This window comes from Pan paniscus, chromosome 13, assembly GCF_029289425.2.
Source record: "Pan paniscus chromosome 13, NHGRI_mPanPan1-v2.0_pri, whole genome shotgun sequence".
Lineage (NCBI taxonomy): Eukaryota > Metazoa > Chordata > Mammalia > Primates > Hominidae > Pan > Pan paniscus.
This window is the reverse complement of record NC_073262.2, coordinates 83749906-83821994: the sequence shown is the minus strand read 5'-3', so window position 1 is coordinate 83821994 and position 72089 is coordinate 83749906. Positions and strand designations below refer to the sequence as shown.

General features: G+C 35.9%; 1 long non-coding RNA gene across 1 annotated transcript; it reads right to left on the bottom strand.

Moving 5' to 3' along the window:
- Positions 1–48013: 48013 nt before the first annotated feature.
- Positions 48014–63365, bottom strand: LOC134728703 (uncharacterized). Its single transcript, XR_010109399.1, has 3 exons — positions 63032–63365; positions 59907–59981; positions 48014–48083 (listed from the first exon to the last, which is right to left on the bottom strand). It is a non-coding gene; the product is annotated as an uncharacterized LOC134728703 (long non-coding RNA).
- Between the last annotated feature and the right edge of the window lie 8724 nt (positions 63366–72089).

Here is a 72089-nt window from a genome sequence, read left to right as displayed (position 1 = left end):
ATGCTAGACTTAACTATTTTTAAAGTTTGTATAATCTTTAAAAATAGTTAAGTCTAGCATAAAGAATTAGATATAAAGGTATATATCTTGCTCAAAAATTTTCTCAAATTCATGCTAGATATATGTAGATACACACAAATATACACATTATTATATAATAGGAATCATACTATACATATTGATGTGTAACTGTGTTTGTATACTCAATAGCTTGTAACCTCCATCTGGTACTAAAATGGTATATCATACTTTGACCTTATATATTTACTAATGTCTATAAAAGCAATTAAAGCCTACGGGGTAAGATATTATCAGGTCAGAAAATAACATTTTTAACACTGATATATCTAGAAGTCTGTTAGACATGAAGATCCTTTTTTTTCTGTTTTTTTGAGACAGGGTTTCACTGTGTTGCCCAGGCTGGAGTGCAGTGGCGCAATCACAGCTCACCGGAGCCTCGACCTCCTGGGCCCAAGCAATCTACCCACCTTGGCCTCCCAAAGTGCTGGGATTACAGATGTGAGCCACCATGCCCAGCAAGATACTTTATTGACCCATTATCAATGGGGCATCCTTTCAAAGCAAAAATACTTCGTTCTACCTCCTAACCTCTCTAGACCTTCATTTGTGCCTTTCTGGTAGAACTTACTGCAGTCTGTTTATATTACAGTTAAGAACCCAAGTCAATCCTCTCAACTAAATTACAAAATATTGAGGAAAAGAACAATATATCTTGTTTCTCCTGTAGTCTTTAGAAAATAGTGTCTTGCACAAGATATTTCCTTAGTTAATGTTTATTGCTTAAACAAATGCATAAATCAGTAACTCAATTTACTTTGAGTTGCTTCACTAACAGTAGTATTAGGTTTGCACTAATCAAACTCTTAATGTAGTTTTTCTTTGTGATGCACATTTGAGATGACAGGCCAAGTTCAGTGTGTGAGCACTGCCAAAACAATGAATGCACCCATGTAACAACTAAGCCTGAAGTTGTGGTCTCATATGCTGGTAATTAGCAGGGAAATTTCATTATCATTGTAGCCTTTTAAAATATCCCCTCACACTTGACCATTTTTAATCTACTTGAAGAGATCATGACAGTGATAAGCTTCTAAAAACTTCAGCCTTTTTAGTCCCTGTAATTGGAGACTAAAACCTTATATTAATTTAAAAAAATCCTTCTGTAAGATTTTGAACTCAGAGTTTTATCAAATTGCACACATATGCTTTAATTTCTTAGTAAACACATACACCATGTCTTTGTGTTTGTTTTTCTATTCTTATATATGCTCAAACTTATAAATAGTATTTTTCCTTGTTTCGAGTCCCAATTTCTTCTAGATTTTGATTATGTAAATTTTCAAATGTACCTAAAAAGAGTAGTATAATAAACTTACCCCCAAACTTCAATAATAATTTAATAAATGTTTAGAGTCCTAAAAGTCAGATAATTTGTTTCCTAGAAAATTTTATGAGATTTCTTGTCAGCCTCCCTTTCAAACTCTAGACACAGTTCTGCACAAAAGTAAACAGGAGAAGAGTCACCTCAAAACAAATAAGCTTCAGGAAGCGAAAACCAGAACCACATGGGCACCCTGAACTGCATCTTTCAAGGAGAGACTGGCCTTATACTTAGGCACCTTGTTTGCAATATAAAGCAGTGGAATGAAGAGTTAAGAAAAGAGAAGGTTGCACGTGATCAATATGTCCTAAATGCTAGCAAAACTTTATGCACCTGGAACTGCACTGCATCCTGTAGACTACACAGAGGTGGGATGAGGCACGATCCTTGCCATCAAGGAGCTCACACATTTGTAGGAAATGAGAAATTACCTAATTACCAGGAGAAATGTGTATACTTAATTTGAAAAGCCAGAAAGATATCATTATGGTGGTGTTGAATCATTTATTTACTGCCTATGTACTTTATTTTTTCTTTCAAAGCAATAATTCCTTTTTACTTTACATTACTAAGAGACATATTAATGATAATAAACATTTAGTAGTTTGGTAGAAAATTCCCACTTTCCTGCCTTTACCTATCAACAAACCATATTGTTAAAAAAGTTTTCATGCAATACATATGTTACCAATGATCTTTTGTTTCTCTTGTAGCCCATGAGCAACTTTGGCCAGCTAAGTGAAAAGGCATGTAACTTCTTTTTAGTTGACTTATCCACAGCAAAGTTTTATAGAAACTCTTCCTCAGCTTATCCTTTCAGTATGACAATTTACTCTGACCTCAGGCTGACTGCTGGGAGAGAAGGGGGTAAAGTAAAATGAAGTGGAATTATGAAACTTATCCCAAATCATCACTCGCATTACATAGTGTCGTCCAAGGGCCAGGAGCATAGGGATTCCCTGGGAGAATGCTTGTTAGAAATGCAGGCTCAAAGGCCTTAGCCAGCTCTCCTGGAGAAGAATCTACATTTTAATAAGATCCCCAGCTGATTTCGTATGCCCACTAAAGTTTGAGAACAACTATTCTAAATTGTATTTGATCTCTGTGCAGAGCCTGTGACATCATTGCATGATTTTACCCCTCCTCTGATAATATGGTTGCTTAGGATTAGAGAAACAGGTTTCACTTGCCTTTTCTAAATGATATATACACTCATGGATAAATTTGATTTAATAATCTTTTACATAGAAATCTTAGGTTTAAAGCCTTTTTAGCTGCCATCTATAAAAATTAATACTTGATGATAAGACCTTTGATTTTTAGAAAATGATTAGAATTCTCAGCTAGAAAAGAAAGTCATTTCACATTTCCATAATAGTCAACAGATTTCTCTATCTCTCTATGTAATACTCAGCAAGAGAAAGAAAGATTAAACACTAAAACCAAAAATATTACATAGAATAAATAGAATTCTTGCCATTAGCATACTCTAACCCAAGCCATTTTGAAAACACATACACACATAATTTCATAGCATATTCCACACCCATTTTCTGCAGAGCAAATGTGGATTTAGTCTTTAAAACCTTTTGTTTTCTGAATAACTGCAAAATTTTTTTTCCCCTTGATTTTTTGGGGGGTTTCTTGTTTGTTTGTTTTGTTTCTTTGTTTGTTTGCTTTGAGACAGGGTCTTGCTCTGTCACCCAGGCTAGAGTACAGTGGCACAATCATGGCTCACTGCAGCCTCAACCTTCCAGGCCCAAGTGATTTTCCCACCTCAGCTTCTCTATTAGTTTGGACCACAGATGTGTACCACCACACCAGGCCAATTTTTTTTTTTACGTTTTGTAAAGGCTGGGTTTCACTATATTTTCCAGGCCAGTCTCAAATTCCTGGGCACAATCAATCCTCCCGCCTCAGCCTCCCAAAGTTTGCAAAATACTTTTAATTGGAGAAAACTGAGAAGGCTAAAGTGCTTTTCATTTTATTTTATTCCCTTCTCACATTTTAGTGGAGCAAACTCTGGCTTTTAAAATTATTTAAAATGTGAATAAAATACTTCTTAGTTCACTATTTGTTTCTTGTTTATCTCTAAATGTATTTACACTTCAGCAACGATAGATACATCATATGGTCTCTTGTATCTGAGTTAATATACGTAAGTTACAACTAACTTTATCAGTCCACAAATATTCAACAAACCTCTCCAGATTTACCACTATTATTCAAAACACACATCTGATTTCAATAAACTAACAGGTCCTTAGATAAACTATAATTGAAGGGGTAGAAATGAGATGAACTGGTAGAACCAAAGGAGAATTTGGCTTTGATGGTAAGTGAATGGATCCAGACATTAGTCGTGTGGTCAACTCTAGTGTGGTGATGTGGTTTGGCTGTGTCCCCACCCAAATCTCATCTTGAATTGTAGCTCCCATAATTCCCAAGTGTCGCGGGGGTGACCTGCTGAGAGGTAATTGAATCATGGGGGTCGGTCTTTCCCATGCTGCTCTCATGATAATGAATAAGTCTCATGAGATCTGATGGTTTTATAAAGGGCAGTTCGCCTGCACATGCTCTCTTGCCTGCCTCCATGTAAGATGTGACTTTGTTCTTCCTTTGCCTCCCACCATAATTGTGAGGCCTCCCTAGCCATGTGAAGCTCTGAGTCCATTAAAACTCTTTTTCTTTATAAATTGCCCAGTCTCAGGTATGTCTTTTTTAGCAGTGTAAGAACAGACTAATACAGTAAATTGTTACTGGTAGAGTGAGGTACTGCTATTAAGATACCTAAAAATGCGGAAGTGACTTTGGAACTAGGTAACAGACAGAGGTTGGAACAGTTTGGAGGGCTCAGAAGAAGATAGGAAAATGTGGGAAAGTTTGTATATTCCTAGAGACTTGAAGGGCTCAGAAAATAGGAAGATGTGGGAAGGTTTGGAATTTCCTAGACCTTTGTTGAATGGCTTTGACCAAAATGCTGATAGTGATGTGGACAATAATGTCCAGACTGAGGTGGTCTCAGATGGAGATAAGGAACTTGTTGGGAACTGGAGTAAAGATAACTCTAGATATGCAAAGAGACTGGCAGCATTTTGCCCCTGCACTAGAGATCTGTAGAACTTTGAACTTGAGAGAGATAATTTAGGGCATCTGGCAAAAGAAATTTCCAAGCAGCAAAGGATTCAAGATGTGATTTGGGTGCTGTTGAAAGCATTCAGTGTTATATATTCAAATATATGGTTTGGAATTGGAACTTACATTTAAAAAGAAAGCAGAGCATAAAAGTTTGAAAAATTTGTAGGCTGACAATGCAATAGAAAAGAAAAACCCATTTTCTGAGGAGAAATTCAAGCCAGCTACAGACATTTGCATAAGTAAGGAGGACCCAAATGTTAATTGCCAAGACAATGAGGAAAATGTCTCCAGGACATGTCAGAGGTCTTCACAGTACCTCCTCCTATCACAGGCCCACAGGCCTAGGAAGAAAAATGGTTTCTTGGGCAGGGCCCAGGGCCCCCCTGCTGTGTGCAGCCTAGGGACATGGTGCCCTGTGTCCCAGCCATTCCAGCTGTGGCTAAAAGGGGCCAAGGTACCGCTGGGCCCATGGCTTTAGAAGGTGCAAGACCGAAGCCTTGGCAGCTTCCAAGTGGTGTTGAGCCTGCAGGTGCACAGAAGTCAAGAATTGAGGTTTGGGAACCTCTGCCTAGATTTCAGAGGATGCATGGAAATGTCCAGATGTCCAGGCAGAGGTGTGATACAGGGACAGAGCCCTCATGGAGAACCTCTGCTAGGGTAGTGGAGAAGGGAAATTTGGGGTTAGAGCCCCCACACAGAGTCCTCACTGGGGCACTGCCTAGTGAAGCTGTGAGAAGAGGGCTACCATCCTCCAGACCTCAGAATGGCAGATCCACTGACAGCTTGCACTGTGTGCCTGGAAAAGCCATAGTCACTCCTTGCCAGCCTGTGAAAGAAGCGGAGCTAGAGGGGGAGTTGTACCCTGTACAGCCACAGGGGCAGAGCTGACTAAATCCTTGGGTGCCTACCTCTTGCATCAGTGTGACCTGGATATGAGACATGGAGTCAAAGAATATCATTTTGGAACTTTAAGTTGTAATGACTGCCCTATTGGATTTTGGACTTGCATGGGGCCTGTAGCCCCTTTGTTTTGGCCAATTTCTCCCATTTGGAATGAGTATATTCACCCAATGTGTGTACACCCATTGTATCAGGGAAGTAACTAACTTGCTTTTGATTCTACAGGCTCATAGGCAGAAGGGACTAGCCTTGTCTCAGATAAGACTTTGGACTGTGGACTTTTGAGTTAATGCTGAAATGTGTTAAGACTTTAGGGGACTGTCGAGAAGACACAGTTGTGTTTTGAAATGTGAGGACATGAGATTTGGGAGGGGCCAGAGGCAAAATCATATGGTTTGGCTTTGTCCCCACCCAAATCTCATCTTGAATTGTAGCTCCCATAATTCCTATATGTCATGGGAGAGACCCAGTGGGAGGTAATTGGATCATAGAGGTGGGTCTTTCCCATGCTGTTCTCATGATAGTGAATAAGTCTCATGAGATCTGATGGCTTTATAAAGGAGAGTTCCCTACATACTCTCTCTTGCCTGCTGCCATGTGAGACATGAATTTGTTCCTCCTTTGCATTCCACCATGATTGTGAGGCCTCCCCAGTCATGTGGAACTGTGAATCAATTAAACATCTTTCTGTTATAAATTACCCAGTCTTGGTTATGTCTTTATTAGTAGTGTGAGAACATACTAATACATGTGGGGAGTTGGAGGTGGAAGGGGGTAAAGAAAGTGAGACAACTCTTCCTCTTCTTCCTCCTACTTCTCCTCTCCTCTCCCTCCTCCACCACCACATTCTACTTTCTTTTCTTCACAGTTCAAAGGACTTCTGTCCTCAGCAGTTGGGGAAAGCCAAGACACATCTTCTATAGACTATTCTCTACAATTAGCCACAGGCAGTTTGCTACTAACTGTCCCTAAAGACAGATATCTGGCGGTCTCCACTGTAAACTAAATACATTCATGTTTTTAACACAACACAAAATCACGGATATGATCTTAGTAGTTAGGAAACCCCCCTTAAGTTTGTATTAGGACACGTACATACCCAATACTGAACCATAAACATAAGACCAACTCAGCATCAAGCTTGCCCAGACCCAAGCTGCCTAAGAAAGGGATGATAGACCTAGCTGAGAAATGAAACTAACTTCATCACAGTTCCAGAGGATGTGGGTAGAAATCAAAATTAGACCCTCTAAAAATGGTATGAAGAGGTCAACTCATGCTTGGCCCATTTTAACATCCATAAACTTTGGGATCGCAGCAACAGGAGCTGCTGGCAGTGGCCATCCTGTATCTACAGGATGGTAGATACAGCCAGGTGGTAGCATCCTTTTGAAATATTTTCTTCCTTTATTAAATGATTTTACTCCCACATTCTACAAATATATGTATCTTCAATTCTATATTCCCTATATTTGGGAATTGGAACATAGGTATCTGAGGGTACAATAATAGTTTCTAATTATTTTTCCTCCTGAGAAATTCTTGGTATCTTCCTCTTTTTGCTTTCCCTATGCCCAAACCCTCTCAATTTTTAAACACTCTTTACCAATCTAAGGTTATTTTGACAGACTTGCATGCTGTAACAAGATGTTTCCTCCTCTTGTCAAACCCATGTGTTTTTCATCCTGAGCAATGGCATTTTAAAAAATTATGTTCTTCAACATTATTTGTAAGGTCAGTGTTTCACTTCCCGATTCTTCTTTCTATGCCAGACTTCACAAATGCAGAAAGAGTTTTGTTGTTGTTTTTTAAATTCCACCTGTAAATCCAACCTTTTCAGTTTCTATCTTAGAATTAAAATTTATAAGAAATACATTCTAAATCATTTTCTCAGTGGTATCATTTTCTTCTCAGTATATTCACAAAAGCATGAAGAAGTTGATGGGTTGTAAGAATCTTGGTACACCTCGTGACTTACCATGGAAACTATCCAGAACAGGTGGTCTCCAATTATCACCAGGATTTTTTCTCCAGAGCTGACATCAAAAATCACTATTATTCCATAGAATGTGAAAACCTTCTGTTTCATTAAAAGACCACAGTTTATATTTTGTGAGAAGAACCTTATCAAACTCCACAAGCACAGTTTCTTCCAATTTTTCTCTGTGGCATAATATCTACCTTCACTTGCCAAGATTTTAACTCTAATTTGTTTTCATCTGTCTCCTCAAGGTAGTTTATAATTTATTTATAAGGTATTTATAGTTTATTTTGTTTCTGTGTTATGTATGCTAGCATTTTGTCTAGGAGCTCTTCATTCTTCTAAATAAACTGAAGCCAAACCAGACGTTCCTCAAGAGGTTTCTTAAAGTTTTGTTGTGTTTTCCTCTACCATGTAGTAGTAATATTTTTTGCACACCTTTAGTGTATTTGAAAGCACTCTATATTTTTAAGCCTACCTTCTCTCTCAAAAGACTATATATTCTCCCTAGAATACACTATTTATTTTCAAATACACCCATCCACTATCACCACCACTGCACCTAATACATTCATGACATCAACTAGTGATCCAACAAGTGTTGAATTACAAAATGGAAAAAAAAAACATTCTTTTGGTGGCCATAATTACAAGTGAATTATAATTCTTGTAGTAGAACACCAGTGAAAATTATTGAATGATTTGGGGTGGTGGGTGGTTCTTTGAACTCTGAATGTTCACTTCTTGGGTACAAAGGTTACTAATTTTCTGAGTATTAGAAATTAACACTGATGTGCATCACCCAATGAGGCCAAACTCTTTCAGAAACCACAATAGTGTTGTAACAAAATCTACCTTTTCCTGCCTTTATCTGTATTTCCTATTGCTCCTTGCTTTTGGTATATCAGATTCCTAGAAACACTATTTTAAAGACTTATTAGGCTACTTTCCAATCTCTTGATCCTTCCTGTTAGAAATTTTTCATTTTTAATTGAAGATGTTAGATTCCAAAGAATAAAATGCATTTATGCCTTATATTTATATATCTTTACTTTTACCCAATCACAGTGAAACAGAAAATAAAACTAGAAATCCTTGTGTAATATTTTGGCAACTTGCTCTTGGTTTTCTTTTTTTTTTTTTTAGATAGGTTCTCACTCTGTCACCAGGCTGGAGTGCAATGGTGTGATTATGGCTCACTGCAGTCTTGACTTCCCAGACTGAAGTGATCCTTCCACCTCAGCCTCCTGAGAGGCTGGGACTACAGGTATGCACCACCAAGCCTGACTAATTTTTTTTTTTTGCATTTTTTTTTTGTAGAGTTGGGGTTTCACACTATTGCTCAGGCTGATTGCCAACTCCTGGGCTCAAGGGATCCACCCACCTCAGCCCTCCACAGTGCTGGCTGGTATTAGAGGTGTAAGCTGCCACACCTGGCCCAGTTTTCAAGTATTTTTAAAACCCCTTTTACAATTGTATAACAACAACAGGAAAAAAAAACAACAGATTCTGAAATAGATCAGAGAAACAGAGAGTAAATTCTAATAATTAGAATTAGAGATCAAATTCCAAGGAATTTACAACTCAGCAAATACTAATTATCACCAACATACTGTTCATTGAAACTACTCTTTGGTCTATTAATCTTTATAAAAATTATTCATCTTGAAACCCCCAGGACCTAGCGTTGGGTCTAGTATCTAATAAGTAAGTTTAGTGAATCTATAGACAATATTGAATCACGTACCAAGGAGAGTTAATGATAGAAATAGAGAACATTGATTTATTCTTAAGAAATTTCAGTTTAACAAAGCTGCAACATATAACAAATGTAATATGAATGTTAGAGCATATATATTTATAAGATTGGATACAGAATTAAATTAGTTTCTTTATTTATAAAGCACATAAAACTTTTTTTTTTTTTTTTTTTTTTTTTTTTTTTTTTTTGAGATGGAGTCTTGCTCTTTCACCCAGGCTGGAGTGCAGTGGAGCAATCTCAGCTCACTGCAACCTCCGACTTCCTGGTTCAAGCTATTCTCCTGCCTCAGCCTCCTGAGTAGCTGAGATTACAGGCACACGCCACCACGCCCAGCTAATTTTTTTTTGTATTTTTAGTAGAGACGAGGTTTCACCATGTTGGCCAGGATGGTATTAATCTCTTGACCTTGTGATCTGCCCGCCTCGGCCTCCCAAAGTGCTGGGATTACAGGCATGAGCCACCGCACACCTTAAAACTTTTAATGTGTTTATGTACACTGAGAAAGGTAGATAAAAGTGAGCAGAATTACCCAAGTTTAGTTTGGCACAAATTTCTTCCCTCATCCCTGCCAAGGAACACTTATTAACATCTTTCAAGAAAGCGACGTTCCATGACCTGGTGCAGTGGCTCACGCCTGTAATCCCAACACGTTATGAGGCCGAGGCAGGCGGATCACATGAGCCCAAGAGTTCGAAAAAAGCCTGGGCAACATGGTGGAACCCTGTCTCTACTAAAAATACAAAAATCAGCTGGGCGTAGTGGCACACACCTGTAGTCCCAGCTACTTGGGAGGCTGAGGCAGGAGAATTGTTTGAACTGGGAGGCGGAGGTTGCAGTGAGCGAAGATCGGGCCACTGCACTCCAGCCTGGGCAACAGAGTGAGACTCTGCCTCAAAAAAAAAAAAAAAAAGAAAGAAAAGAAAAAGAAAGAAAAGAAAAGAAAAAAGCAGGGTACAGTGTTCCATAAAAAGCCCTTTCTGAAACTGAACTAATGTGATGGCAATGACTGAAACAAGAGATGACTAATCAAAAAAAGATTCATAGACAGGAGTCCTGAACTGTGTCTTGAAGAAGATTCACATGTTCAGAGAATATGGGAAAAGGTATGACAAGGCAAGACTAATATTATGTTCTGTAACTCTTATTTATTATAGAAGGGATGTAAAGAATTGAATATAGATTAGCTTAACTTTATGAATCAACCAAAGATGTCAAGAAAGGAATGTTTAAGTAGAACTTACTAGAATAAATGAATAGTCCCTACTTTAGAAACAGGTTTCACAAAGATTGTACTTGTGAGTATACCTATATAGATGTGATTATGGGTACACAAACCATAAAAAGATGAAAATAAATGCAGTTTGCTAACTATACTAGGTGATACAAATTTAGTAGTATATCCTGCTAGTCCAAAAATGGGTTCCATTATCTGCTTAAGGGACTGAGAGTCATGTTTCAGAGTGCCTATTTGGGTGAGGTGAAATGTATTCAAGATTTTGCACTTTTTTACCAAAAGGAGGAAAAAGAAGTACGTGGGAGTTGGAGATTGGAGGAACATGAGGAAAGATATGAGAAAAAATGATGAATAATGGCATGGCCTGGTGTTATTCTGCCAAACAGTTCTAAGGATGGGTTGGGCAATGAATGAGGAAGAATAATTAAATTCAGCACTAAAGAAGCCATTGTCCAGTGAAACTCTGGAGTATGGGCTCTGGCACCTAGCAATAAGTTTAAAACTAATATGGAAAAAGGAATATCCCCACCTCTGGACTGAAAGAGAGTAACAATATCTGGTGGGGCCTGAACAGCAGTGGCCAAGCAGTGGTGGCCACCCTCGAGGGCGATGGAGTCTCAGTGAAGGTGCTTTCCCCATGAGGGCATCAGCTGCCGCAGCTGTGGTAAGACTGCTCCCTCCAAAGACTTTCTGGCAGCAAGGTAAAAAACATGAGTGGATTTTTTTTTCTTGTATGCATGTGAGATGTCCCTGGATATATGCAGAAACAAGTGGTGCTGAAGTTCTATAGTCATATATATAGAATAAAAGAAACATAATTAATTAGTATTAATATTAATGAGACTTTATTTGGACTTAAAGCATGGTCAGACCTGGTGATGTTTATGTAATGTAAAGATATAATGTTTCTATATGGTCCTTGAAAACATACTTCTGGATCAGGGATTGCAAACACTAATATCTACAGGGGATGCGCAATAACCACAAATATTTGTGATATGTCAGGTAGAACACAGTAGGTGCAAAACAGCTCATATTCTAACTAAGCATCACTCTTGTCATGGGATATACCTTTTAAAACATTATCCAAGTATGATCAGAAGGCTGTGTAAAGCTAACAGACCTCCATAATTTCACCTTTGCGTTTGATGCTTCTCTTGATTCTTTAATTGATACTCTAGAATCCAGCTGAAAACATATGATGAATGAATACATAATAAATACATTATTTCTTACTGCTAAAAGCATGGTGGTGATAAAAACTAAATTTTATAATTTTTCATCAACAGTTTGATCCCATATTTCTCCATGAAATGGACATCAACTATAGAACAGGGATATGACTTAATTAATGTTACAAGGGAAAGTAAGAATACTTCTAATTCATTTGCAGCGCCCCCTCATTTGACTAAGAGACATGTACACCAAAATTTCTGCTCCAATTCCTCACAAAACTGTAAAACCTTCCAAAATGGTTCTGCATTCTTCTTTAGCCCATTCAAAGCTAAAGATACTGACTCTTGCCCTGTAGACTGGGCTTGTGCATAGACCCCATAATGTCTCCATCATTTCAGCATTGCCTTCCTCCATGGCCCCAAGATCCAGCACATCAAACTTCATCCCTATAGACCCTTTCAATTCCATCCAAATAGATACACACCAAGGGCAGTCACTATCCCCAAATGCCCAATTTCAATGCATGCTTTAATGAAATCACACTGCTACAAGTCTATAGAAATAATTTTTCTCTAGTTTGGCTAAATTAATAATGTTAATAATATTCATTCCATATTCCTCTCTATAATAGTCATTGAAATAAAATCCACGCACCATAAAGAAAGAAGTGTAGCTTTGAACACATTCTATCTTTGTGAGTGATGCCCATCACCATAACTAAATGTACAAGCAGTCCCCAAATTCTCATCAAGATGCTATGAATAAACTACTCCGTTAAAATTAGCAAATGTATTTGGTCAAAATCACCAAGACTCACATATCACCACGGTAGAAATAGCTTTTCTGGGTTCTAGCCTAAGAAAGTTCAAAAGCAGGATTTTGAAATACCATTTTTGGCCACTCTGATTTCTCTCACAATAACAAAAGTTGAAACATAACAGTATCTTTTAAAATTTGTTTCCCTTAAAATTATTTTGAGTCCTTAGGCATGCTTGAAGAAAATGAACAATGGCCAACGCATGACTATTTACCAGTTGAGCCGGAAAAGTAAAATGGTGTTAAATGTAACCTTGAGGTTATAGAGTCACTTTCTACAAGAATCTATGTTGTGACAACTTAGCCAGGCTCATCATCCCACTTTTACTGATGAAAAGTCAACTCAAGAAGCTTCCCAGTTCTCTGGTGCAGACGCTGCCACCTGACAAGTCTTTCTTGTCTGTAACTGCCCTGGCAGACATGCCGATTACATATGCTTAGTGCATGGATGAAGTTTCAGATGCTTGGGTCTTTAAAAGCACTCCAGCCCATAGGATCTGGAAAGGTTACACCACAGTGACCTCTCTGGTAAAGCATAGCTGATTCTGCTCGTCATTCAAAAGGTCAATTCAAATCCATCATATTTTTATGTCCCATATCCAACATCCATTTAACAAACTAAGTGCACTAAATCTAAGAACTTCAAAGAACCACAGGCTTCAGATGGACTTTGAGAAATCACTGAAGACAACTTCTTGCGTATAAGCAATGCTATACTTAAGCCACCCCAGAAAATTATCCTATTTTTAAAGACCATCATAATTTTTCCAGTCTGCCTATATATCCCATTACAAGCCCCTAGCAGGCTTCTTTCTCAAAAAAAAATTATTCCTTATAGATTATCTAAATCCTTCTCATCCTGGCTGAAGCACGCTTTTTCTACTCCAATTCTTTGCCAACTCACCATCTCTCCTACAAATTTTCATGGTTTATTTCAGTTGATGGCATCATTTTCTTAGTTATCAAAGGTCCGAATTGTAAACATCTATCTATTGTGACGTCTTAGCCATCACTTTACAATGATCACCAGTCAGTGATTGCTTTGTAACTTTCCTGAATCCATTTGCTTCCTCTGCAAATCCAGAGTCCCCAACCTAGTTCACTATGCTATGCAGTAAGTGTGGTACAGCGGAAAGCATTTGAACAGAATCCTGGAAACTTATCTCCAACCTTGGTTCTGCCCCAAAACATGAATGGCGTCTGATAAGTCCCTGCACCTTCCAACTCACTGTCAATTTTCTCCTCAGGAAAGTAAAATAATTAAATTTCTCAGGTCAGTTTAACCTCTACTGTTTTGTGAGTTTTGAGGCACTTTCAAATCTTGTTAATGGGCTCTTATTTGTATGTTCCCTTCACCCTGCACACTGTCATTACATTAAAATTACTGGTACTTCTTCATGAGGAAACTGAGGCTTAGAGAGAGTAACTTGCATTTCCATGGTCACACACTCCACAAATGATAGAACTAGGATATATTGGGGGTCAGGACTAGAGTCAGGCAGACAAGGTGTACAGGGGACAAAATTTAATGAGATACTCTTAGGCTAGCACAAGTGCAGAGTTGGAATCTGAAGGTGCACCCTGGGTACCTTGCTTGCCACACCCTAAAGACATGTGTTCTCTTACCTTTGTAATCATGTGATCATCAAGTTTTTAAATGCATTTTACTATTACTTGTAGTCTATTAGAATTGGAAAGATACATAATTTTGTTCATAAAAGCATTTACAGTATTATTCATTTTGAATAAAATGAAGAAACATGCATTCTGCTTCATTTTGAAATACAATAGACTTCCAAGGTAACTAAACAGTAGGGTGAGATATTATATTTACAGTATTTCTCTGTTTACCTATAAATAAACAAATATGACTTATACATGATGTTCACATTATTACATTTTGAACAATACACCATCATGAAATATGTAATACTATATTTTGTAACCATCCCTTGAAACTGTTAAATCAGACGGGCCAGGTTCCTTGTGAGGGAAAAATGAAGTTTCTTCACAAAGACCCAGATGGAATCACTAATCTTCTGATGTGCAATGTTGGTATAAATTGTGGTTAATTAACACATGCCAGGGTGCAGTTAGGTTGTGCTCACTCTCGGATTTAAGTGTGAGTAGTCATAACTACTCGGTTCCTGAAGAAACCCAGTCTCCTAGCCTGAGTGTCTAAGAAGCCTCTCAGATAAGAAAGAGAAGAGACAGTAGCACTGTAAATGTCTCTTTCAAGAAAAGCAGGTCAGCTTCCAAGGAGAGACTTTCTGTTAAGTTGATTGCCCCTGCCCTGGGCTCATGAATCTATATAAAAGGCTAATAATCAGAAAGCACAGAAAAACAAAGAGAACTGCTTCCCAAGAATCTCCACAGGCTAGTAAGAAGATAAAGTATCAACTTCATTAGTACTAATAGTTTCTGCAGTGACAGGAACACAGTACCTTCAATGTCCTTGATGCATTGATGAGTATTACTGATACAGTGTAGATGATTGTCCCCTCCAAATCTCACATTGCAATTTGACTCCCAATGTTGAAGGAGGCCTGGTGGAAGGTGTTTGGGTCATGGGGGTGGATTCTTCATGAACGGCTTGGTGCCACTCTTATAGTAATGAGTGAGTTCTCGCTCTTTTAGTTCCCTTGAGAACTGATTGTTTAAAAGTGCCCCAGACCTTCCTCCCTTTCTCTCTCTCTTGCTTCCTTCCTCTTGTGATGTGATGCAAATCCCTTTCCCCTTCCACTATGATTGGAAGCTTCCTGAACTCCTCACTAGAAGCAGATGTTGGTGTCATGCTTCTTTTGTACAGCCTGCAGAACTGTGAATCAAATGAGCCTCTTTTCTTTATAAATTACCCAGCCACAGTTATTCCTTTATAACAACACAAAACAGATGAAGACAGGTATCAACAGTAATCTTAATGTATTTATCTGACATTAATAACAAGTATGTATAGTAAAGAATTTGGCCTAATGTATCAATTTAAATTTTTAAAAAAATATACGTTAAAAAATAGAAATTGATCTTGCCCACCAAGAAGGGCTGGCCTTTAGGAGGTAATCTCAGCCAGGAGAATCTTGGAGGGTCTTTCCTGATAGAAGTGTCTTTGTTTACCTTAGGCCATGCCAGATTGTCCAACAATATGATTTAGGTTGGAAGCCATACCAGATAGTATTTAGGGTGGGGAATAACCACATGGTAAAGACCAATTATACAATGTAGAGTTGGGGCTTCAGGTCATGCCCAGAAGGGTTGGAGAATTCGTAATGGAGCCACCAATAAAAACTCTGAACACCAAGGCTCAGACAAGCTTCCCTGGTTGACTATACTGTATGTATATTGTCATGCATCAATGGCAGGAGAGTCACGCATCCTGACTACACAGGAAGAGGACAACAGAAGTTCCACATTTGGTACTTCTCTTGGATTCTGTGTATATGTTTCTGACTTTCACTAATTATAATCTGAATCTACTCTCTGTAATGAACCAAAACCATGAGTATAATAGCTGTCAGTAAGTTCTGTCAGTCCTTCTGAGGGAACACAGTGTTCTTAGGATAAACGTAACATAAACTACAGTTTCTATAATAAATCATTCATGATGATAATGCTACAATATAAAACTATTTAATATACCAAATAAAACCCAAGAAAATATAACCCATTATTAAGAGAACAGAATTAAAGCCCACTCTGAGATGATGCCAAGGTCATTATAACCATTCTCAAGAACATAAATGTAAATATATGTAAAATGAATAAAAAAACAACATCTCAGAAAAATAGAAAGTATAATAAGAACCAAATGGAAATTCTAGACCTGACTAATTCAATACCTGAAATTTTTAAAATTTACTGAATGAGCCTGAGAGCAAAACTGAAATGACAGAAGAGTCAGTGAACCTGAAGATAGATCAATCTTTTTTGAAAAACAGAAAGAAAAATAATTAGAAAAAAATAAAGTGAGACTCCGTGTTTTGTGGAGTATTATCAAAGGCTATAACATGGATATAACTGGAGTCCCAGAAAAGTGAAAGAGAAAGAATGGAATAAAAAATTGGAATAAATAATGGCAAAAATTTCCTGAAATTTGGTGAAAAGATAAATTTATAGATTGAAGAAGCCAACCACAAACAGAATATCCTCAAAAAAACACTTATGCACACACATCTAATCTGTTGTAATAAGCTGCTGAAAATGAAATAAAAACAGAGACACGTTAAAAGAAGCCAGATAAAAATGATATATTTTATAAAGAAGAACAATTCAAATGACTGCAAATTTCTTATCAGAAACAGAAGAGGCTAGACACAGAGAAAGAATATCTTTAAAGAGTTGAAAGAAAATAACCTATCAACCCAGAATTCTATATCTAGTGAAATTTGAGAATGAAGGCAAAATACATACTGGTGGATACCATGTCAGGAATGCCAGGTACCTAAAAATTATTTTTTGTTTTATCACTAAAAATTATTTTCTGTTTTACCACTGCCTCGAATTCCATAGAAAATTTTTTCCCTAATCTACCTCAAAGACTAAAGATTTATAACTACTAAGGTAAAGCATTCCCCACTCCTCCAGTCAGTATTGTGGGGGTTACCTGCTCGTCTACCCATTTTAATAATAACATTTATGGGATTGCAGATCTCCTTCTATAGGTTTTATATATCTGCTACAGTTATGTCATTGAGTTTTATGAATGTGAGGCATGCTTCTAACTGCTAATTTCCTACCAACAAGAAAGCTGATAATATTTCCCTTAAGGAGAAAGGTAGATAAGGCCTTGGGTTGCCTCAATATTTTGAGAACCATACGCTAAAGGACTTCAGAATGTTTTTTACAGCAATGTTAAAAGAGCAAGCTGTTTGGCACTCATGTGGATACATAGAGGTTTAAATTTATATAAATTATTTTTAATTCCTAGTATAAAATAATCATGTAAATATGGCACTTTATTTTAGACAAATTTAACATGAGGATAATATTAATAAATATGAAGTCTACTATGTCCACTTTTAACCTCTCTCATTCCTAAATTTACCAAAAAAAAATCATCTTTTCAGAAATCTGATCCAGATAAAATTTTCTTTTTATTTATTTTTTCTTTCCACAATTATTAATCCTTAGTGAGAGGAAAAAACTAAGTGTGTAATGCCCTTTCTATGCTTAGAGTATTTGCTAACATTCCTGAAGCCTATTTTCCTTTCTGAAACATGTGGATGTGAAATCAGAAATGCTAACTGATTTCCAAGTTTGAGAATCAAAGTAAGGAAAAAATTTTTTTCTCAGTGATACTTGTTTCAGAGAATTGCCATTAGCATTTCTGGTGGGAGTAGTGACTCTAGAACTGAGGCAAGCCACATGGAGAATTCTATTGTTGGCTGAAAGGGTCTAAGCCAAATAACGTTTGGAGAACTTTGGCTTTGGGGGTTGGTTTTATACATCAACCATCTCACGTTACATTCACTAGTCTTAACCCTGATATGAACCCTTTAAAATTGAAGTGATTTTAAATAAGTATTTTCCCACCACACAAAGCATTCTGTAAGAACTCTGTAATCACAAACCACATAGTAAGATTGATGTGTTTGAAACTCTTCCCACATATTGGGCATTTTCTTTCTCTTACAACCTACTACCCCGAGTTATTTTAAAAAAAAACCCACCTCAGTACTTCAGAACCTCAAATTATTTTCCTTGTCTTAGAATTTTGTAATCCATGCTTTGCTTCTAAAACTCAAATTATATATAACAAAGTAGTTCAATGTGATCACTAGAATTAGGACCATGCCAGTGAATATCTCCACACTTACGAAGCCTCCTACTGCTGCTGAATATTGCACCCTCTCTCCTGCTGCTAAATATTGCCCCCTCTCTCCTTGGTCTTCTAGCTACCATTTACTGTATGCTTACCAAGTGCCAGCTACCTCACTAAGAATTTTGTATATGTCCCTTATTTCATTCTCACTAAAAAACCCAAGACAGTGTTATTTTTCCCATTATAAGGTTGAAGACTAAAACTTAGGGAAATTAAGAAAAGTACCCAAAATAGTGTAGTTATTAAGGGTCAAACCTAAACTCTGATACATGTGGAGCTAATAATAACCCTCATATATACTTACACAGTTTAAATTTTTCTGTTTTTGTGTTAAAGTGACAAAGATAAAGCTTTAATAAATAGTCCTAACCCTCATATTTTATGGATTATAAACATTTGATTTAGAAACAGCAGCATGTTTCTTTGTGGTCCCTTCAGAAACCCACTTTTAAAACACACGAGTTTAATTTAGTATTTTGACTTGATTAGCTTGTTTCTGCTAGATAAAAATACATAGTCTAATGAAACATGACATTGAAATAAAGGAGATTGAGGAACTAACTTCTTTAAGATCAAAATTTTAAAGGACTAAGATCAGCTTGAAAATGATTATTTAGTTTTTAACAGGTATGCACTAACATCGATGTACCTATGTAGGATTGATAAATATACCTTCTTTTTTGTGGCAGATGAAAAAGGTTTAAAATATAAATTTGACAGTTTGAAACATTCTTTGCATAAGCTGATGCTTGGAAATATTTTTTAAGCTGAGATTGTAACTTGCCAGAAATGAGCTTCCTTATATTTACCATTCCTTAATAGCATGGCATGTCTAGCAGCAATTTCAGACAGAAATGTCATTGTTTTCTGCATAGTTTTTGGCAGGGCAGGCTGTTTTATGGGGCTTAAGCCAGGAGGAATACAGGCAGAATATAGGAAGTAAAACTGATGAGCTCTGGTATAAAAAATAAAGTGTGAATCCAAGTTAGCAGTTGGTGAGAAAAATACATACAAAAAGTACAGGGGCAAGATAGGAAGATAGGCAGCCATTAGTTTATTAATATGTGTGAATATAACTTAAAACACTTGAAGGAAAAAAAGTATAAAACAGAGTGTCAAATAAATTAAGACCATGTTTACAACTGTGATTCCTCAAAGAACACTCACTAACCAGGCTAAGTAAAGGTCAAGGAGCCTTACAAATACTGTCTACCCAGAAATGATATAATTTCCATAGCAGTAACAAATAGTAGTCCTGAAAAGGCTATGAACTACAATCTTCATTGGGTTACTGGCTGAGAGAACTTTGACATTTCCTGTTAAGCGTTTTTATAATTTTAAACTCTGCTCTGTTTAACTTACAGTTGAACCATGAAGAATTACAGTATGCATTTCATTCCCAAGAGATTAAAAACTATGTCTGAGTGGGAAGACACAGTTTAATTTGCAATCTGGAAGAAGTGTGGGAGACAAGACAAAAAATGATGGGTAAACACTTGACATTTTTGAGGATTTTTTCTCTAGATTTGTCTTGTACTTTTTATTATTAACAAAATTCATACTTGCTCTTATGCAATTTATTAAATTTTTGGCTGTAAAATAGCTTATAATTCTTTACAATCAGTGAAAGAAATTATTTATTATCTTAGACTCTTCTATTTTAATTTCACCATTCTATACATTTATCTTTTCTAGTTCTTCATTATGGATATTGGAAACATAAATGATGTCTGATAAAAAGTAAAAATTGGATTGCCACACTGACTTAATTAATGACCACTAAATGAGTTCCTTAAGTCAGAATTTTGCTTCTGAAGAAGCCATTCTCCAGTGATAATCCTTAAGCAGTTTTCACCCATGTGGTCTCCAAGGAGCATAGCTTCCATATTCCCCCTGACTGCATATAGAGGCTGGGAGAAGTCTCATTGTTTTCTTTCCCAGTAATCTACCTACTGTATTTTTCCCCAATAGGCTTCTCTATCTACAGAGACGAGTAGAATTATCACACAAAAAGCACTGTTATTTTTAGACTTTTCTATTAATTTTTTTAAAGATCTTCCATGAGGAAATTTGAGAATGTCATAGAACATAACTGTTCTGTCTGTTTTATCGTTTTCCTCAACTCCATCCTCCCCAGAGATAGCAGGATAACCTATCTAAAATGGAAGTTGAGGGTTTAAAATTCTCAAATAATCATTCCCCTCCCTTCAGAATATCTGGTCTTCCCACCTCACAGATAGGCACCAACAGAACTAGCATACCATGCTCTTGTTGCTTCCGGAGTTTGGTTTATACATCTTCTTCCACCCTCCATGACCTGACTCCTCAGGGTCATACAATTCGGTGTCTGCTCCCCATGAATCCTTCCCAGAAACTGTACTCCCCACCCTATCTCAGGTGGTACTACATTTTCTTTCTCCAGAATGTTCTCAAAACCTGTGTCTAACACATGTCACTGCTTTTGCAGTGTCGTATTTTCTTTCATTATCTATGTGTGTATCTGTCTACACAATTACACTGTGATCTGGAGGGCAAGGACTTCACAAATTCTTTTATTTTTAAATTCCAATTCCATAGCATATATTCTAGCATATAGTAGACACTTAGTAAGTACTTCTTAAGTAAAAAAAAAATCAAATATATTGAAGGCTCAGCTGAACTATCCAAATTTAAGGCTGATTCAATTTGGCTAATGCGCATCTCCATGGATGCTATTTGCCTCAATTCTAGCATCATAACTTTTCTTTACCACAATATCTCTTATGAACTCTAGTGTGTGTGTGTGTGTGTGTGTGTGTGTGTGTGTTTAATTTTATATTGTTCTGCTTCTCTAGGGTGTTTTTTGGTTTGGTTTTGCATTTTTCTCAAACATTGTTTTCCATTTTTCTTTTGCTCTCAGTTTTAATATAGCTATTATACAGTTAGTTAGTAATGGATTGGAGTAGTTGGCAAAAACTACACCATAATTTAAGTCTTAAAAACTGCCTTTAAATAACTGTAAATGCAAGATGTTAGAATAACTACATTAAAATTATCTCAATGTATGTGTATTTCCATCTGTTTTGATCACCTTAACACTAAAAATAAATATCACTCTATAAATAAGCTTTATTTACTATTGCTTTCAGATTATAATAATCCATGGGAGTTTCAAATTTCTGTGTTCTTAAAGCTGGGAGTTTTGTTAACTTTTCCTCCTCAACCTCAAATTTTCACAACTATCTTTCCTTCCTACAATCAAAGTATATGAACAAATAACATACTGGGGAGAAGAATATTTTGATTGTTTATAAAGCAATTTTTCATATATGATTTATAATGTAAATCACATATTATATATATCATATATGTTATATATCATATATAAGATATATTATAAATTACATATACTATAGTATATGATATAATATATGGTATCTGATTTGATGATAAGATGAAAGGTAAACATGGCTATCTTTATGATAGTTTTTAGTATCTAAGAGTAAAACTCTTCACCATCCACAAGTATAAAGCAAAAGTTGTGCATTATATTACACTGAAAGGCAAACAAAGCAACACATAAATCATGCAGAAAAAAACACATTGTAGCACAAGTAAAATAATTATCTATCCTCTTTGTGATATACACACATGCATTCCACATGTGCCTATGCGGGTGTGTGTATATATACATATGCTTGTGTAATACATAAAAAGAGAGATTGACAATCATGACTGAAAGAATAATTGTTTAAATTACATTTTAGATTTGGTATGCTAGCAGTATGCAAAAATTAAAACAAGGCACATCAATACCATATTACATTTCTATTTTATGACTTAATATAATAAAATGCATAGGAAAATAAATTAAAATATAACAAAATGTTAATATTTATCTTTCAACAGAAGAAATACAGATTTTTTTCTTCTTTCTGCTTTTCTATATTTTCTAGTTTTCAAAAACAAATCTATTCTAACAGAAAATATAACTTCTGTTTAAAAAAAGAAATAAGGGGATGATCTTTTCCTTTCTAGCACTCACACTTCAAGCTACTTGCATACTTTAAAGCATTTTCACATTAATATATCGTTTGATCCTTACAAGAAAACAGATTCCTACAAAAGAAAACAGTAGGCTGAGAAATTAAGGAACTTTCTCAAGATTGCCCAGCTATTGAATGGCAGAGACACTTTGAAAACAAATTGTGGATGTATTCTAAGCACTGACTATTTGATGAAAGAGGGAATCATAGAACAGTAAAGAAGGTATAAGAGAAACAGGGAGAGCTACAGACTCAGGAAACAGGAAAGGCCGCTAGATAGTAAAACCAAGGAAAAATGCACAATGAATGAGGGTATACCATGTGCTCCACTGAGTTCTAAGCATTTGGTACACATAATGACCTTTAATTTTCTATGAGGCACTTAATATTACCAACCCTATTTTACAATGGGAAATTGAATTACAGAGAAGTTTTTTCAATTGATCATAGTCACAGAGAGATAAGAGGCAGAGCAGGAACTCAAACCCAGGCATTCTGATCTGTTAATCCAGACTCTTAATCACCACCCTGCAGTGTTCCAGTGTAAGCCACAAAAGTCACCATCTAACACCCTCCACCGAGTTTCAGGTTTTCCTGAGAGACCTAAATGGTCAGAAATAAATCAATTGTTAACCATTTCAGCAAACTAAAATGCTTAAAATGTATTATTTTCCTAGAATATTATTTTTAATTTCTTTTAAAAGGTAAAAGGAAATCAAAAGATTAAATAGCAGAATATAGTAGCAATTTAACAACCTAATTTTTTAAAAAACTCATTATGGGCGAAAAACGCTTTAATTGCGTGAAAATACAAATCATCTAGATATATTCATCATGAACTATATTCAATAGCTGAGCAAATAGTAACAGAATAAATAACAATAAATATCTAAACTTGAAACTACAATATAGAAACACCTTTAACATAGGCATTTATCAACAAATCTAACATCCTGCCTTTGGTTTTTCTTCTGCTCAGAGCTGTAGCTGTAATCGTTTTAAATGGAGATGGGGTAATAGATACACAGTCTATGGTATTGGTATCTGTGGAGGTATCCAGAAATAAATATGGCTATCTGTGGATCTGCTATCTGTGGAGGTATCCAGAAACCCCCACAGATACCAGATCCACAGATGCCCTAGTCCCTTATATAAAATGGTATAGTATTTACATATAACCTACACCTATCCTTCCCTTTACTTAAAATCATTTTTAGATTACTTATAATATCTAATACAAGTACATGCTATGTAAATAGTTGTTATACTGTATTGTTTGGGGAGTGACAAGAATAAAAGTCTGTGCATGTTCAGCTTAGATGCAGCCATACTTTTTTTCTCCAAGTATTTCCCATTCATCATTGGTGGAACGCAGGGATGTGGAACCCCTGCACATGAAAGGCTGACTCTGTGTGTGTGTGTGTGTGTGTGTGTGTGTGTGTGTGTGTGTGTAACAGAAATATATTGAGAGAGACTTTTTCTTGAGAGAGGACTTTTTAGGAGTCTTCTCTTCTTATACTAAACCCACAGAGGGAGCAATTTTAACCTTAGACTTTTACTAGACTTTGTTGAAAATAAAAACATTTTCTCACCCATGACTACTCAATAAATCAGAAAACATTTATTTAAATCTTTAATTTCTGTAAAACTAGACTTCAATTTAACCACTTAGCCTTTCTAGATTATATGTCCCTGTTCCTACTGGCGGTAGACCAGTTGAAGATAAATGATTTTCTATTTCAATCACACTTGAACATGGTACAGCCAGTAATAATTAGTATAAGAGCAATGCAACTGGATTCTAGTATAAATAAAATAAAATATCTCCACTTTATTTCATTTCATTTAGGCTTTCTTGCAGAATTTAGTGAATCAATTATTAAATATTAGTATCACTCATTGAGTTAGATAATCTACTATCTTCATTATTCTGGTCTTAACCTATTCACTCTCTTTGCCTGGACTGGTTTTTCATAGAGACACAACATAAATTGGCTGGCTAGATTTAAAGCTCTTCACCTTTAGGTATTTTCTTTACTATTCTTTTTAAAATATAATCCTTGCAAATTTAGACACCACAGAAAACTGTTATTTGCCTCATAATAGTCTCTTCAGTGTGTTTCACAGTCTTTTGTGGAAAATAATGACATAATGATAGTGTTCTCAAACCTATATTTCTACTTGATAAACTAGCAATTATATGATTAAAGCATTTTTAGAAACTCACATTAAGTATATGATACTCTAGAAACCAGTCCATCATGTAATTACACAGTCAGGGGAGAAATAATTTACATAACTAAAAACCATTTGAAACGCTGTTTCAAATCAAGACCAGTATGTGATTTTTTAATGAATAAAAATTTAAGAAATATTAAATTATACATATAACACACTTTAATGTTGATTGGAACTACACATTTTATATTTTATAAGTTGGGTTTAAACTATTATATTATAAAAGATTTTACTAAAGGGATTGGTAAAAAGAAGCTGTTAAACTCTATTGGAAACAAGTGTTAATGTGCTGAATACATTAGGATGAACCCAGATAAACCTGATGATTTCTCTTTAAATAAAACACATGCTTACTGAGAACAGAGGCAGACAATGCTTAGGCATTTGAGCTCTGTAATGCACACAAATTTGCCAACGATTTTTCTTAGCTATATATTAAAGACTAATTTAACTAGAACTTTGTGATTTCCTTGAATATCAAATCATTACACCAGCATTGTGCTGAGTTGTAAGAGATATAAATATATTTATACACATCATTTATGAGTCTTTTTAAGAAAGAAAAATAAAATATATTCATATCGAGTTACAGCTATAAAAAAATCTATCTCTTTAAGGATACACAAGAAACCTACAACACACATTACCTGTTTGTGGCCATGATGGGGAAGAATGTGTGAAAATTAAACAGCGGGATGGGAAGGAAAGAAGGCTTTTCACAGATATCTATATACTTTCTGGGTTTTGAATCATTTGAATATATTACCTACTCAAAAACTATGTCAATCATAAAAATGAAAGAAAGAAGCTTGGTCCCTGTGTGGAATAGGGACTGTGAGCTAGGTCAAGTATATTCTTTGCTAAGATACAAGGTGAGCTTTAAGAGTGAAAGGCACCAAAGTTAGATGCCCCTTGTTACTGGTGTATTCCACCACTACACTCCTCAGGGGCATTGGCTTGTATGTTTTCTAACTCAAGAGAAATAGGAAAACATGCCATATTTTATGTTATAATTATAGCAACATGGCAGAGTCAGGCCACCACAGGAAACCTGGGTATCCATGCCTGGTGATCAGCATAATAATACGTACTTTTGACAGTTTTTCACACAGATGGTGAGGAAACCAGTCATGGCCAACAACTAAGTACCACCATTCTATATAATGCTTAACCTCAGCCCTCAGTAACGTCATTGGGACACCCATTCTCAAAACCTCTGCCATTTAAAGCACTACAAAGGGCTGAGAATAAAAATAAAGACAGCTAACAAAGTACACCCACAACATAACAACCATGCTGATCTCACCAAACTTATGTGCAATTATCTGGTTCTTCTAGATCTACACTTCCTGAGTCATTCATTTTGTGACTATGCTGGTATTTGGAAACAAGGTAAAAGAATTGTTAATTTGTGAGCTCTTGTATAAAGGATAAATATGATTAAGAAACCATGTAACAGTAGTGTAAAGCTTCACAAATCCACCATACATAAGATGCTGTGGCTGCACTACAGCAATAGTAGGTAGTAAGAGGTGACAACGTGCTAGCAGCCCTCACTTGCTCTCCATGCCTCCTCAGCCTGGGTGTCCACTCTGGCCGCACTGGAGGAGCCCTTCAGCCCACCACTGTGCTGTGGGGGCCCCTCTCTGGGGCTGGCCAAGGCCGGAGCCGGCTCCCTCTGCTCGTAGGGAGGTGTGGAGGAAGAGGCGCCTGTGGCAGCCGGGGCTGCGCAAGGCGCTCGCAGGCAGGCGCGGGTTTGGGGTGGGCGCGGGCTCCGCAGCCCCTGCACTCAGCTCGGCCTGCCGGCGCCTGCTGCGCTTGATCGTGGGAGGAGCTCCCTCTGGGCTGCCAGAGTGCCCTGGCTAGGTACCCCAAAGTCCCGTGGGTAGTGCCATTGAGAGATGAAGCCGCTGGGCTTTTGGGTCAGGTGGGGGCTTGGAGAACTTTTCTGTCTAGCCAAAGGATTGTAAATGCAGCAGTCAACACTCTGCATCTAGCTAAAGGTTTGTAAATACACCAATCAGCGCTCTGTGTCTAGCTAATCAGGAAGGGGACTTGGAGAACTTTTGTGTCTAAAGGATTGTAAATGCACCAATCAGCGCTCTGTCAAAACGGACCAATCAGCGCTCTGTAAAACGGACCAATCAGCTCTCTGTAAAGTGGACCAATCAGTAGGATGTGGGTGGGGCCAGATAAGGGAATGAAAGCAGGCCACCCAAACCCGCCCCGGTAACCTGCTTGGGTCCTCTTCCACCTTGTGGAAGCTTTGTTCTTTTGCTCTTCATAATAACTCTTGCTGCTGCTCACTCTTTAGGTTTGTGCTGCTTTTATGAGCTGTAACACTGACTGCGAAAGTCTGCAGCTTTACTCCTGAAGCCAGCAAGACCACGAACCCACAGGGAGGGACAGACAACTGGGAATGGGAAGAAGGAACAACTCTGGGCGCTTTGTGAACTGTCACACTCACGGCGAAAGTTTGCAGCTTCACTCCTGAGGCCAGCAAGACAACAAACCCCACCGGAGGGAACGAACAACTCTAGATGCGCCACCTTTAGGAGCTGTAACACTCACCGCAAAGGTCTGCAGCTTCACTCCTGAAGCCAGTGAGACTATGAGCCCAACAAAAGGAGGAAACTCCGGACACATCTGAACATCTGAAGGAACAAACGCTGGACACACCATCTTTTGGAACTGTAACACTCACCCCAAGCGTCTACGGCTTCATTTTTGAAGTCAGCGAGACCAAGAACCCACCAATTTCGAACACAGTAGGGCTGGAATTATGAGCTATACTTTCTGTCACTTAGCAGTGAAGAGCCTGTCTTAAGACTATTAAGTAGCAGGACTAGGACTCCCTCCCAGGTCTCTGAGCTCATGTTCACTGCTATTATCTGTCACGTGTTCAGCATCAGGGTTTTTTCTCCTTTCCCAAGTAGCAAAGGCTTTTCACAATTGTGTTGCAAAGACCACACCAGAAACAAGACATACAATACTTGATAACATTTTCTGCTTCACCGATGGAGGACTACAACAACATGTGAGGTTTTCTGGCCTTTAATTTTTTTGAAAAGGTCAAAACTGTTAAAAAGGAACTACTTACTGTATTTTGCCAAAAAACATACACATTGCAACATTTCAGCTTTCAACTTAGAACATAGGAACATTGCCTCCTGCGATTTTGATTTTAGATAACCAACTGCAAATTCTGATACAACTCCTGGCTGACCTTATCAGTTTATATCTAGGGATGTTCTAATTAAAAATAAAATTGAATTCTTTATCATACTTTTACACAACCATAGATTTCCCAACTTCCTACCTCAGTAGGAGGCACTGTGGCAACGTATCAATATAAACACACTATGGAAAATTCTAAACCAAACCTGATGGGAAATGCACATCATACTATTATTTGGGCTATGGAAAAAAAAAAAAAACACAACCTTGAGGAAGTCTTTTCTGATTTTATTTTCACTGCACTTTGCTATATGCTGGTAGAGTTTCAGTACATGTGAGCGCTGAGGCCCTCAAAGTAAAAATATGGAGGTCTTGAGGTCAGACCAGCTACCCTGCTGTCATTCATTTCCTGTGCTAAGGTTACACTGAAGATAGTTTTAAAGCTTTGATGTAAACAGAGCAAGATTAAAAAGAAAACTTGAAGAAAACAAACTTTCAGGAAAATAAAGGCCATAATTATTACATTAAAAACTCTGCCCTTTGTGCCTTAATATGACATGTCACAAAAATGCCATTTTAATTGTTTTACCATATATTTAAATGTTTTGTATTTGTTGTTATTCCCAGCAGCTAACAATAAGAAAATAGCAACATTAAGGTCAGTTTATTGTTTACTAGAAATCATGATTCTAATGAGCTCTGAAGAAAATGTTAATCATAATTCTTTTGCAGTCTTGTAAAATAAATACTAATGCTTATGTATAAATATGTATATGTGTGTGTATCTTGAATGGTGATTCTCTTTTTAAAATGATTTCGTTTTTCTCTTTTCCATAGGAAAAACTGTTTAATCAGTTTTACTAAAATTTCACAGCAGAACTCAAAACACATTGCAACAAAATATTTCAGCATATGCTGAGTAGTGCTCAGACCCTTTATATGCAGATATGTATTCCAGAAGAAGATGGTTCTATAAGTTTCATGCAGTTAAAGGGCTTTGTCATAGAAAAGCCTTCGTGCTGGACCAAAGCCAGAGAATCTACAGGCTAGCCCTAACTTAGCCGTCTACTGTATGCTTGAGAGCTCTAACACTCACCTTCATATTATTAAAATGGATATAATTATGAAGTATTCAGAAGAATTAAATCCACTATATAAGTAAAAGCACTTAATAAGCTGTAGAATAATAACATGAATGTAACATTCATATTATTAATACTACCTGGACTTTAATGCCAAGGTCAGTATTAAGATTCCAGTATATAGATTGAAATAACTCAAAAAAATCTTAAGTTAATTGTAAGAATAAGATAGGTTATCACTTTAATTTTTCTTTCATTATATTTTTGGAATTATAATGAAGATATTTTGAGGAGAGCAAAAAGTCTGCACTTATTCTTAAAGATAAGTGTTCCTCTCATACTTCTACTTATGACAAAACAAAATGTTCATTTCCTACTCCCACTTCCTAGACAAAACTCAAAAATGTTAATTTTTTAAAGAAGGCAGTGCAGCAACTCGGTTTTAGAATCCTGTGAATCCTCAAATCCACCAATTACCTCTGTGACCACGAGTAAGTTACCTAACCTGTTTCAGTTTCTTCTTCTATGAAATGTAGATGACAATAGTACGAACATCTCAGAAGACTGCTGGGAATATAAATGAGTTACACAGGTTTAGAACTTAGCATATCTGACACAGAGTAATAACTCAATAAATGTTGTTACAGTATGACTACATATTTCCTCACATTGGCATTTTGGACACGCTGATCAACTCCCAATCTCTATTTGTGAAGACCAAAAAGATTAGCATCCACCCCAGATTCGTCTTCTTTCATGTGTCAAGGCACTTTCCATGTAGAATCCATTCAGATGAAATTACAGCAATCCCCACTTTCAAGTTCAATTTGTTTGCCAAAATCATCTGATCCAAGAAAACTCTAATACAATTAGGTAGCTTAATGGCCATAATTTCTAGTCTTAAATAATCACAGTAGACATAGTAAAGATTTATTTCAAATTCTTGCCATATGATTTCATTTTGTTTCATTTATCTGAAGAAAAAAAGGTGTTTATAGAGCCGCTACCACATTGCAGGCATTATTTTAGGTGGTGGGATACAAAGTTAAGCAAAATCAAACAAACAAAAACTGAAAAACATAATCCCTGCCTTTGTGTAATAAGAAAGATATATATAAATCAAAGTAATTACACAAAATAAATGTAAATTTTCATCTATATGAAGTGATATAAAGGAGAAAAACCCATTGCTATGGGAATATAATTCTGTGGGAAAAAAACAAATTATGTTGGAGAGGGAAAGCTTCTCTGTGGAAGTGATAACTGAGTTAGTATTTGAAGAAACCATGAAACTAACAGAGTGAAAGCTATGAACAATCATGTTTAAAGTACAAGGAGCTACGTGTGGGTAACAGGGAGCATGGGGCTTTCAGGGCATGAAAGAGGGAAAGTGAGACTGGAGCTCAGAGAACGGAAAGCATGGAGTGAATGAGATGAGGCTGGAAAAGGAAGCCAAGCATTGTAAGCCATATTGAAGAGTTTGTCTTCTTTTCCTATGGACAAGGAACACCATTAAAGAACTTTAAGCATAGGTATATAGAAGAGAAGAAGGGGTTAATATAATCAAATATTAATTGTTCATGCAAAAAACAATTTAGAGGGCGTCAGAGTACCTATGGAGAAACCAGTTGGGAGGTTGTTGCTGGAATTCAAGAAAGAGAAAGTGGAGGATTAGACTGAGCTAGAAATTTTGCTAGTGATGGAGGAAGAGCTTGGTTTTCTGCAAAATATACATTCTTCTCTTTCATTGCCCAGGCACATTTTTTATATAAAGACATTTCCCTTTTAAAACATCTAAAGAGTCAAAGTAAGGGGTAATCGTGGGTAAAAGGATCCCATATGCATTTGAAGTCATGAGGGAACAGTTAAAATGCCAGTTTCTAAATAATCAGTATTATTTTCCTCCAGGTAAAGACCTTGTTTAGTATTAATATAAAACAACACTGAAAATGAACCAAAGGGAACAATTTTCATTGAAACACATTTTTATTTTGAAAATGTCATAGGTAAACAATCATGTATGAGAAATCAGGTCAAAGAGTAGTAATGCCTTTGACTTCAGGTTGAAAGAAAGGAAAACACATTCAGGAAGTTAAGAGAGTCACAGGCAACAGATCCTACAGTAACAATTGCAAAATAACCAAAGGCATCATCTTTGGAGTGTGCCAAAAGACCTAGTTGCTGCCTTAGGAAGAATATGTCCCATGTTTTGGCCACTAAGCAACCATGTTTTATATGCAAAAGTGATACGTATAATAGCCAAGGCACCTTCTTAGTACTTCACAGCAACTGAGCAAATGTAAACATACACAGACACACACACCTAAAATACATTAAGCTCACAATCTCACGGATGTGAGAAAATAAAAGGAACGGCACAAAACAGACATGCAGAAACATTCATTACAATTTTCTCTAATGGTATCTCTTCCCAAAAAAAAACAAAAAACAAAAACAAAAAACATCAAATGAAATCATTGACAGTCTAGTTCTCCCTGGGTAGAAGGGAGACATTAATTTAGATCATCCTGCGCATTGAAAAGTTACTGCACTGCAGGGATTTCCAATTACATAATGCAGAATCAGAATTCTGGGTGTCACTTGGCTGCCAGCATCCATGGGTGAGTTGCGTAACACTCCTCTGTCATCTAGCTCATGTGAGAAAAGACTTCTGCCGTTCCAAGAAATGGCACTCTTCTTGGAGACCTTCCCAGTTACACAAAAGAGCATAATTTCCACATTATCCTCTGGCATACTGTCTGGGATAAGTCTATGATAGCTTTATGTGTAAATTATATACACAGTTCTGCTAATGACAGGCATACAGACTGCTTTTTGATGGTAGTGGTGCAGAAAAACAAAATCAATTTGTTTTCCAATTTTTATAAAATGACACCTGAGCTATCTATAATAATCAACAGAGACTCTGAGGGTTAGATGGTAGGTAGAGTAATTGCAGTTATTATCTAACAGACAAGTACTGGAGTTGGCAAGCAATGTCAAAAGGGTGCAGACTTACCAACCACCTCATAACTGGCTTCTTTCAGTATTTTCATTTTAAGTCATTCAAACTTTTAATTTCATACTTATCTCAGCTTTTCATCAGAGACTGCACTCTTTTGCATGGTGGTTTAATTTTCTACATATGAAAGAACACTTGCAAAAGAGAGACAAAAAAGTAAGGGAAAATGAATATTTCATATACTTATTGTCTCTTTGATGCCAAAATTCCATATGTAGTGCATACTGTTTGCCGGATATGAAGGATAATTTGGAGGATAAGACAGTGTTCTTTTCTGTAGAAACTCACAATTCTCTCATTAACAAGTCTAAAACAGGAAAACTTTTGTATCCTGGCTATCAGCATTATTTGGAAAGTTTCTTTTTAGTTTATTAAATTCAACAATTTTAAACTAAATAAAAATGGAAACTAGAAAATAGTAGTTATTATAATATTTAATATTTCTTAAGCACTTACTTTGTATACAAGTTTTGCACATATCCTTATATTACCACTAGATTTTAATCTTCATTTTAAAGATGAAGAAATTGAGGCTCACACAACTTAAGCAAGTTTCACATTACAAATCTGATAAACACAGCCTGAATTTAAATTACTGTTGTCTCATGCCATGGTCCTCTCTCATTCATTTCTCTATATTGCTCCATTTTAACATTTGCTGTAATCTCAACATTAAGGCATTAGTGCCTCAAGTTTGTTTGTTTATTTAATTCTATTGCTTGACTTGAAAAATTTGCTTCAATCTATTGTCTTTTCCTCTTTTCATGAGGATGCTATTGAGGAAGTTTCTGAATGATTCCATTGTAGTTGAAAACATAACTATGTGGCTCTCTCAAATTATTCTCCTAATGAGTTAACACTAAAATTTATGTATTGAGCATCTGCTATATGCCAAGCACTGTGCTAGATGCTTTATGAATAAAGATGTGGTCTTTGCCCTATACCTGCAGGAAAACCAGAATCAAATAATAAATAAAATAAAGGTCTAATAAGTGACATGGTAAGAAGAGTACAGGGTGCTAAGGAAGCATCTGCCAGCAGAAGACTCAGCCCAGACCTCCTGTAGGAAGTGGAATTGGAACTGCTACTTAAAACTTGAGGAGGACGTGGGCTAGTTTTAATCTTTACTTTTCTCACGTTGGCCTCACCTCCCAGAATTTGACTTCTATCCATATATTCAACTGAATTTCCATTCTCCACAGCCTCCAACCATCACCTAATTTCCAAATGCAATGACTCATCATGTGGCAATATACACTGTCCACCAACTGCAGCTTCTTGAGACTTTTCTTCCCTGGATAGCCCTACTTCATATCTGTTTTTCCTCCCTCTATTCCTGACCATCTGCATTCACTTTCTGTCTCCTTACTCTTGCTGTTCCTGTTCACACTTCTTACCTGAAATTGTCCTCAAGTCTACTCTTCTCTGACTTTTTCTATTTTCTCCTAAACTCTCTCTCTCTTTTAAACTCATGATTTAAATGATTTCTTTTTGTAAAATTTTTATTTATTCATTTTTTATCTCAGTCCTGCTCCTTCTGTATTAGGTGATTTTATTGTTTTTCATTTTTATGCTTATTTCCCTCTTATAGCATAAGGAGATTCATATATATTTGCACATAAGATATAGTGTATATTGTATATATATATACATTCTATATATAATGACATAAAACCAAATTGTAAATTCAGTTTAAAAATGTTTAAAATTATAATTGTATCTTTAAAATTTTTAGTAAGTTATATGATTCATTTGTGTATCATATATGGAATTAACATATGCCAGAATGAAAAAGAAAGAGAGATTATCTGTGCTTGGAAAGAACAAGAGAGAGGGAATTACAAGGAATAAATAAGGGTTCGTGCCTAAAATACCGTTGTCCTCCCTTCCACTCAGATTTACCTTTTGCACTGTCAAGGGACCGAGACATAAATCTCTTTGACTAGATAATTAAGGGCGGGGAATCAGTGGCACTTTTTCCCACAATTATTAAAATTGAAGGAAATATTATAATTTCATCAGATAATATACTTCATGTGGAAACTTCTATGGCTTTCCAATAGCCTAACCAGTTGAAAATATCAGAAAAGTGAATGAAACACTAGATTGAATGGGAAAAAGTTAAAAACAAAATGTTTATGTTCTCACAATGATAAAGAAACAAGGTTTTCATGAAGTTAGTTGAATTTATTACCATTTCTTATTTTGATATGCCTATTGTCCTAGCTTGGCCAGTAGGAACTCTTTTATGCTGGCTTCTGTGTATTTGAGTATGTCCCATTTACTCATTGAGTACTTTCTTACATTCTGTCACCAGAAGGCTCAAGGTGTACATTCTCTTCCCAAACTCTGGGATTAGCTATTTCTCCAAGCATCTCTGTTTTCTTGTATGGAGGATGGCATTTATAAACAAACATCTGGGTGATAGATGTATTTATTGCTACTGGGATATCAATGTTTCCAGGTTCTCCCAGTGAAAGGAGCTAGAGAATATATGCATACATACATTTACACCTATTTGTATTTTTGCATATGCCAGTATATATTGAAAACCTTGACTTTACATTTATACTTCCAATTTTAATCCAACACCATGAAGTTCCTTCTAGTGTCCTCCTTTTCCATATGGATATCATATGGATAGTAAAAAACCTGGCTCTCAATATCTTCAGTATATGTACTAATCCGATCTCCCTTACATGTAAAATCTTTCAGCACCATGCCTGGCTACTTCTGCCCTCAAAATGAATATCTTCTTAAACCTTTCACAGCCCACAATTGTGTTCTAGGCTGTCCATCGTCATCTTTTCCTCTACACAGCCAACCTCCTAAACTCGTGTGGGCTCTAACCTCATAATACCATGCATCAGGTTGAGCCACTATATTCCCATCATCCCTTATGGACCCCTACCTCACTTGGAAGGAAGAGAAGAAAGAGTAAAGGAGAGAAAGAGGATTTTCTCTATAGGCAGAATATATTGCATGAGTTTCTGATGGGCTGTTAACACCCGTAACCTCAGTGTTCTCATTTAATGTACAAAGATGGCAAATTTAGGAAGCATATACAATCTTAAGTCACATCAAATCATACCACTTCCTTTTTATAGTAACTTAAGCAAATGTGGCAAAATACAGATACATCTATTCATTTCCAGCTTTGATGTCTTTTTTCAACTAAGAAAGTAGAAGCCATGCCTTTATACTGCATGGCTACCATACCGCTCAACTTGTCACTAATGTGAGTATGCCTAGGTATAGTTGGTTGAAATCCCCCTTGGGCAACAAGTCACATCAGTGTGAGTAAGGAATAAGCCCGTGTTACTTTTGATCTTGTCAGTGCCGTCTGGTCTCCATTGAGAGAAGGAAAGGGCCGAGAACTTAGATCATAAACTTTGACAAACCAGTTGCTATGTGGAATTCCAGATATTAAACCGTGCCACATTTTTAAAGGATTGTAGAGAGGTTAATCCCTGAACCCACATTCCAACAGACAGGTAACCATGTAGCAGTAAGCAAACAAAAAATCAGCCCAAAGGCTGATGTTAATTTAATGGCTGTACTTTTATGACTTCTAAATGTTCTTGGAGAGCTAGACTCATCATTAGCTGGCTAATATTAACTACGAAATATTTGGCAACTCACAGAATCTTGACACACACACATATATGTATATAAATATGCTATTTTAGTTACTATAGCTTCGTAATATAATTTGAAGTCAGAAAGTGTGATGTCTTCAGCTTTGTTCTTTTTTATCACGAGTGCTTTAACTATTTCAGGGTCTTTTGTGATTCTATACAAATTTGGGGATTGTTTTCCTACTTCTGTGAAGAATGTCATTGTTATTTTAATAGGAGTCACATTAAATCTGTAGATCATTTTGGGTAGTATGGACTTTCTAACAACATTAATTCTTGGAATCCTTTATCATGGCTATCTTTTTGTTTTTTATACAGATGTGTCCTCTTGCATTTTTTTCATCAGTGTTTTATAATTTTTCATGTAGAGATCTTTCACTTCTTTGGCTAAATTTATTCTTAGGGGTTTTTCATAGTTATTGTAAATGGAATTGCTTTCTTGATTACTTTTTCAAATTGATTGCTGTTAGTATATAGAAATGTTACTGATTTTTGTATGTTGATTTTATGTCCTGCAATTTTCATGAATTTATTTCTCAGTTCTAAGAGTTTTTTGGTGGAATCTTTAGGTTTTATAACATATAAGATCACGTTATCTGCAAACAAGGACAGTTTGACTTCTTCCTTTCCTATTCAGATACCATTTATTTCTTTACCTTTCCTAACTGCTCTGTCGAGGACTTCTAGAACTATGTTGAATAAAAGTGGTAAAAGAAGTCATCCTTTTCTTGTTCCAGATGTTAGTAGAACAACTTTTAATTTTTATCTGTTCAGTATGATATTAACTGTGGGTTCATCAAATATGTCTTTATCATTTTGAGGTATGATCCTTCCACACAAAATTTGTGGAAAGTTTTTATCAGGAAGGGATATTAAATTTCACTGAATGCTTTTTCAGCGTTTATTAAAATGATCAGATAGTTTTTGTCCTTGATTCTGTTGACACGGTATCTTATATTTATTATTTTGCATCTATTGAACCATCCTTGCATCTTTGGGATGAATCCCACTTGATCATGGCGAGTGATCTATTTCATGTGTTGTTAAATACAGTTTGCTAATATTTCATTGAGGATAAATCTTTAAGGTAATATATGAAGGGATCAAGTTATTTCTAAGTAACTGAACTATACCCTAGAACAAAGTTCAGTAATATATATATAGGAATACAAAAATACCAGCACCCAACAAGGTAAAATTCACGGTGCCTAGCAGCCAATCAAACGTTACCAGAGCTTGGGAAACAAAGTAAGATCCTGCTCTAAAAAAAATTAAAAAAAAAATTCGTTAAGCTTGGTGACGCATGCCTGTAGTCCCAGCTACTCTGGAGGCTGTGGTGGGAGGGCAATTTGAACCCAGGGAGTTAAGGCTGCAGTGCACCATGATGTGCCATTGCACTCCAGCCTGGGTGACAGAGTAAGATCTTGTCTCAAAAAAAAAAAAACAGTCATGGAAAGAAGTAGGAAAATATGACCTATTCTAAGTATTAAATTTTAAAAAAAGAAAGAATTAAAATGAATCAACTGAAACCAATCCAGAAATGATACAAATGTTACAATTAGCAGACAAGGATATTTTCCATATTTTAAAAAATTCAAGTAGAGACATAGAAGAAGATATATTAAAAAAAAAAAAAACTTCTAGAAATAAACAATACAATGTCCGGGATAAAAAATACAATGAAATGTATGAATAGCAGATTAGTCATCACAGAAAAAAAGATTTAGTGTGCCTGAAGACATGGCATTAGAAACTATCAAAATGAAAAACTGAAATAAAGATAATTGAAAAATAGAGTTTCTCTGAGATACAAAATTCATCTAAAATGCAAAGACATAGACAAGTCAAAACAACTTCCAAGGCCAGGCGCGATGGCTCACGCTTGTAATCCCAGGCATGGGAGGCTGAGGCGGGCAGATCACGAGGTCAGGAGATCGAGACCACCCTGGCTAACACGGTGAAACACCATCTCTACTACAAATACAAAAAAAATTAGCTGGGGCGCCTGTAGTCCCAGCCACTTGGGAGACTGAGGCAGGAGAATGGCATGAACCCAGGAGGCGAAGCTTGCAGTGAGCTGAGATCGCACCACTGCACTCCAGCCTGGGCTACAGAGCGAGACTCCATCTCAAAAAAAAAAAAAAAAAAAATTCAAAAAAGAAGATAGTTGGAACACTAATACTACCTAATTTCAAGATGGATATAATCTATAGTAATCAAAGCAGCATAGTTTTGACATCAAAATACCCAAATAGATAAATGGAATAGAACAGAGTGTACAGAAATAGGCCTACATATACATAGACAACTGCTGTTTTGGCAAAGGTCAAAAGGCAATTCAATTGAGAAAGAATAGTTTTTCAAAAAATGGTTTTGGAACAATTATATATCCATATGTGGGAAAATAAACTGATCTATACCTCATACCATACACGAAAATTAATTTAAAATGGATTGTAGGCCTAAATGCAGAGCATAAAACTATAAAACTTCTATAAGAAAATATAGAGAAAATCTTTTTGACCCTGGTTTAGACAAACAATTTTTAAATATTACACCAAAGCATGATACAGCAAACAGAAAATTGGTAAATTGTACTTCAGCAAAATTGAATATGCCTGCTCTTTTAAAGACACGGTTAAGCGAATAAACGAACAGGCAACAGACTGGAAGAAAATATTTACAAAGTATATATCTGCCAAAGAACTTGTATCTCCCCAAAAAAAAACTATATTACATATTCTCAAAACTCAATATTAGGAAACAACCAACCCAATTTAAAAACAGGGAGATGATTTGAGCAAATACTTCTCCAAAAATGAATGCAGATAGCAAATAAGCACAGGTAAGATACTCAACATCATTAGGGATATTAAATTAAAACCAGAACACTAACAGTACACACTTATTAGAATTAAAATTACAGTACTGACCATACCAAGTGTCGCAAGGATGGAGGACAGCTAGAGATTTCATAAACTGGTAGTGAGAATGAAAAAACACTACAACCATATTAAAAAACAGTTTGACAGCTTCCTAAAAATGTAAACATACACCTACCATATGATCCAGCCATTCCAGTTCTAGGTATTTACCCCAGAGAAATCAAAACATATGTCCATACAAAGGCTTGTATGCAAATGTTCATAGCAGCTTTATTTGTAATAGCCCCAAACTGGAAACAACTCAAATGCCCACCAACAGATGAATGAGTAAACGAATTGTGTGGTGTAGTCATACAATAAGATATTACTACTCAGCAGTAAAAACGAATGAATTACATTCAACAACACATGCGACAACATGGATGAATCTCAGAATAATTGGGTTGAATTAAAAAAGCCATAAACAGAATGATTAAAATACTATTTCAAATGGCTGTTTAATATTCTATCTTTGTATTTTGTAGTTTGTAATATTAAAGCTATAGATAGCCTTGAAACCTTCAAAATACTATGAAAACATTTCATTCATTTATCAAATTATTCCATTTTTATAAAATTCTAGAATATGTAAACTAGTGTATACAGAAAGCAGATTTTTGGATGCCTAGGGACTCATGAGGGGGCAGGGGAATGGGAGGAATTACAAAAGCCATGGGGAAACTTATGGGGTGATCATTATGTTCACTCTTTTGTTTGTAGTGATGGTTTTATGGGTGAATACATATGTCAAAACTTACCAAGTTGTACACTTTAAATATGTGCAGTTTATTATATGTCAATGATTCTTCAATTAAGCTGTTAGAAGGAAAAGAAGGCAGAGAAGCAGGAGGAAGCAGAACAGGAGGAGGTGGTGGATAGGAAGGAGGAGGAAGTTGATACGTAAGTTTAGAGAAGAGGGGTTTGCTAGAAATATAAATTTGGTAGTCATCAATGTATAGATGGTACTTCAAATCCTGGGAATGAATGAAATCACCTAGGACAGATTAGTCAGAAAAGACAGGTGACCTAGGATACTGCCTTAAGAGAACACCAAAATGTAGAAGTTTAGGATGAAGCAGGTCATAGCAAACTGCTCCGTTTTTTTTTTTCAGGTTGTTCAAATACAATATCAAGTGAAGCATCTAATAATTTTGTTATTAGATTATTCAGACCTACAGGCTGAACCAGTAGGTCTACAGATCCATTCACAATAGTTTGTAACTTGACTATTTTTGTGAATTTTCATACTTGTTTCTATTCATAAGTTCAGTATATTTACAATTATTATTGATTCGAATTTATAGGAGATGTCCTTTTACCCCCCAGTGTTAGTATTTATAAAAGTTCCATTCAAAATTCTCTATAATAGTGAAAATATTTCTTGGATTTCTATGAAATATGCTAGCATATTCTGAAGATACAATGGGTTCTAACTCAACGTTAAACTAACAGCATTATAGATGGCATATGTCATCAATAGAACATAAAATATTAAATATTCACAGAAATAAAGATGTGGAAATTTGTCATTTTAATTATTATTTATTAAACATGTGCCAGCATATCCTAAATTAACCTTGTGAGAGTTTAAAAGTGAGTACAATTTTGTATTTAAGCTTAGTGTAAATTCTTTCAAGTGGCTAAATTAATTTTGTCTGTTTATTTCTATTATGTCATCTTAAAGCTATAGCCCAGAAACCTTCTAAATAATACAGAAACATTTCAGATTAAATCCATGTATTTATATCAGAAATGGAATTCTGTTTTCAAAAACCAAAAAATCAAATGCATCTCTTGCCTCAATCTTCCTTCCTGCTCAGACTATGCACTCTGTCTCTTTCAGCTTTTCTCCCAATACTTCGAAAAGAGGCACTATGCTCACTGGCTCCACATCCCATTCCTTGCAGCCACGTCAGTCTTCTAAGACTGCTCTCTAAAAGGCCACCATGAGTTCTCAGTGGTTAGCATCCCTAAACCCTCTTCTGTTCTCCAGCTACTTGAGCTTGCTGCAACAATGGATGCTGAGGATGGCTCCATTCTTTTCACAATTCCCCTTTTTTTGGTCATCTGAAATGTTACCTCCTCTTACTTTGCAGACTATCTCTTTTCAGTTTCTGAGTTTTTCTTCTCAGTTTAAATTGTGAATTTTCATGGTTTCATTTTCTACTCCTTTTCTTCTCTAACTTCTTCCTGGATAGTCTTATCTCCATACATATTTTTAGCTCCCACCTCCTTCCTTAATTATTTGTATTTTCATGAAATAAAGACTATTTTCCCTCTTGGAGCCAAAGCACCCTTGCCTACCTCAGTTTCTTGGCTAACTCCAACTGGACTTGGAAGACTCAGGTCAACAAAATATGTAACTCTTAACAGCTTAGAAGTCATATCTATTCAACAATAAACAAGTCTGTTAGCAAAAAATAAAACTTACTAAACAAAATGACAATCAGACAGTTCATTCCAATTTTTGACAAATTTACTTGAGGGGTAGTTTTCAGAAAAACAAACAAATATATAAACTGGTAGTTGTCAGACAGTGGCTACTATATAAAAGCTGTGAGTAAAGGCATTGGAGAGCAAAATAAAGGAAAAGGTATGAACTCACTTTGCCTGCAGCTGGGACTCATTTTACATTAATCTTATATTGAACATGCTCTTTAGCTGAAAGTAAACAAAAGTAAATTAAGGTAAAATTTGCAACCAGAGCATACTGCACTATGCTGAAACTTAGAGAAGCTCTGTTTGTAGTATTTGTGATGCTTCACTGTTGTAGATGAAACAGACTTAAAGTGCTGACGCTGAGTTATGAAATCTCTTGGACAAGGTCCAAGATACTCCTATAGTGAGGTCCATCTTAGTGGTTAAGGAACCCAGAGGTTTTGGAGAAGCTTTATTCCTAATGGAAGAACATGTCTTATTTTCACAAAGCAACAATAACAAATTTATCTAAATTTTTAATATAATTATTCACTGAACAATTTTTTCATCTAAATCGCAGTTTATGATGAATAAAACATGTAAAATTTGCATCTATTGGTTATTATATATAGTCACTAAAATTAGCCTGCACCAAGTAATCATTGTTTTTATTTCTTAGAAATATTTTCTTTGCATTTTCTAAACAAAATTTTAGTGCTTATATCTGTCATAATCTGAAATTTCATATAAACCTCAATTTTTACATTTCTATCAATATATTACGTGTTTGCATTTGATTTAAAAAAATATGTGTGTGCTTATGGAGAAAGAGACAGAGATAAGGACAGAGAGAAAGAATACAAAAGAGAATGGGGTTAATAGATAATATATAAATTTAAAAATATTCAAGTTAACTTTTTATATGAGATAACTAATGTGTGGAACATAAAATGAAATATTAGAAATTTTGCTACACATAATAAATTTTAAATTATAAAATTTAAAATATGCTTATTTTAAAGATTTCCATATTCATGTATGAAAACATTAGTATACTGTTCATTATGTTTTCCATAGCATGCCTGTTTTTCTTGAGTTCTGTGATCATTTTTACATCTGAATCCTATGAAAACATTTATCAAGCTCTCTAAATAAAAATTATTTTTATAACTATTCCTCTCTCAGCATTTCTTCTTATTTATACAGTAACAGATAACATTATGATGTAGGATTTTTCTTCTTAGTCACTTTGCAAGCCGGGACCTCTGGTTGGTGACACCCTGCCCAGATCCCACTAGGCCACGCTGGTGTGTCCCAGCTCACTTGTGTTATAGTTTGTACCCACATTCGGTGGTTCCCCAGCTCTTGTACTGCACCCAGGAAAATGAGGATATGCTGGACACTGAAGAGTGAGGAGGACAGAGAAGAATTTTATTGAGCAATGAAACAGCTTTCAGTGGAGAGGGGATGTGGGGGTGGCCCTTCTACCCAAAGGCAGGAAATTTCCTTGTGTGACTTGGTCCAAGGCCTTTTATGGGTTGAGAATGGGGAATGCATACTAATTGGTTTGTGAGTATGCAAAAAAGGTTAAAGTGAAGATACCACTCAAAGGTGGGCAGGACAGTGTAGAAAACCAATTAGGAAAGGGTAGGTATATGTAAAATAGGTGATTGGGGGGATGAATCAGAGGAATGTGCCAAACAGGAAGAGGTGTTCTCAACCTGGTCCAAGGATTTAATTTGTAGCTTGGCTATCAGGCTTTAAACTGTCTTTGACTTGGAGGTGGGGTTTAACCAAAAACACAGCCCTATCTGCCTGGGCATTTGGCTGCCTCCTGCCACTCTCAGTCAGTACATATGTACATTTAAGAAATAAAGTCATTGTATTTTGTATTATTTGATGGAGCTTTACTAGAAATAAATTATATGCATTCTGTTTTAACATGAGAACAGAAAATTATAAATCTTAGTGGAGAGACTACAAGTATAGGGTAGGTAGGTCAATGACATTTATAAAGAACATTATCTTTTTAAATTTTTTTATTTTTATTATTATACTTTAAGTTCTAGGGTACATGTGCAGGTTTGTTACATAGGTATACATGTGCCATGTTGGTTTGCTGCACCCATCAACTCGTCATTTACATTAGGTATTTCTCCTAACGCTATCCCTCTCCCAGCCCCCCACCCCCCAACAGGCTCCAGTGTGTGATGTTCCTCATCCTGTGTCCATGTTTTCTCATTGTTCAACTCCCACTTATGAGTGAGAACATGTGGTGTTTGGTTTTCTGTCCTTGTGATAGTTTGCTGAGAATGATGGTTTCCAGCTTCATCCATGTCCCTACAAAGGACATGAACTCATCCATTTTTATGGCTGCATAGTATTCCATGGTGTATATCTGCCATATTTTCTTTTTTATTATTATTATACTTTAAGTTTTAGGGTACATGTGCACAACATGCAGGTTTGTTACATATGTATACATGATCTTAAACAACTGTCCATTAACAAGCCAACAACTGTCCATTAACAAGCCCCTGAGCATACTGCTTGGCGGACACATTTAAAATACAAAGAAGAGCCTGCTAAGACCTTGATTTCAATTACTCTGAAGTTTCTTGTGGGGTAACTTTAGATGTCCATGAGGAAAGGCCATTGTAGTTAGTACATTTTTTATGACTAATAAGATTGAAGTACATTATCTAGTTGAGTTTTAGGTTTCAAGAGTTTAAAAAGGGTAAAGATGTTAAACTTTACTACTAAGCAAAACCCTGGAGTACTAGAGATTCCTCTCTGTAGAAACCTGTCTTGTCAAAAGTTTTTGAGTTGCTGTCTAATATCTATACTTACTTTTATCAGAACATAACTGAAATTACTGTTGCATATTAATAGTGAAAGCAAGCTTCTCAGCTAATCAACAGATGCAAACTTCCCCCATGGTTCTAATAATGTGGGCTTTCAGAATAGTTTTATGATTCAAGAAGTCTAGCTCATTAATTTTGAAAAGGACACTGCAAAACATACACAAACAAAAAACATTCTGCAGAAGAGTTAACTTAAAGGAACAAAAGGAGAAAGCTCATCATGAGTCTGGTGGACTGCTCTTTATGCAAAAGGAGTATTTGTACTTCTTTATTTTCATGTTTCCTTTGAGTTCTGCTGGTTCAGGTTCACACAATCAAAAGACTTCTATCCTAAACAAGTGATTGTCACTGTCCAGCATTTAACACAATAGCAAACAATTACAAACTGCTACAATTTGTTGCTGTTTCATGATTTTTAAGCATGCATGTGAGAAAGTTAGAATTGCTACATCGCATTAGTCCATCACTCCCGACTTCTTTTCACATTATATATATTTGAGAAAAGAAAAGAATTTTGTTTTATAAATATGTTGATGGAAGAAACTGCTCAAGGAAAAGCTCAGAAAAATACTCTTCAGATTTTTTTGCCCAACAGCATGGCTTAAACATATTTTTTTTCCTCACTCAGAAAAATTACTTTTTAAACTAATTTTCTAATGGCTTATGACATGAAGTGATCTAATTTCTTTTTTTTTTTTTTTTTTTGAGATGGAGTTTCGCAGTTGTTGCCCAGGCTGGAGGGCAATGCTGTGACCTTGGCTCACCGCAACCTCCGTCTCCTGGGTTTAAGCAATTCTCCTGCCTCAGCCTCCCGAGTAGCTGGGATTACGGGCACGCGCCACCACCCCGGCTAATTTTTTTGTATTTTTAGTAAAGACGGGGTTTCTCCATGTTGGTCAGGCTAGTCTTGAACTCCTGACCTCAGGTGATCCACCTGCCTCGGCCTCCGAAAGTGCTGGGATTACAGGTGTGAGCCACTGCGCCTGGCCTGATCTAGTTTCTTATTGTACTAGAATAATCGTTAATGTTCTTCACAAGTAATACCATTGATGTTCATCTTTAAAACAGTAATAAGCTGGAAACCCTATAAGGATATAAGTAACACACTTGTGAATTAGCAAAACTTTTGTATCTTCTCAAATGAAAATCACTACAAAATCTTTATCTTGTCTCAGCTTGAGTTTAGAACTAACATTCCTAAATTATTCTGTTTAAAGTAAGAACAGATAGGTGCCTGAATATTGCAATCCAATGTTAATGAAAAAAGTACACACCCTTCCAGCTCCTCCTTAGAGCTGGTGGAAAATACAATCAAACTAATGAACATAAAATTTCAAATGACTGAAAGCCATGATAAATGGGATATAGTCTTACTCTAAAATATGGGGTTTCTCATCATTAATTATATTCTTAATTACCAAATCTAATATTTTGCTCTGCCTTCTTGCATTTCTAAGACAGTGCCACTTTATTTTCAAAACATTTACTGTTTCTAACTTGAGAATGTTTCCGTAACTTTCTATCGGGGGCTGTGCAGAGTTCTCTTTATGTATGTGAAGCACATTATCGTTGAATAAATATCATTATTCTCCCAATCACACTTCCCCAGCTCAGTAGTTTTATGGGCCCCAGTGAACCACAAAAGCCTAAATTGTCTAGAATCAATTTCATAGCTTTTCCTCAAAACCCCCCAAAAAGGGATCAGCAACAGCTGTAAGAACATCAAGGACTCATTGCGTGAGAAACACGAGCAAAACACATCAGTAAGAGACAAATGCCTTTTTTCAAGGAATGCAAAGAGGTTCTAAGTAGTAGTCAAAGACAAGACAAGTTGACTGCCTGGAACTTGTACTTCAGCATGGAAGCACTGAGCACCAACACGGAATTCCAAAGGAGAGTAATTAAGGGAGGCCAAGACAGCAACCATGGGTCAGAGTTTGACACTAAGTCACGGTGTGGGTGGCAAGGGGAGAAAGATATGACTGAAGTTGCTCTGAAGTGTATTTAGCAAAAGCAAGTGAAGCTGTATCTCAAATTGGCAATCATTTTACATATTTCAGCCAACTTTGAGCCCTCTAGTCTCTGTTTCCATACCCTGTTCAACAAAATCACACTGCACAATTTCCCTACAAAGCTAATGCTTATGACCTGGTGAATATCCTACTATATGAATCATTCTTATGTGATGTTAGATAGATTAAATAGATGGATAGATACATATATATGTAGATCACTGCTCAGGGTCCTATTATACAAACTTTTCTGCATCTCCACTTCTTCCTTAATAATAAACTTTGAAACTCCCTGGATGACATTGATCTAATTCTATTCTTCTCGATGACTTCATCATATTATTGATATGCCACAATTTATCTAACCATTCTCTTACCAAAGGATATTCTATTTGCTTTATCTTTTCGTTCATTTGCTACCACAAATTATTCATGCAACAAGTCTTAATACACTCTATGCGCCTGTTCAACTCTAGGAATAGAGCAATGAACAAAACAAAGTTCTCACTTTCCTAAAGAATCCATTCTAGTGGAGGGGACAGGCACTAATTTAATATGTAACATAATGTTATATTTTTATGAAGCTAAACAAGGGGATACAAAGTTACAGGAAATTTCTTATTACTTTAAATGGGGTAGCCAGGGAAGAGCTCTCTGAGGAGGTATTTGATCAGAAACCTGAAAGACTTGAGGGAGTAAGCCATGAGGCCTGTTAAGAGAGGAGCAATCCAGTCAGAAGGAACAGCAAGCAGCAAGCACCCGAGTTCTGAGGGAGAGATACTCAGCGAGACTGGGAACACTTGTGAATGCCACTACAGTAAATGCAGAGTGACAGAAGGGCAGGAAAAGGGACCAGACATATATCTTGCCCAAGGTCCAGGTGATGCAGTGCCTGGTAGGCTGTAGAAGGAACTTCAGCAAATGCCACAATAAATATCCACATATATTGCTAGATTCATCTCCAAAAAGGCTATCAGAACTCACATTTCTATGAGCAGTCTACAAACATAGGCAGCCAGGTTCCAAAGTCTATGCAGCAGCTGTTTGTCAGCCGTTTCAGTTTGCTTTTAAAAAACATTTATCTATAACTTGAAAAAGTATTAGGAGAGTGAAATATCTGTATATAAAAGCTACACAAATGCAAATATTCTTGTTAGTTTATCACATCTGTCAAACCCAGAAAGCTCTGTATATTAGACCCATCAGTGGGAAACCAGACAGTTTCACAGTGAAAAAAAATCTCCGACTGAGAAAAATAAAATAAAATTCTGGTATAATCTCTGGTCCAGTTACCTCTGGAGAAATAGTTGACAGGACTAGAACTGGGGACTACAAATTGGCAGTGGCAACACACAGCTATAGGACAGAATAAGTTGCTAAGAGGCCTAACATGTATCAACATGAGATAGAATTTTCTAGGTTGGAAGGAAATGGTCTTTTTAATATGCCAAAATGTTGACTTTCAACTATAATCATAATAAAGCAATTTATATCAATAAAAATACATAAAATGGGTAAAAATAAAAGCTAAAGGAGCTTGTTTTAGTTATTATTGTCCAATCTTTTCTTAAAACCTCTGGTTTCATCTTCTTCCACTGACATCTTACATTCTGTGAAGGAGGAAGTAGGGGGGATGGAAACGGCTTTAAAGAAGCACAAAAGGCCTGAAGGTCAATAGGGAGGCAAATACTCAAAGAACGAGAACCACAGATATCTAATAAAGTCTATGTTGCCTTTTCATGCAAAAGGCATAAGGAATGCTTAATCATCTAATATTTACAATGTAGGAAAAAGCTATTTCACATTGAAATTTGTAGCATTTTTGGGTGATTATGAAACCCTCATTTAAAATAGCCATGTATCCTCTATTTAGCAAAACAAGACTACAAGAAATCTTAGACATGATATTAATTCCCCAAAGTTTAAAACTCCAGATGTGAAGAAAAGCCAGAGAATGCCTGCTGTGTAATAAGGCCTATATCTCTTTGGAATCATGGATTTAATTAAGTTTCAATTTGCATCTTGGGCAAAAAGATAGACTGTTAGAATGAAACAAAAAGAAAGAGGGAAAAAGCCTTCTAAAAAACAAAGTGTCAATAAAATTTTAGTTATATTCTCTAGCCATCATTTGGCTTTTAAAATTCTGATAACATTTCCTCAAAAAACAAAGCATTTCCTTTTGTCTAGACAACATAGCCTGCTTCTGTCTCAGATAGGCCACTTGGGAACCCAGGATCTGACTCATTTCCCTCACACCATATATGATTCCATATAAAACAGGGCTATATGTCCCTTCCACAGCCCAAATAGGGATCCCCAAAAGGCGGTGCTTCCTATCATTCTTGGGCCAATGTTTTCACCAAGCTCTGTTTGAAAATGTATTTGTTCCTGTTTTCTTTGCACTTACCTTGTGAGGTCTCATCTCCATGACATCTGACAGTGGCTTTGGGTGTTGCCTAAAGAGAAAGCAGCAAGCAACAGTTACAGAGGTGGTTTCCTGTGGAGCAGGCAACTTAACACAGCTAAGTTCAGGTCATTCTCTGAATACTAAAACTGAGAAGTCAACGATAGTGTAATATCAGATAGCTAAATGTTTTCACTATACCCACACATGTAGTAAAGAATTTAGGCTGCTGAATTTTCTTTAACTACAGGGTTCTGCTTTTCAAAAAAAATGTTTTCAACTTACAAAGACTTTTATAACAGACTGCCTTTTTGAGAAAGGAATGCCTTCTTTCTTTATATTATCCAGGAACCATTATACGCATCCCATATAATGTATTGCTGATACTTCTTAGAAGTATCTTCAGAAAAGGGTCTTATCTTATATTTATTATCTTATATTTATTTATATATTATAAATAAATATAAGATATAAAATACCAGTACAATGTGTTCCTAGGAGTTGAATATATGCATGCATATGGCATTTGCTTGTTTGTTCATTGATTCATTTATTCATTCAATGAATTTACTGAACAAATATTGAGTTTCTCTTTTTTGTGCCCTGAGGATATAACCACAAATAAGACATAATCTCTGTCCTCAATAAGTTCATAAAATCGTATGATTTTATGGGAAATCACAAGATGGGAAAAGAAAACTGGACAAATAATTATGAATATTATGTGAGAATTACAACAATAGGAATTTATATAGAATACATTGGGCCTCAAGTGGGGAAATGGGCATTCTAATTAGCGTAAAAGAGCTGATCAAAGGAGTTGATTCTTGAACTGTGGTAAAGAATATTGTGTGGTCATTTTTCATGCAAGGAAGTGCATTCCCAGCTGGGAGTCTAGCATATTCAAAGATCCAGAGGCACAAAACAATACAGCACTTTCTGGTAACTGTAGCTAGTTCTATATTGATAGAGTGTAGAGGACTCTAAAAAGGAATAAGACTGAGATATTAGCAAAATGATTTTTAACATCAGGAGGCATTTCTTTCAGAGAACAAAAATAAATAACAAGTATATCCATGAAATACTTCTTGAGAAATATTTTGGTTAAAGATTGAACACTTTGAAGAATACTTTGAAGAACAATTAAGTATGAAGCACTTCAATACTTTGGCTCATGTCTGAAAAATACATAGATATTGCATATTTTCACAATGGCAAATATTCAGACTAAGTGCTAACACATGAAGCTGAACTAGATTATAAAATACTAATCTCTTTTGAGGAAACTATATTTTTATGTATCAGAATGGCTTAGAGCCAATAGAAAATTACAGCCTGTATAATAGTGTCTGGCACAGAGTAGGCTCTCAACAAATAGGTGTTGATGGAAATACCACATTGAGGCAGCTTTTGGCAAACAAAGAAATGCTTTGGGCACCAACCCAGGCTCTCCAGCTTAAAACTGTTACTGCTCCTTCTGCAATTAGAGACTTTTTCCCTTGTGATTCATAGAGTTGCATTCATTATATCTCTTTTTGGTCTCTGCTCCTAACTAACCTTCCTCCTAGCTCACACCTACCTAGAGATACCTGAAAATGTTTTCTCTAGGTATGTCTGGGCAGGTTCGAAGGATATAGCTATTATATCATTGGCCTTGGACATACAAACCAAAGAGGCACAGTTGCAGTTGCCAATATTGGTGGCAATTCAAAATGCTCAAATAAAAGGGGAAAAGCAAGAGATCCATGGACAACCACAATAAGAGAAGCAGAGCATCTCCCCCTTATTCTACCTTCTACCATTTGGGTGCATCCAGTTGGGGTAGAGGAGCTATGACAGGGAAAGAGAGAAAAGGGTAACTAAAGAACAGGTATGCTTAGCAGAAGGGGATCTAAGGTACCAATACAAAGTCTTGGGTCAGACCCAAATACCATTTCCAAATGCAAAATGCCCCTCAAGACTCACTGATTTCTCTACCTAGTGCATCACTTCCCACTATATCACCAACCACTCCAGCTTCCTTCTGGTCCTCTGAAAAGGTTTCTCCTTTTTGTTCTGCAGCTGCTTCACTACTCTATTTTCATCAAAATTGAATCCAAGCACTTAGAAATCATGTGCTGGGTGGGACTTTAGATACTAAATTCAAACCTTTTGTTTCACATTTCAAGAAGCATTAGATAAGAGAAGTTGATCATTTTATTCAAAATTGCATTTCTGGTATGTTAAAGAGATGAACCTCTGTATCCTGACAACTCCTCCGTCCCCAAGTCCAAGGCCATTTTGACTATATCAGGCTATTTCTGCCTCTACTCAACTGGTTAGAAAATTAGTGCGGCTTACTATAGGTTTCACACATGAAACCTGTACTTCTCCCTCTCATTGACTCTTTCCAATAAATCACCAATTGGTATTGAGTTCTTTTTTTCCCACATTCTGTACTTTTGTTTCATTTTCATCCACACTTAATCAAATAGTTTAGATCCCAGCCTCAGTGATCCTGCCTTTCCACGGGTCATCAGTCAATCTCAATTCTACCATATAGCATTCTTTCCCTCCTCTGAGCTTGTGTTAGCTCATCTGAATCATTTATTTTGCAAGCATGTATTTACCTTCTTGATTAAACTCTTGAATTGAAGACTTGTATCTTCTCACCAAAAACATAATCTTCTTGAGGATAAAAACCACATTTTATTGGTTTCTATATTTACCCATCAACTGGGATCATGCACAAAGGAGAGAAATTCAAGAAATATTTGCACAATGAGTAGACTCTGGTAACAATGGATGCTTTAATGAAAGAAAGTTGTAATGAAAGATAAGCGTTGCTTGTCACAGGGCCTTCAACTATAACTGTCTTGCAATATGGCTACCTTGTACCTTACCAACAAGTAAAACAGGCCAGGCAAAGGCGTGGATATTCTTTGGCCCTAACCTGTGCTTATGAATTAAATGAAGAGGGAGGAGAAAGAGTTGTTATTCAGCTTGTTCAGTTTAGAATGATATGCTGAATTTAATCATATCTAAAGTTCCATCCAGCTCCTAAGTTCTAAGTGCTATGATCTACATTGATAGTCAGAATTTGAATCACTTAGATTTACAATTTTTCAAATAGTTGTCCTAGAAACCCATAGTAAATCTAAGTAAATAACTTCATCCTTCAGCCCCTTACTTGATGAACCTTTGTCTTATTTCTGAGAAAATATAGGAGGATGTGCTCTAATCTGTGGGTATTCAGTTTATTCATTTTATGTCAAGACCAGAGGTCTGAAACCAAACGTGTTCCAGAAAATTCATTTAAAATTCAGAATGTTTTCCCTTATTAACAATATACTACATGGAGAATAGGACCTAAAATAGAATTCGTTCTATTGTTGAAGTACAGTATAGGTAAAATAAATTTTACTAGTAAAACTGAGGAATATATCTACTCATTTCATTTTTATGTATAGAAATTTGCATATAAAATTCCAGAATGCTGAATTCAAGTAAATATTTGGAACAAAATCTGTTCATAATCTAGGGACATATCTGTTTATACACTACTTACATTTTATCTAGTGAAATCTTATTTTTCTAAATAGAATGGTTATATATTCACGTGTATTTATAGTCTCATCTTGATCATATGAAGGAAGAAAGCTTGATTAGCATTAATTTGCAATTACTTTGCAAAATCTCTTTTACTTCATCAGGAAGAAATCGACCATCACAGAGCACTTACTACATGTTACTGCTCAACACAAATTTCACGTCTATATATGAACATTTTAAACCTTAAAACTTTAAACCAAGCTTGTCCTATGCACACCCAACACAAATTTGTAAACTTTCTTAAAACATTAGGATATCTTTTTTCGCGATTTTTTTTTAAGCTCATGGGCTATTGTTAGTGTTAGTGCATTTCATGTGTGGCCCAAGACAATTCTTCTTCCAGTGTGGCCCAGGGAAGCCAAAAGATTGCACACCCTTGCTTTAAATCTTCTTTACAATTTGAGATTTAGTAATTTATATTCATTTTGAGTTGAAGCAAAACTTGATCACTTAGTTTGGTTCAATTTAAATTACCTCAGCTGTAAACAAATAATACTACAGAGTACTGCAGAGGGTGTTTTTCTTTTTAAAAATAGTATCTTGCTCTTGTTTACAATTGCATCTTACCTAAAAAGATGACTTGCATATGTTTTACACACATCTGTCTATGTAGAAGTGCAGCAAAAAAGATTTTATTCTAACAAACTTATTAACTACCAATTACATGTAGGAACATGTACCACTCTAATATCAAAGAACCAGTTGAGTTTGAAATAGATTTTCTCTGCTCTCGCTCAATCTTTGTGACTTGCTAGGGTGTATCTGATGTCTTTATCCACATTACTCAGAGGGAATCTCAGTAAAAAAGATTGGACTCAGTCTTTGGAGCAAGATAGATATGGATTCAAATCCTGGCTCTGTTTCCTGTTAACTGGATGATTTTTGAACAAGTTAATCTACCTCTCTAAGCCACAATGTCTTCATCTGTAAAATAAAGCCTGCCCCTGGGACTGATGTTCAGCCAGCACTCAGAGGTACTGACTGCCATGTTGTTTAACCAACAGTAAAACACTTCCATACATTGGTAAATAACTGCTATGAAAGCCCACCAGTCCTCATGTCCCATTCTATACCAGAATCCTTTGACCTCCCCAAATTCAGGAACCAAAGCATCAATGCTTCAACAAGTAAAGGGGCTTCTGGGATTCTACTCCAGTGCTGCCATCCTGATTGGTCAGTCCCCTTTCTACTGGTTGTTAAATATTTTTAAATTCCCTCTTACCTACCTCATAGAGGTTTTGTTGTTTGTTGTTTGTTGTTTTAGGACTCAGTGAGACAGCAATACCTAGGATTAGCAAGGATTTGCTGTCTTATCTGCCCAATCTCACAATGCTAGATTTGTCTGCTGTGGCTTATCAAGAAAATCCTCACATGAAAAGGTCATAGAAGCTTTTACTCCTAAATTATTTCCTCCTTTCTTGCATTTATACTAAAGATGTGCAGTCATCACTGGCAATGCTGATTCATGCCTGTAGTGTAAATGTAATCAGCAATATTAAAATGTAGGGAAAAAATTTCTCGACTAGATCAAAATGGGTTAGCAGACTCAGTTTGAATTTTGAATGACTTATTTTTTACTTTTACACCAATCCATTTAATTAATGAAAGCCTATACATTGTTTCTGTTTATATACTTGTAGGGTTTGTTGATGCTGTATAATCATAAGTTAAATACACACAAAATAACAGAGAGAAAAAAAGGTTAGCGATTGTTTTCAATTATAAGATATTAACAAATAATTGTAATTTCCTTATTTTAGCCAAAGAAAGGTTTAGTGCTCAAGACAAATAATACGATAAATTCCCTTTCCCCAAGTTTGTGTTTAAAGAAAATGGCTAATTCAGAAATATAAAAATCCAAAAAGCATATCAATATTTGACTTTGAAAAGATCAAGTGTATAATTAAGTAAATAGATGCACTGTGAAGGTGTTTGTTTCTTCCTAAGTATACTTGCTACTCCCTTTTATCCTGAGATGATCATGTGAGTGTACATCTCTATGTATTTCTACTCAAAATTGATCTGTGTGCATTGGATTAGAAGCACTTCTGCTCCCTCACAATTCCTGCTGGTCTGATAGGGTATAATTAGTGTAGAATATTAGGTAGGGCAGAGATCAGGTAGCTTGCCAATCAGATTTACTATTGAAACAGTGGGTGTTACCACTTCTAGTCATTTCTGACAGTACTGTTAGGAATTCAATCATGGTATTAGCTGAGTGCTATTTGGCTGTGGAAGCCTAGTAGGTCATCAGTTTATTCCCCCACCCTCCAGACAAGTGGCAGGTGGAGCAGCACTATCCCCTGCTAATGCCATGAGCTGGAGGCTCTGGCCAGCAGATGAGAGTTTACAGGGTTTTGTTTTTTTTAATTCATCAGGCCATATGCTGCCAGGCTCTCATGCAAATAGACAAAATTACAAATAATAAAAAAAGGACCAACTGTTTTAGTGGTTGGCTGTTTTCTGTCATCATTGCCATCTATGTGAGAAGCCAGTTAATGAAAGAGGGGTCTTGGACTCCCAGTGACATCAACCTAAAGAGATAGATACTTCAAAATCCAAGCTTCATTCAAACCATGTTAAACCTCTGCCCTAAGGTAACTCAGTGCCAAGTGTCTCTTTGGCTGACAAGCAGGGAAGCTGGCCTTCCAGCTGGCCTCGAGACTGGGCAAGCTTCTCTAATGCTCCCAGCAGCTGAGGCCCATTGTCCACTGATGTGAGAAGAGAGAAAAGGCTAAGTTTTGCTTGGGTTGGGTGAAGTTGGGGCTCATGGGTTTATCAGATTCAGACACACTTTGAATAAGCAGCTTTAGAAATAGAAAAGGTGAGTCAATGCAATTTTCTGTTTTAAAATTGTAAGAAAATTAGATTTGTAGGCTGTTCAGAAATCTCTTTTTAATATCAAAGACTGCAAGAAAACCTCTCCAAGTAGATTCTAAACTCTTGAAATACTTGCATTTAAAATTAAAATGTTGCTAAACTTTTGTATAATTTCTGCTATTGCTATATTCATAATTATTACCAAGTTTCCAGTCTGTACAAATGGAGAATTTCACACCCTTGATAGAATTCACACATTTATTTCCCATTTTAAGGCAGTAAATCCTCAACCAAAAAAATGAAGTAGACCAATTCTGAATTCATATCTATATGCATATATTTAAAATAATTCCATTTTAGAAATGTTGTGCTAACATTCATTTGCACCTCTATCAGGTCACTTTGAAACCATAATTTGCACCTTTTAAAAAGACAATTCAAAACCAGTTTTACTCGATTAATATGCAGTGTTTTGCAGTTCAAAAATAGTCAAAATAAAAGTATCACATAAATATGTATACATGCAGGTGTGATAGTAAAACAAGTTTATGATTAGAGTCTCTTGTTCAACTCTTGCTACACAGCAAGGATATACTGAAGAGTGATTTTGTCCACAGTGGCCAAGGCACTACAAATGTCTTACAGGCAAGTAAATTATTTTCTGTCCTGTTTTCTCTGCCATGTCACCAAAGCCTGTGTTCCTTAATGTCTCACTGGCTTTGTTTTTACCTCTTGCCTAATTTGTAATCTCAAGTGTGATTATGAAACACACATAGGGTTAGCTTTATTGTCAGGAATGGTTCCCAGATCTACTGGGGAACAAGTTATTAAAAAAAAAGAAAAGAAGGCCGGGCGCGGTGGCTCACGCCTGTAATCCCAGCACTTTGGGAGGCCGAGGCGGGCGGATCACGAGGTCAGGAGATCGAGACCATCCTGGCTAACACGGTGAAACCCCGTCTCTACTAAAAATACAAAAAATTAGCCGGGCGTGTTGGCGGGCGCCTGTAGTCCCAGCTACTTGGGAGGCTGAGGCAGGAGAATGGCGTGAACCCGGGAGGCGGAGCTTGCAGTGAGCCGAGATCGCGCCACTGCACTCCAGCCTGGGCGACAGAGCGAGACTCCGTCTCAAAAAAAAAAAAAAAAAAAAAAAAAGAAAAGAAAAGAAAGCTACAAATGTTTGCCTCTAACAAACTGTCATAGTTACACTCCACCATAACTTGACAGCTTTTGAATGAAGACAAATTGTTAGTTCATCGATGAAACTGGCATTGTTAGAAAAACTAGTTCCTATTGTATATAAATAATGACAATGAAAGATAATGCCCTTTTTATTTTTTCAAGAGACTTATTATTAGAGAGTCCCATAACAGGGAATAACAGGCTTAATTGTCACTGATTTTTGTGACTCTGTATTCCCAAGCAATTTGATTTTTTTTTTCTAATTTGAAAATGTTTACTTCACTGGGAGAAAAGTTTCATTGGTGGTGCTCACTGTTTAATGTCTTACAAATAAAGATCTACTATTCCAACCAGTTTAAAGCTGAGAAAATAGCAACCAGATTGACCTTAACTTGAATCTATGTTGACAAAGTAATTCAGTCAGTTTGTGAAGGATAAATGACAAGATTTTCAAACATTTTTATCTTATGGGAAACTACATGAGTGAGGTGTGGAAAAGTATGTATATTCTAATATCTCAATAGGAAATTTCAAGATATATTGCTATTCACAATGAATTCTAAAATTTACAATTCTCATTTAATGGTGACAAACATTCTTCTGTCATAAGAAAATACATGCCAATAACAGGCAAATTTATTTACCTAATGTAAGACTGTATCTAGATATTACAATGTACTCAAGTATGACAGCCAATCATAAATTTTAGATACAAAATAGCTAATCAAATTTAGTGTTAAAGAAACCAAATACATAAACAACTTTCTTATGAAAATCCCACTCTTGATTAGCTAAAGTAATAAAGCCATAAACTAGTAAACTATAGATGGTTCTCATACATAGAAAGCAAAACATTTAATCATTTCCTCTATTAATTATTTTACATAAATAGTAGATTCAACCATTACTACATCCTACTGAACTCCCAGTGATGTTATTATAAAGAATAAAGACACGGCACCCTGGAGATAAAGTTGAATTCATTCATTCCTTAATTCAACAAATATTTACTGGACCCTCCTTTATATGCCAGGTGCTCCCTGTTCTGGGCATTGGCCACCTGTGATCAAGACAGTCTCAGGTCTCACAGAAGGCCAAACCCTAAACAGGAAAATAAATAAATAAACATGATAATTAGAGGCTGTGATAAGAGCTATAATGGATGTGAATAAGTTAATGTAAGAATAACTTCTAGATAGTTTAAAATGATTATTTTCCTGATGTGAAAGCATAGTTTACTTTTGACATACTCAAAGACACACAAGATCAGAAATCCAAATCTTTTCAGAGCCAAAAAAGGCCTTAGAGATCATTCAATGCCACTTTCTCACCTTATAAGAATAAAGCTGAAGTTTGAGTGGGTTAAGTGGCTTACCTAATGCAGACATTAGCTGAACAATTAGCTTTTACTGTTAAAAAGTAAAGAAGCATTATTGATGTATATTAATTTACTAATTATTTCATGTTGGTGAGACATGCATTGAAATGGCATATCTAAATCTGGTTATCAATCTAGTTATAATGGGGAGAACCTATATAAATAATGGTCTTCATCTGATTATATTGTTTCATAACTCTTAGATGGCAGGTGAATCTGGATATTTAACTAAGCTCCCACTTTCTTCCCTTAATAACGATTTTTCTTTCCAGAATGATCTAAAAAGATTATATTCCTTGGATACTACATACAAATGTAGAGGCATAGAAAATATTAGCAAGAAAATGCTCCTCTAAACTTTGTAAGAAGGATCATAAAATGTTAAAAATTTATAAGGCTAGATCATATTTTAAAGTTTACTTACTGTTATTAATAATAATAGAGGGCTTAAGATCATTTTATTATCACTATTTTCATAATCAAATTTGATCTTCAAACAAATTAGAATGTTAGAAATAGAAAAGATATTATAGTTCTTTTAGAGGTGATAAACTGAGATTTGAAGAGGTTAAGTGACTTACCCAGGTCACACAGGTGGTAAGCATCAAAGAGAATTGAAACCCAGGCTTCTCATCCCAATCTTCATGTGCTTTCACTAGAACATCTACCCCTCACAAACATGCATTACAGAGTCACTGGGTACCCAACATACTGCCAAGATCCAGGGAAGTTATGAACAAAGACATGTTCTTGCAAGTTCGTAGTCGAAATGTAAATATGACTGTATACACACATACACACACACACACACACACATGCACACACATTGACCAGCTTGCTAGAAGAATTAGAAAAAAATGGCCCTCAATGGCAAGGTCTTTCTACATAGTATCCCATTCACAAACCTCTCCCTCTTAAAATGGTCCGCCAGTAAATTCTCAGGTGTTAATAGTTTCCAATATTGAAGCACTATCTGGCCAGCTTGTGTTCTTGCTTTCTTTTCTTTTTTCTTTTTTTTTTTCTTTTGAGACGGAGTCTCGCTCTTTGCCCAGGCCAGAGTGCAGTGGCGCGATCTCGGCTCACTGCAAGCTCCGCCTCCCGGGTTCACGCCATTCTCCTGCCTCAGCCTCCCGAGTCCCTGGGACTACAGGCGCCCGCCACCATGCCTGGTTAATTTTTTGTATTTTTAGTAGAGACGGGATTTCACCATGTTAGCCACGATGGTCTCGATCTCCTGACCGTGTTCTTGCTTTCTAAAGGTCATGTTAAAGATGACACCAAAGAAGCACATGTAAGTAGTTATAATAGGCTAATTTGCTTCTACTATTAACCTATAGTTTAAATATATATTCATTTTAATGTATATATATACATTACAAAATATATACATTTCGACTATGAACTTGCAAGAACAATGCAGTATATTTAAACTATAATGGACAAACAGAGGCAGTATGAGATAGGGAAGTGCTTCAGCATCAAAACAGTTTCATTAACTAGGAAACTTGTCCTACCAGGCTAAAGAACCCACTACGGAAAATCAGTTATTCCACCATCTTGCAGCTACTTTTGGTGTTATTCAAGTCCAGCTCAGTACAGCATCCCTAACTACAGAAGAGCCTTCCAATGGGATTACCAATTGCTTGCTTAGAGATTTGTAAGTAAAGGTCTAAAATAGCCTGTTAAATCATGTGGTTTGGAGGCATTTCATGATCCTGACTTCTAGAACAAGCATAGATAATTAGTAAGGCTGACAAAGCCCATTATTTTTACACTCAAATGCATCATGTTAAATTAACAGACAGAGGCCACATGATGTGTGACATTTTTTTCCACTGATAATCATTTCTGTGATGCCACTTTTGCTACCACACTTTTCTCTTCCATGGGCTGGACTCAAGTAGCCAGTCACTAAACAGCTATTCCATCAGCTCTCACTTTTTTTTTTTTTTTCCTTAACTGAGAAAGCTATTTTGAGTCCTCACTGGTGGTACTCTCATGTGGTGGCAAAGAAGTTTGAATGAAAACAAAATATGAGCTAAAAGAGAAACAAAATATAGAGCTGACAGTACTTGAGATCTCAACATATTTAGGAAAAAAATATGAAACTAATTTTAAGGTTAGAAAAATAATTTTTGACTCTACACTTAATATTTTCAGAAGTGATATTTGTTAATCCTAATGAAATTTCTATTAAAATGCAGCTATCTTTTGAGGAATAAAGGAGAATATTCTACTCTATAGTTTCTAATTATATGATTTGTTATTTTATAAATTCTCATTTTCCTACATGAAAAAATCAAGCTAAAAATTATATTATTGGTAATAATATAGATAGTGTACTCACATATATAGTGTGGCTTTCATTGTAGAAATAATGATCGATAAGTGATTGTTAAAATTAAGTAGCATGTAAGCATGAAACCAACTGCAGAACAGTGAAACCTATTTGGGACAACACACTGGAACTGGAACACATATATTCAAAGGTTTGTGGCCATGATATGGTAGTTTCTTGTGTTTGTTTGTTTGTTTGTTTGTTTGAGACAGAGTCTGGCTCTATTGCCCAGGCTGAAGTGCCATGGTGCGATCTTGGCTCACTGCAACCTCCACCTTCTGGGTTCAAGCAATTCTCCTGCCTCAGCCTCCTGAGTAGCTGGGAGGCGCATCACCAGGCCCAGCTAATTTTTGTATTTTTTAGTAGAGAAGGGGTTTTGCCATGTTGGCCAGGCTGGTCTCGAACTCCTGACCTAAAGTGATCTGCTGGCCTTGGCCTCCCAAAGTGCTAGGATTATAGGAGTGAGTCACTGCACCAGCCAGTTTCTTTAGAAGGAATCAAGAAGCCAGTGCTGTTGCTATTTGGAATGAAAGAGAATTTTCAATACAAATGAGGAAAATTGTTCTTACTTCATAGTCACAGGTTCTTTCTTTTTTTTTCTTCCTTCAGTACATCCTTCCTTCCATCTTCTTTTATTTTTTGACCTAAAACAATATTTTAAAAAATCAATCATTTGAGTAATTTACTATACGGTACATGGCTCCAGATGACCTTTATAAGTAAAATATCAAATCTACCATTAAATATTAAAGATTTGCCATCAGTGAAATATTCATTTGCCATTTAACTCATATTTGTAGTGTAACAAACACCTTTACTTGTAGAACTCAAAGTAATGAAAAATATTATCCCTTAAACACTGTAACTTTACTAATGTTCAATATAGCTAATTTATTTCATGATAGGACTTTTCTGTGGCTATGTAAAAAAAGTTTACCCCACAACATAATCTATCTGAATTATAATAAAATAATTTAGCTTTGAAAATAGCACTCCAACTTATTAGATAATTAACCTTCTAAGTCTGCTATAAAACTTCACTGAGGGACGCTACTTCTAGCTAGCAAACTCTTTTTTCCAAACCCCTGTGTAGCCCCATTTACTTCTCCAGCTTTCTATACTTAGGAAGTATTATTGGCTAAGAATATATAATTCTAGATTTACCATTCAAGTTATTTCAAAGCACTCTATTCAGAAAAAAAATAATTTATCATTGTGCAGAACATTTGAAACATTAGCAATGAAAGTATTCTGATCGTCTCTGTTTTGTAAGGTAGACTTTATCCAAGACACTGCTCTAGGCTCTATGTCTCACTGATTAAGTCTGTCATTTATTGGAGAGCTGCAGGCTTCTCCCTGTCAGCTCAGGTTTGTGTGCAGATAAGTCATGTGTTTAAAGCACACTGAATATGTTAAAGCCACACTAACAGATGTCAAAAAAGAAAACAGGAGATATGGATGTCACTTTTAAAGCATCTCAGAAATGAAATCATCTGCGGAGGCAGTCTTAAGGGCCCAATGAGCAAAGGTACCTTGTCTATGATTGTCATAAGGTTACACAGCACTGGCACCTTAAATTCTTTCAAACCTGTGAGGGGAAGTATCCCTGTGTGGAGGACTTGACTTCACAGGAGGACAGAAGCCAGTTGAGATCCTGTGATTCAAAATGATGCATTTGCCAGGTGTGGTGGCTTACACCTGTAATCCCAGCATTTTGGGAGGCCAAGGTGGGAGTATCACCTAAGCTCAGGAATTTGAGACCAGCCCGGCAACCATAGTGAGAATTCATCTCTACAAAAATCTTAAAAAATTAGCCAGGTATGGTGGTGCGCATCAGTAGTTCCAGCTACTTGAGAGGTTAATATGGGAGGATAGCTTAAGCATGGGAAGCTGCAGTGCGCTTTGATCACGCCAATGCACTCCAGCCTGGATGACAGAGCAAAATTCTGTCTCAAGCAAAAACAAAAACCAATGCATTTGAGGAGGTCACCGTTCCCTCAATATTACTCTTATTGACTTCCGACCATATGGTGTCTTCATTTCCTTGTGTTGGATTACAAAAACTGAGAGGAAGATAACAAAAAGATGATTGAAGTACATAAAGCCACTACAGATAAACTTCATTTTCTCACAATCTTGTGTGGGACTTCTCTTGATTATGAAGACATAACTCTGTAGATAAAAATGTAAACAGCCTTTCTCCATTAAGATTACCTCCTTTTTTTCTCATATTTAAGGTCCAATAAATTAAATGTATTTTGAAAAAAACTGGCATATATAAAAACATTTTACTAGCTGGATTCGTATCTACTTATTGACTTTCACTGTAATTTTAGGATTCAAAAAATATAAATCCTAAAAGTTAATTTAAATATCACCTGTGAGAATATGAGTGTTTACCTCTACATGCTTGGGATGAGAAAATCTGGCCTTTAGCCACTGCATCACCATCAGTGTCCCATTGCTACTTCTAGAGTCTAGAATCTAGACCACTCATCTTTCTCTAAGCTTTGAGTGCCATATTATCATACATTATCACCACTACTCTCCCTCTGGATCATCAACCAACTATTGGGTCATTTCCCATCATTGTTTGAATAATCATTCCCAACCAGCTCTGAAAACCCCATATCCTAAATTAGATTTCAGATTTTATCCAATCCTTTTTAACAAGTCTTCCTTCCTCTTTTAATAAAACTTGATGATATCTACTTATTTCAGCTCCTCCACAAAAGCATTCCATAATCCTTCTAGCCCAGTGATTTTCAAACTTCACTTTGGATCACTTGGGCACTTCAATAAAATGCAGACTTTGATTCAGTATATCTGGATGGAGCCTAAAATTATTTATTTCTGAAGCTCTTAGGTGATGCCAATGCTCCTGGTTCTCAGACAAACGTTGAGGAACAAAGTTCTAGCCTACCATGGTATCAACTTACTCTAAATTCATATAAGGCAGGCAGGCACCATATATGATTTATTCATCTTTGTATCTCCAGTGAGTCAGAATGCTTGACATATCACAATGCTCAATAAATATAAATGTTTGCTAAATAAATTGATGGACTGAATGAATAAATGTGTAACATTCTCTCTGACACTTAGAACATTCTACTTAAGACAGATTGTTTTTTCTTTTTTTGAGACAGAGTCTCACTCTGTCGCCCAGACTGGAGTGCAGTGGCATAATCTCTGCTCATAGTAACCTCCCCTTCCCCGGTTCAAGAGATTCTCCATGTCTCAGCCATCAGAGTGGCTGAGGTTATAGGTGTGTGCCACCACACCCGGCTAATTTTTGTATTTTTAGTAGAGACAGGGTTTCGCCATGTTGGCCAGGCTAGTCTCTAACTCCTGAGCTCAAGTGATTCACCTACCTCAGCCTCCCACAGTGCTGGGATTACAGGCATTAGCCACCACATCCAGCCCAGACAGAATATTTTTATATGCACTTTTTCTTTGAAATGTAGTTGAGGGCAGGTATACTCTACATTTCTCTGTATCTTTAAAGGCCTGTATGTGCCGTTTGTGCCCACAGAAAATAGGCACTCAATATAAATATTGACTAAACAATCAATTAATAAAAGGATTGATGGGATTGATTGAATAAGTAACTGGAAAAGAAGGGGCATCAGGTATAGTCTGCACTTGAGGTACCTAGAAGGTATGAATCATTTAACAAGGTGGCTGTACTTACAGACAGAAAGCTTCAAGTCCAGCATAGGCAGAGCTAGAGAGCAGAAATACTAAAATGAGTAACCAGGAAAAATGCATTTTGTAGACACAGACACACTCTAATGAGAAAATTACTTCAGTTAGTTAAAATGCCAAGCCAGTGGTTGATATGCTTGGGAATAAAACCAAGCATTATTGCATGGGTAGGCAGATGGTGCTTTTTTTTTTTCCTTAATTCAAAGCTTCATTTTTGTAAATAACAATGGAAATTGAACAACTGGCGAATATTAAGCTTTACAGACTATGTTAAGAGTTTTCAGAAGTGAATTTCCTCAACAATTTCTGCCTTTGGCATATTTAAATGTATACTGACTTGTGGTATTATTTATTCAATATTTCACATCTATGTGTTATCTTCACAACTGGGCTGTAGCCACCCAGAAATAGGGACTTTATTCATGCACATGGTGGGCACACAGTGATACCTGCTGAAAAAATAAAAAATTAGAAAAACTTGGATGACACATAGTTTCTGGTATTGAGCAGAGACGAGCAAGGGTGGGCCTGGAAGTGAAATCTGAGGCGTGTTACTTGAGTGAATTATCAGACTGGAGAAGAAAACTCCATGTACATTAGATATGAACTTCTTTCTTTCTTTTTTTTCCCCATTATATTCTCAGAAGATGAACTAACGTAGAATTCTGGCAATGACTGGTTCTTTAAAAATAGCATATCATGGAAATAAATGAAAACTATAGTGCCCCTGAAGTTTTCAGAATCATTTCACCAAACATTGATTTTGCCACCAAATTACAAGTAAGCCAGATGCAAATAATTTATCAGTAGGAGCAATAAGAGAGATTATGTTCTGACTATATTTTATTTGTCAGAAAAGTAACTAAGGTGTTAATTCTGAGATAGGGAATACACACACACACACACACACACATATACATATATATGTAGGTTTAGAAAACTATATGGTTCAAAATATGCCTATGATGCTTCTGATTCATATTTTAATGTATTAACTATTCCATAATTACTTAGAAAATTATGCTTCGATTCTGGTTAAAGATGGATTCTGCAAGAACATAGAAGCTTCTCATGCATACAGTATTTAAAATAGAATGAAATTAGCAATCTGTATCTTGAAATTATACATAACATTTAGCTTCATTTAAAATTAGAGTGCTAGAAGAAGCAGATTTCCATGGCATTTTCATTATGCAGAGAGGTAAACAACAAACAAATAAGCCATACATGAATATGAAATTAACAGCATGATAATTGCTTTACTCCTAGAGTGTGTACAATATTAAATCCTCAAATAAACACTTACTTAACCTCATTCTCACGTGTGCCTATTGCTATCATCAAAAGCAGTATACCTAGAACTCAAACTAAGTCAAATTCCACAATGAGGTACAAAATCCCCAGAAATCATTGCCATGCCCTGGAAATTTCAGAGTGATTTCTTAGGAGTTCTAGTGCTGGTGGTATATTTGAAAACCAGTGAACACAAGAGAAAATTTATAAATGAATTAAAAGAGTACATTTCACATATTATTATTATCTTGTTTATTCCATCATACTTAATTTCTTTGCTAATTCTTAAAAAGCTTCATCCAGATCATCCATATAGGCATTCCAGGGAAGTGCTTCCTTCCTGCTGAGACCACCTGCAAGCTCTCTCTCACTCTAACACAGACCCTTGCTGACTTGCTTTACAATATTTATGCAGGAAACTGTTAAACCTTATTTCTGTTGAATTGTTCCTTCTCTGCATAAGGCAGAAATGCTTTTCATAGTTTTCTTATGGCTCTTAACAACAACTAAAGCCTGTCTTGTGCTCTGGGCCCAGACTTGCCCTAAATTTAACCCTAAGTAATGCTTTCTTCATCTTAGTCATAGCCTGAAAGTGACTCATTTATAAAGAGGCCACTGGTACAACTGGAGTTTTCCGGTAAGCAAGGGTTAAAAGGTCAGTAATAATGTTACTGCTACCCTTATGAGTATGCAACTGGTAGAGTTCAAAGTTATTTGGATATAACCTGACAAAAACATCTCATCATTTTCCACAGGGTACTCGAGAGTAAGATTCAGAAGGGATATATGGCTTGTGTACACATGAAACCGTCTTTCCTAGTCAGAGACATCAACCACTTCATTGGAAGCCAGCGACTAAAAAGTAAAATAAAATAAATTAAATTAAATTAAAAGAAAAATAAAAATAAAACAATTATGAGATCCAAAGAAAGGAAAATCTTGTTGTCCCAAATAAGCACCTTTAAAAATAATTGTTTTACTGTTCTAGTGATGAAATTAGTATGTCTTTGTTGATCCACTTAAATTTGACTCAATGGGTAAATTTAAGCCTGAGGGTTTTATGCCATTATCAGAGGCTCTGTCAGTGAGTGCTTTAACCTAATTACATTTGATGCAGCAAATCAACAAAACCACTGCTGGTATGACCTCTGCCAAGAGGACTAGCGAGCTAGACAAATGGAGCTTAAGATGTTATTAGTTGTTCTGTTGCAAAGTTCCAGATACATCCCGACAGGAGGCTGTTGCATGACTTGGGCATGCATCCTCCAGATGGCATTCTGCATTGGCTTGTGGCAAGGCTCACAGGGATACTGGCACATTTTCTCTGTCAAAATGAAAGTTTTCCAATTACAAGGAGATAATATGAGGAGATGCAAACTTAATCTCTTAAACAAAAGGTTGCAAGCTGTGTAATAGCCATTTCAGGGGAGAGATTTCACTATAGTTCAATTGATTTAAACGTTGCAGATCACAAAATGGTATGTAGAACCCTCAATCCCTATGAGAATGAGGTGATATGCATCAACACTTCTCCAAAAATAACTGACTCATCCAAGTAAATCAGTAAGTACCTTGTTGTAAGGTTACTTCTTAGGAAGATAGGGATTTTCAAGTTGACATAAAAATGCTAAGACAAAGCAGGGGAGCCCTTGTAGATCCGTTTCTACAAATCCAACAAGGACACTACATAAGTGTAGAACATGTGCCAGCTCTGAGAAGAATGTTTTACAGGATAACTACAACCACACTCTTGTACTAAATGCATTAAACAGAATTTCAGCAGAGTTTAAGTGTTGAAATGATCATACAGTTCTAATGGAAGCAAAGATTCTTCAATATTTATACTGGATTACTTTCTTCTGTGGTTTAAAGAGAATTAACTGATCCAAAATTTCTAAGCACATATTCAGAATATTAAAAGAGAAAAGGTACATTTCCAAAAATTAAGGTAATTCATATACAGAAAAATATTTTTATCTCAAATTTCAAAACATTTAAAAAATATATTTTAGCCATTAAGATGAAGATCAATGTCACAAGGTTGTGCATAAACACTGAATTGTAGTCAATAAGGTAAAATCATAGCGGGCAGCTGCCTTTTGTCATTTCCATAGAAAGTAGCTAGGAAACTGTCATGTCTTTACTGAAAATTCAGTCAGCTATATAAAGCAGGAGTATATATTCTAAGTAGTCTCAACTGCAACATTGTAAGATCTGTAAATCAGCCAGAAATATAAGCAAGGCCTTCGAATCTCTCCGAAAACTTAACAGATTCCTACCGAAGAGTGAACGTTTTCATGCAAGTAGCATTTTTAAAAAGCTTCAGCATCAACATAAAGTGGTCTATAACAGCTGTTGTAAAGCTCAACATCAATTTTATGTTGGCTCAACTACTAAACAGCAATCACAATGGCATCCCTTAGGAGGTATTTAAGGGCCCAAGGGTATAGCAATTTAAAAACTGAGTAGGAAATCAAAACAAATTCCCAGTCTGTTTACAAAAATACTTCTCCCTATGTTCTTGTACCACCACCTAGTGGTTACACGGCTCTCAATCTGACCATTGATAGAAACCAAATAGAAGGAAAGAAGAGGGAAGGAAGGGAGAGCGGAGAAAAAGTAAGAAAGGCAGGAGGAAAGAAAAAGAGAAGACCACGAAAAGAAAAAGAAAAAAAAGGAGGAGAAAATAAAAACTAACAAACAAAAGCAAAAAGAAGTACACATATAATTTTCATATCTTAAGATCTACTTCCTCATAAAATTCATAGCATGTTACCAATTTGAATTAAAACACCATTTAAAACCATTTCTCTTTACACATTTATTAAGTACATGAAAATTCTATAGTCGATATAACAACTCCCTGATTTTTTTTAAAAAAAGGAGTTGAATTTCTAGAGATGTATTTTACACTAGAGAACCTACAGCTGTATTTTCCTGTGTGTGACCTGATATAAGTACAAGATTATACCATTATTTTTTAAGAGACTCATTATTGATCAGTAGAGCTATTTATATAAATTATGGTAATTCATAAGTAAAAATGAAGTGAATATTTATGTCTTGCTATGGAACAGTCTCTAAGACATTTGGCTAAAGTGGAAGAAAAAGCAAGATGTGTAATCATGTTTTGGGACCTACCACTTGTATAATGATATATATTTTCTTTTATATGTGTACAGTATCTCTGGAGGGATAGACAAGAAGCTGAAAAGATTACCTCAACAGAGGAGAATTAGGTGAGTTGGAAGCTAAGGTGTAAGGGAGACATTTTGTAGTTTTGTAGTTTAAACCATGTGAATGTATTACTTATTTAAAATTAAATAAATTTTAAATCACAAATCACAATCACAAAGGATTATGTTTTTTAAATTTATTTAAAATTAAATAAAATTTAATATATTAAATTAAATTAAATAATTTAATTTAAATTAAGTAAATTTTAAATCTAAAAACTGGCATACGATTTAACAAATCTTTTCTCTGTGGATTTTATAAATCAAAAAAACTACCCTCCAAATCTTCCATTTAAAGAAATATTTGTCACATTTAATGTGAATGTAAATTTATTATAAATATAACAGAAATAGGAGCTTCACTCTTTCTCTGTAAAAAGAAATGCAGTAGTTTAAAGGGAGAAATTATTTGTAAAAAAGCAGAAATTAAAGTAATAAAATACTAAAACCATTTCTCTCTCATACTTTGACAAGTTCTACAGGCCTGGGTTGAGGACTATTCTCAACAAGACAGTCGGAATAGTTCAGGCTCTCTGTGCTCCTGGCTGAACCGTAAGTACATTGGAGACAGCACTAGTTGATGCCCAGATGTCCAAAGGTAGAAAAGTTGAGAACTATTAGGAGATGTAAAGAAGTAGGGAATGCATAAAGGGCAGTGTCTCTTTATGCCCTGGAGGAGGAGGAAGGGGAATGGGATTGGGACCTTGTGAACCCAGCCTCAACTTTCACAAAGGATTGTGTTTTTAGACTTCGGCCTTAATCTTCTAAAAGAGATTGCACCCATTGCCACAGGGAGAGGCAGATAGGTCTAGCAGAAGAAAAGCGTCCATTGTAAAATTTTGTGTTAAAATGTTCATCTGTCAAAACACTTAACATAAAGCATTATTTTTGTACTCCTGATTTAGTAGTTCTTTATTTTTTATTAGTCTTTAAGCCTTAAAAAAAAAAAAAACGTATCTGAGAAGTCCTACAGAAAACCTTGAGTACTCAGGGGAAGCTGTAAAATAGGGTTGTAGAGGAAAAAACTCAACGGGTTTTGGCTCATGTGACCTGAAGAAACCGACCTAATGGGACTGGAGCAGGCATGCAAGATCACCAAAGGAAGCCCAGCATGGGTGAGGCACAGAAAAGGCAGTATATCTGCAGCTCCCTAATACAAGAAAAATACATTGGAATACTTGATTTTTGTTTCCTGCCCTGATAAAAACTTTCTACTACTGATATGCCTATTTCCTTCATTTGTTGATATTCATATTATTCAGTGTTTTAAAGGTCAATATAAGCAATGCCACTTTTCCAGGTGCTAAATTCTATAAAAAGTTCTTAAATGATATGTAAAAAACTTATTAACTACAAATAGATAGTTGTTTGGAACCAGGCATGAAATCAATATTATATTCTACTGAGGTTAGAAGATGTCCTTAATTAACACATGCTGTGAACTCAGTATTTGAGATATTGAAAATATTATTGAATAATGTAGACTATTCACTAATCAGAAGTGAGCAGGTTCTGTTTGGGCAAAGGCATTGGGAAGAACATGTGTCTAAGAAGTAATATTGCAAAATGAGATATTCTCATGACGAGGTTGGTCCTTGGTTCATCCTCATAGCTAGCTTTTGGACAAAATTGCATCGATGCTCACAAGCATAAGCATTGACACTTAAAAACATCATAGCAAACTTACTTCTGATTTAATTTACATACTATTTTAAATATGATTTTAAACATTTTTCAAACCTTTCATTTTATTGTATGTTGACATGCAGTTGTAAGAAATAATGCAGAGAGATCCTATGTACTTTTACCAGTTTCTCCTAATTATAATTTTACAAAATTATAATGTAATATCACAACCAGGATATTGGCATATGAGATACAGAAGATTGTCATTATCACAAGCATCACTCAAATGGCCCTTTTATAGCCATACACAATTATCTCCCCACTCCTTCCTTAACTCTCAGCAACCACTAATCTGTGCTCCATTTTTATATTTTACCATTTCACAAACGTTATATAAATGGAATAGAACAGTATGTCATCTTTGGGCTTGGCTCTTTTCACTCAGCATAATTCTCTGGAGATTCATCCAGGTGACTTCCTGTTAACAAGTAGTTCATTCCTTTTTTGGTGACGTAGTACTCTATCACACAAACGTATCACAGTTTGTCTAACCATTCATTTGTTGCAGGGTATCTAGGTTGCTTCTAGTTTTTGGCTATTACTAATAATGAGGCTATAGTCATTTGTGAACAGGTTTTTGAATGAAAATAATTCTTCATTTCTCTAGGATAAAGTCTCAAGAGTTTAATCGCTGGGTCATGTAGTAGTAGTTGGAATCATATACTATGTAGTCTTTTCAGGCTGGCTTCTTTCACTTAGTAATATGTATTTAAGGTGCTTCTATGTCTTTTTACTGCTTAGTAGCTCATTTCTTTTAAGTGCTGAATAATATTCTATTGTCTGGATGTACCACAGTTTATTCATCCATTCACCTACTGAAGGGCATTGTAGTTGCTTCCAAGTTTTGGTAATTATGAATAAAGCTGTTATCAACATCCATGCGTGAGTTTTTGTGTGAACATATATTTTCTACTTCTTTGGGTAAATATCAAGGAGTGTCAATGCTCACTGCTGGAACATATGGTAAGAGTATGTTTAGTCTTTTGAGAAAGAGCCAAACTATTTTCCAAAGGGACTACCATTTTACAGTCCCATCAACAATGCATGAGTGATTCAGTTTCTCCGAATCCTCGCCATCATTTGGTATTGTCACTATTTTTTATTTTAGCTGTCCTAATAGGTGTATGCTAATATCTTATTGTGGTTTTAATTTGCAATTCCCAAATGACTAGATTGTTGAACATCTTTTCATGTGCTTATTTGCCATCAGTATGTCTTCAGGGGAATGCTTCTTCACATCTTCTGTCCATTTTCATATTGAATTCTCTTTAATGTTGATTTTTGAGTGTTCTATGTATAAGTTTACAAATATTTTACATATAAGTTCTTTTTCAGATATCTTTGAAAATACTCTCTCCAGGTTTATAGCTTGTCTACAGCTTGATTTTTTTTTCTTCTTTAGTCTATTGGACCACATTGATTGAATTACATTGATTGAGTTTTCAATGTTGAAGAGGCTTGCACACCTGGAATAAACCCCATTTGGTCATGACAAATTCCTTTTACAAAATGTTAAATTTTATTTATTAATTTTATAAAGCATTTTTGTGTCTATATACATGAGAGATATTGATCTGTACTTTTGTTTGTTCTGTGTTTGATTTTGGTATCAGGTTATTGTTAGTTTTATATAAATTATTGAAAATGTTCCCTCAGCTCCTCTTTTCTAGAAGAGACTGTGTAGAAGTGGTGTTAAATCTTCTTTAAATTTTTGGTAGAATTTTTTGTATGTAAAAATATCTGGGCTTGAAGATTCCTTTTTTGGGGGCAGTATTTAATTTTAAATTAATTTTCTTAATAGACATAGGGCTATTCAAGTCATTTACTTCACAACAGGTGAGTTGTGATAATTCATGGATTTTGGGGGAGAATTTGTCCATTTTATCTAAGTTACCAAATTTATGTAAATGGTATTGTTGATAGTGTTCTCTTACTGTTCTTTTGACATTTACGGTGATGTATCTTGTTCCATTCCTGATAGGAAAAATTGGTCTTCTCTTTTTTTCTCTTTGTCAGTCTTGTTAGAGGTTTATAACTATTGGATACCAAGGCATGAGAATAAAAATTAATAAAGAATGAAAAAAGATTAGATTAGTAGCCTAACTGGGAGACACCTCCCAGCAGGAGCCGACTGACACCTCATACAGCCAGGTGCCCCTCTGAGACAAAGCTTTCAGAGGAAGGATCAGGCAGCAACATTTGCTGTTCTGCAATATTTGCTGTTCTGTAGCCTCCATTGGTGACACTTCTTTGGATAGTACAGACATTTTAACAATATCAACTCTTCTAGTCCAGGAGCATGAAATATTTTTCCAATTTTTTGTGTCCTCTTCAGTTTCTTTCATCAATGTTTTGTAGTTTTTGTTATAGAGATCTTTCACTTCTTTGGTTAAGTTAATTACTAAGTATTTAATTTTATGTGTGACTATTGTAAATTTTTTTATTTCTTTTTCATATTGTTCCCTGTTGGCATTTAGAAATGCTATTGATCTTCATATGTTGCTTTTGTATCCTACAACTTTACTGAATTTATTTAACAGTTCTCATAGTTTTCCTGTGGAGTCTTTAGATTTTTCCAAATATATCATATCATTAGCAAACAAAGATAATTTGACTTCTTCATTTCCACATTGGATGCCCTTTATAGCTTTCTCTTGTCTGATTGCTCTAGCTAGAACTTCCAGTGGTATGTTGAATAACAGTGGTGACAGTGGATATCCTTGTCATATTCCAGATCTTCGAGGAAAAGGCTTTCAATTTTTTCCCATTCAGCATGATACAGGCTGTGGGTCTGTCACATATGGCTTTTATTATGTTATGAGGTATGTT